Source organism: Eubalaena glacialis, chromosome 18 (assembly GCF_028564815.1).
Source record: "Eubalaena glacialis isolate mEubGla1 chromosome 18, mEubGla1.1.hap2.+ XY, whole genome shotgun sequence".
Classification (NCBI taxonomy): Eukaryota; Metazoa; Chordata; class Mammalia; order Artiodactyla; family Balaenidae; genus Eubalaena; species Eubalaena glacialis.
This window is the reverse complement of record NC_083733.1, coordinates 68,943,697-69,015,100: the sequence shown is the minus strand read 5'-3', so window position 1 is coordinate 69,015,100 and position 71,404 is coordinate 68,943,697. Positions and strand designations below refer to the sequence as shown.

Here is a 71,404-nt window from a genome sequence, read left to right as displayed (position 1 = left end):
GCTCCGCAGCAAGAGAAGCCACTGCAATGAGAAGCCCACACGGCAACAAAGAGTAGCCCCCGCTCACCACAACTAGAGAAAGCCCACATGCAGCAATAAAGACCCAACACAGCCAAAAATAAATAAATAAAATAAATTTTTAAAAAAGGAAACAAGTGTTGACCAGAATGTGGAGAAAAGGGAACCCTCAAACACTGTTGGTGGGGATGTAAATTGGCCCAGCCCCTGTGGAAAACAGTATGGAGGTTCCTCAAAAAACTAAAAATAGAACTATCAATGGTTGAACAATTACACTTCAGGGTATTTGAAGAAAACAAAAACACTAATTTGAAAAGACATATGTACCCCTATGTTCATTGCAGCATTGTTTACAATAGCCAAGGTATGGACGGAACCTAAGTTTATCAATAGATGAATGGATAAAGATGTGGTATGTATGTGTGTGTGTGTATATATGTATAACACACACAATGGAATATCACTCAGCCATAAAAAATAAGAAATCGTGCCATTTGTGACAACATGGATGGACCTGGAGGGTGTTATGTTAAGTGAAATAAGTCAGAGAAAGAAATACTGTATGATTTTACCTCTATGTTGGATCTAAAAAACAAAACAAATGAACAAACAAAACAGAAACAGACTCATAGATACAGAGAACAAACTCGTGGTTACCAGAGGGGAGGGGGCTGAGGGAGTGGACAAAATAGGTGAAGCAGTTTACAAGGTAGAAACTTCCAGATATAAAGTGAATGTCATGAGGATGTAATTTGCACATAGGAAATATAGCCAATAATATTGTAACCAGTGCTCAAACATAGTAACTGGTCTTATTGAGGTGATCATTTCATAATGCACAAAAATAATGAATCAGTGTTATACACCTGAACCTAATATAAATATAAAAAAATAATGAATGAATGCAACAAAAAAGAAACCTCTCAGAAATTTTCTTCTGTTGTTTTCTTCTATTCAGTTCAAAATACTTTTTCCAGTGTTTTTTTTGTTTTGTTCTGTTTTTGTTTTTGTTTTTGTTTTTTAAATTGGTGTATGTGTGAGGAGAGAGAGATGGAGAGGAGAGGGAGATCAAACTAATACAGAAGGGATCTTCTTTTATCTTATAAAATGCTTCTATAAAAGTGCGATTGCAAATGTCATGCCTCTTTGTGCCTTATAAAATACTTCCCCGCACATTGTGAACTCCTCTATGCACTTTTATTCAATGTTACATTGGTGTTTCTCTCTAGTGAAATAAAGCAAGAAAATAAATATATAACGTTTGTGAAGGAATAAATAAAGACTTTATCACTAACCACCTTAATTATTTCCTCAAATTTCATCTACACCTGACTCCTACTATGGAGACCAAATTTACTATTGCAATGCTTCCCTACACCCTATATTTTTCTTCACCTCTGTTTGGTTCTTCTTTTCTCTTTCCCTAAGACCTATTATTACCGTCTAAGATACTACATAATTTAACAACTTAGCACATTGCTTGTTGTGTGTTTCCCTTAACCAGAATGCAATTTCCATGAGGAAGCATTTTTTTACTTATTATGTTCTGTGCAATCATATATATCTAGGAATGTGCCTGACAAGGTACACAATGAATATATGTTGAAGCACTGAACAAACATGAAAACCAGAAGTTCCTGTTCATTTGTAACATTGTTTGCTATTTTTTCCAACACTGCTCATTCCTGTCTCACCCAATCAGTTTCAATACCTTCAAGGGTTCTCAGGAATGGAAAGAAGTCATATTTTGGATTCAAACGCTGAATTGACTAAGAAAGATGGATAGGATGTGCTCAGTTTTTTTCTTTCTTCTCTCAACTATTAGATTTCAGTGTCTTCTGCTCCTTTTCCATTAGGATTTTTGTTTATTTCCAAAGTAATTTCTTCCCTATCTGTTCTGCTCTCCTGTTAGATATCTTTATTAATCACTTTTAATAGCTTTCAGTGGTTGCATAACTCACAAATGTTTTCCAGAAATGATCTCAAATCCCTTTGCAGACACTATTACTGCAATTACAGATGAAGTGATTAATCACCTTCCAGCAAAAAGATGAGATCATGGCATTTCAAAACCTTTACCCAGGGTTCAGAATCCCCCCTTTCCACACCTGCAGCCACTGTTCTCACAGCAACCAACAATTGGGTTAGTAGCTTTTTTTTTTTTTTCCTCCAGATAGGTTTCACATTCTCTTAAGGAATGTATTTCAGGAAATCTATGAAGATTATTTTCTTAAAATAATTAGGCGGGACTTCCCTTGGTGGCACAGTGGTCGAGAATCCGCCTGTCAATGCAGGGGACATGGGTTTAATCCCTGGTCTGGGAAGATCCCACGTGCCGTGGAGCAACTAAGCCCGTGTGCCACAACTACTGAGCCTGCACTCTAGAGCCCTCGAGCCACAACTACTGAGCCCGCGTGCCTAGAGCCCGTGCTCTGCAACAAGAGAAGCCACCACAATGAGTAGATCCAACATAACATGGAGCAAATAAGCCCATGTGCCACGACTATTGAGCCTGTGCTCTAGAGCCTATGAGCCACAACTACTGAAGCCCGCATGCCTAGAGCCCGTGCTTGGCAACAAGAGAAGCCACCGCAATGAGAATCCTGTGCACTGCAACAAAGAGTAGCCCCTGCTCGCCACAACTAGAGAAAGCCTGTGCGCAACAACAAAGACCTGACGCAGCCAAAAATAAATAAATAAGCATTTTTAAAAATAATAAGGCTTTCTGAGGTTGAAATATAAAAAAATTTAGAGAGACAGATAGCAGACAAACAGACAAAAACAGGAAAGGAAAGACATTTGTTAGGGGAACCAGAGGCTATCACCACACTTGTCCACCTGCTTCAGGGCTGCTGGAGATTTTCCTTTCTCCTCCTGTTACCAGCCCTCTATGAAAACATCTCTCACTTACCCCTAGTAAGCACACTGAACCTCACAGGTTTCACTCTAAAGACTTCTTGCTACAAGCATGTGATGAGCAGTAAGACAGGGAAGATGGGTTCCCAGATGCTGAGTTTGAGAATGATAGCTGCTGCTATGCGTAAGTGCTTTTGGTGGTGTTCCTATATGTTTTGCAAAGGGGGGGAGGGGCATGTATTGTTAGCCAAAGTCTAGTATGTTTCTAAATTTCTCTCAGTTGTAAAAAGTTAACATTCATTCTCATTCAGAGAAAATAAAGTCTCGTTTATTTTGCATTTATAGAAACAAATTTTATGTGAAGAAAAACATGTTACCAAACCAGGTTCGTTTGCCCAATGTGCAGCAAGCCAAATACTGAGATGTGGAGGTTTGCAGCAGAGAAAGGGCTTATTTTTATTTGTACAAGGCAGCCAAGTGAGGAGACTGGAGAAAAAATACCAAATACACCTTTCAGGAGATGGGGAACTTGGGCCATTTATGGGTGAAGAGTGTAGTGTGGTCAGTGGTATAGGGAAGGTGATTGGAGGCAGGAAAATGTGAAATAATCATCGTTCTGTGCAGGCACAATGGAGCTACATGCTTTCAGGGACACGTGCAAATTCAGGAGGAGTTGGTATGAAACGTTTGGGGGAATTTGGGGCCGTAAAGTTGAAGGTCACGTATCAGACAACCAAGTCTATTCTGTGCATACTCGGATTGGCCACATTGGTTTCATCTATTTTCAGCCACTTTTGTTGTGTTACAAGCCAAGGTGTTTTTAACTAGCTGCTCCGTTATCTCCTGTTCTGTCAGACAAGTTCAAGAATTTCTGTTAGTCACCAATTTCTGTTAACCCTATGGGGCACGGTATCAGGATGGGTTTTTTAACCCTATAGGGCACAGTTTCAATCCCCCATCTTTTTTTTTTTTTTTTGAATTGTATTTATTTTTTTATACAGCAGGTTCTTATTAGTCATCAATTTTATACACATCAGTGTATACATGTCAATCCCAATCGCCCAATTCATCACACCACCCCCACCCCCCTCTTTTGATCATTCCTCAGTCTTAAGTGAAGAGGGGCAATGACCACTCTGGCTACTTCCTGCAGAAGAGAGGCCTGGGCCTAATATGGGTTTGAGGAATGAAACTGTTTCTTATTTGATTGCAAATACTCATGATTCCCTAGATGAGGCCAAGGCTTTGGTTCTGGGCCTTTATGTTCATATGGGTTGGGGTTTTGGGTTTAAACATATGAGACAAACAGCAAGTATAGAGTTTTGACAAGAAGGAATATAAATCCTAGCAAGCATAAAACAACACCACCTAGTTAAGTAATCCCTCTAATATAGACCTTATTCCTGATGGGATCCATGAGCACATATTTCCTAAGAGATTGGATCCAGGAAAATAGTCCTGGAAACCAGTTTGGACCCAGTACTTCTGGGATATTTGCTGTAGCCAGTAGTCTGTTGCCTGATTTTGTCTATATGAGTTTCCACTTCAGCTGAGGCATTAATGTATACATGACAAGAGGTATTAGCAATAACACAAACTTCACCCAGTTCAGCTAGTATATAATCTAGAGCTATACGATTATCTAGGACTACTTTGGCTAACGAGTCAACTTTTTCCCATAGTACATCTGAAGTTTTTTTTTTTTTTTAATCATAATCATAGTGAAGTTCAGGATGGCCAAAAAACTGATGACAGGCACAACCAAGGGGTCAGCATGATTACGTACAGAAAAAGGTTTTAGATGACATAGCCAACATCTAGAAAGATTGCCTGTTTTTCCCAATGTTTGAGAAATCCTAATTATTCTTCCAAACCTGGAAGGATAAAATCACAGAGGAAACATAGCAAAAGAAAAGGACACTCATTTTGGTGATCTAGTGAGCTAATTATTCGTTGCTTGGCCTTGGAGCATTACCTTCTGAAGAATTTTACTTTGCCAAAGTCACCACTGTAGCCATCCCACTAGGAGCATAGATATCCCCACAAAGATTAGAGTTCCTCAGTCATAAATGTCAGGCATGCAGTTAGGTTAACAGTACTATAAAGCCAGCAGACAATCCTATTGACTGAACAAGAGCTTTCGTACCATTCACCTTAATTTCTTTTTTTTTTAATATTTTATTTATTTATTTTATTTATTTGGCTGTGTCGGGTCTTAGTTGCAGCACGTGGGATCTTTCATTGTGGTGTGTGGGCTCAGCAGTTGCAGCACACGGGCTCTCTAGTTATGGCAAACGGGCTCTAGAGTGCGCGGGCTTAGTTGGCCCACGGCATGTGGGATCTTAGTTCCCCGACCAGGGATCGAACCCACGTCCCTTGCATTGGAAGGCAGATTCTTAACCACTGGACCACCAGGGAAGTCCCTCACCTTAATTTCTTTCTCGTAACTTCCTTCTGAAAGCAACTTAAGATCTGTTGGGGTTCACTGCCCATTCAGAGAAGTCAGTATCGGGGATCTGGAACCAGCCAGGATTTGGATGATATTGGTCATGGTTTTCTTCAACAGCATGGTTTCTGTTCCCTGTGTCGTTCCTTATAAGGTCTGGCCCAGCAAATATGGACTGGTCTTCTGGATGCTTAGTTTTCCAGTATTTCAGTAGGACCCAGTCTCCAGGACAGAAGAGTTGCAGGGGAACATTTGTGGGAAATATTAACCTGCTGGAGGCAAACTTATATATAGCAGTTAGAGTGGTGCCCATTAATTGTACAGACCTGAGAGTGTCTAGTTTCTTAATTCGAGTTCCTTCCAGATTTCCTAAACCATTTCTGGAACATAGAAAGGGTCTCCCATACAATATTTAAGGCCCTTTCAGCCTTGCCAAAAAAAGATTTCACTTTTTGCAGTACAGGGAAGAGGAGATGTAGGGCTGACTGAAGGGCATTACCCGACTCCTCTGCTGAGGATGGAACCCCTGTACAGCAGCTGTAAGTCTGGCTGAGAATGGAACCCCTGGACAACAGCTGTAAATCTGAAAACCAAGACAGCACAGAAATTCTTGCTGTGGCCATGTACACCAGAATATGGAGATACCTGAGGGTAGTTAATTTCAAAGTCTGAAGTGACATATTTATGGTTAGGATAGAATATGCCCCATAAAATGTTACAGGGAAGACAGAGACCGACTAAACAGAAATGATGGGGAATATTTAAATAAATTATTACAGGGCCCAGTGTTTGTAATTACACGTGTGCCAACGATAGAATGAAGGTCAAGGACCATATTCGTTACGGTATTTTTTTTTGTTTCTCAAACTTTCAACGTGTCAAACTGAGCTACCACATATATTAGGCTTCCATTTTATTTTTTATGTTTTACTGAAGGTATTTCAAGGGTCTCAATAGGCCTTGTGATTTTCTGTTGGATTTTGCATAACTTGGTGGTTTTCAGGAACACATACAATGCATTGCTGTAGAACTGACTCTGTGAGGTTTTCTCCAGGATACATATATAGAGAGAGAGGGAGAGAGGGAGAGAGAGATAATGTACAATATTATATGTTTCAGGTGTACAACATAGTGATTCACAATTTTTAAAGGTTATACTCCATTTATAGTTATTATAAAATGTTGGCTATATTCTCTCTTGTACAATATATCCTTGTAGCTTATTTATTTTATACATAGTAGCTTGTACCTCTTAATCCCCTATCCTTATTTTGCCCCTCCCTCTTCCCTCCGGTAACCACTAGTTTGTTCTCCTTATCTGTGAGACTGCTTTTTGTCTTATTCACTAGTTTATTTTTTAGATTCTATATATGAGTGATATCATACAGTATTTGTCTTTCTCTGTCTGACTTATTTCACTTAGCATAGTGCCCTCCATGTCCATCCGTGTTGCTGCAAATGGTAAATTTTCATTCTTTTTTATGGCTGGTAGTATTCCATTGTGTGTGTGTGTTTGTACACACACACACACACACACACCCCCCCCACATCTTTACCCATTCATCTCTTGATGGACACTTAGGTGGCTTCCATATCTTGGTAATTGTAAATAATGCTGTTATGAATATTGGGGTGCATGTATCTTTCTGAATTAGTGTTTTTGGTTTTTTTCAGATATATACCCAGGAGTGGAATTGCTGGATCATATGGTAGTTCTATGTTTAGTTTTTTTAAGAAACCACCATACTATTTCCCACAGTGGCTGCAACAATTTACATTCTCACCAACAGTGTCAAGAGTTCCCTTACCAGGATGTATTCTTTTTTTTTTTTTTTTTTTTTTTAAGAGATATGCTCCCTGTACATTCACAGTAATTATTTTGGAATCTAGTCTTTGTTTTCAGATTCCTGGGGGATATTTTTCTTTTCTTTTTTTTTTTTTTTAATTTTTATTTATTTATTTATTTATGGCTGCATCGGGTCTTCGTTTCTGTACGAGGGCTTTCTCTTGTTGCGGCAAGTGGGGGCCACTCTTCATCGCGGTGCGCGGGCCTCTCACTATCGTGGCCTCTCTTGTTGCGGAGCACAGGCTCCAGACGCGCAGGCTCAGTAATTGTGGCTCACGGGCCTAGTTGCTCCGCGGCATGTGGGATCTTCCCAGACCAGGGCTCGAACCCGTGTCCCCTGCATTGGCAGGCAGATTCTCAACCACTGCGCCACCAGGGAAGCCCCAGGATGTATTCTTAAGTCAAAAACTATGGTCCAGAACAGTGTATAAAATATACAATGTTTTTTGAGTCAAGTAGAAGAGTATAAATATAGGGAAAGAGATTTAACAGATTGGAAGGACAGGAATGAAAGTGATGAAATTTTCTTGTGTTGTAGTTTTGAGTTTGTACAAATTTAAGTATTTTCCATAAAGTTTAAACAAACAATGCTCAATCAAAATGGAATTTTAAAATCCATAACATCAAAAGTAAAATGGAAGAAAAATTGAGAGAGATTGTGTGTTGCCTTGATGGTATATCCAGGATAAAGAAAGTGGCTTAACCCAGAGGGATATCAACTATACCCCAATATAAAATAAAAATTAAAAAAAAAAAAGAGGGGTAAAATCACACGCCTGAGGACAAGTATAACTAGAGGAATCTGAATAAGATCGGGTGATAGTATCAACGTCAATATCATTGTTGTGATATAATATAGTCTTACTATTGGGGAAACTGAGTAAAGTACACACAGGATCTCTGATTCCTTACCTTCCCTTTCCCTTTTCTTCCCTTTCCTTTCCTTTGTCCTCTCCTTTCTGTGCCACAACGTGTGCAGGATCTCAGTTCCCCAACCCGGGATTGAACCTGGGTCACGGCAGTGAAAGCACCAAATCCTAACCATTAGACCACCAGGGAACTCCCTCTCTGCATTCTTACCCTTGCATGTGAATCACTGATTTTCACAATAAATATTTCAATTAAAAAATCCAAGGGAGGGAATTCCCTGGTGGTCCAGTGGTTAGGGGGTGTTCTCCGAGATCTTATCGAATATTTGTATGAAGTTGTCATTTCTGTCTGGAGAGATCCTCACCAATTGTGAAGTGTTCCTTCTCTGGGATGCGGACTTTGTAAGGGAGGAGGAGTGTAGTGTATCAATGTGATTATTCAATTTAACTTTATACACCAGTGGGTTCATTCAAAATATTCATAGTAAACATTATTTTTATAATACTATTTAAGGCTGAAGTAAAAAAAATCACCAGTGTGATGAAAATAGGTTACAAAACTAGAAAATGAAGCAAAATAAGGGACAAAGGAAAGAACCAGAAATCTTGATAAGAATCACAAGATGAAGATAAATAAAAACATATGCCAGGAGAATTTCCCATGGGAATTTGGGAGTGTGCGTAAATCTGAGAGTCTAACAACCATGACATTGCTGAGGTTGTGGATCAATCCACTCTTAATGACCTCCAGTGAGTCACAGGTAGTAATGATTGATAACTTCCCCTGATCATAGAGGTTCTGCAGAGACACAGGAAGGGTCTAAATTAAATGCCCTCTTCTCATTGAGTGCAGGGTGATTCCATTCTTCTAAGAGGATGTCTGGTCCAAATTTTTATTTTCTGTTTAAGAAAATTATCTTATAAATGGGACATGTCATTGAGATGAAATCACAATAAGGCAAAGATGATAGAGATAGATATACAGATGATAGACATATAGGTGGATGATAGACATACAGATGACAGAAGAATGGATCCATTTTTATAGGTGAGGAATGGAAGCCAAGGCCCTAGGAGGGTAGAGAGTGTTGATTACTATGATAAAGAGAACATCCAAGTACTTGAGATGCAAGGAACAGCCTTCCGCCAAGGATAAAAATTTAGACACATCATTAAAGTCTCCATGACACAACATGCCCCTCATCAGCAGATACCACACAGACACTAGGCGTCTACTCAGAGTAGGAGCTCATCTTCTTCATCTTATTACTCACAACCTACTTTATCTTGAAGCCTCTACAGTGAACCCTGTTTATGGTCAGTGTGTTTAGTGAGAAGCCAGTGAAACAAGTTTCAAAACAATGCAACTGAGGAGAGAGGGGAAGTGTCAGGCACTCCTGATGCACGTTGATGAGGGGCAACATGCCTCTGGTTTCCTCAGCAAATGCCTTTCCTGTTTTTATGGCTTTGTCCTTATGTCTGTCTATATCTATATATATAACCTATTTAAGGTGGTTCTTTTTTTATTGTCCTGACCTCAGGAAGTGAAATTTATTTTAAGAATAGTTAATTTCCGGTTTCCTGACATAAATGTTTTCTAAGAATCAGATACCTGAAGAGATACTTACCAAATGTGTATTTGCTCCCGTAACAAGGACTGCCATGGCAGCATCTGAGTGTGCAATGGGGACACGTAAGCCTGAGATAAAGGTTTAGAACCCCACGATGTCATCCGCTCCTTGGAAGTGATTACCACGTCACCTGTAAGTACACTGACAGTGTCTGCATACGGAGAGGAGACAAACTCTGAAAAACATTTGAGACTGTGTAACTACTCAGAGCTATTAAAAGTACTTAGGGCTTCCCTGGTGGTGCAGTGGTTAAGAATCCGCCTGCCAATGCAGGGGACATGGGTTCGAGCCCTGGTCTGGGAAGATCCCACATGCCGTGGAGCAACTAAGCCCATGCGCCACAACTACTGAAGCCCACGCACCTAGAGCCCTTGCTCCACAACAAGAGAAGCCATTCCCAAAGAGAAGCCCGCACACCGCAACGAAGAGTAGCCCCCACTGCCTGCAACTAGAGAAAACCCGCCCACAGCAATGAAGACCCAACGCAGCCAAAAAGAAATAAACAAACTAAAAAAATAATAATAATAAAAGTGCTTAATGAGATAGATATCCATGAGGAGTGGCAGAAATTGATGGTGGAAAACTGGTTTTTGAAATAATCAAAATCCCACTGGAATGTGAGGAAAAAACCCCCAAAACTTGACATCTAATAAGTGAGAGAAGGAAACCACTAAAATGCCTATTGGGGATTTTTTAGTAGATTTAAAGGCTTTTCACAAAACATAATTTCTTCCTATAACTCAGAGCATTCATGGTAGTAAAACTGAAGGAAAAGGCAGGGTGAGGAGAGTTAGAAAGTATACCCACAGTTGTGCAAATGAATGTTAAATGTGCATTATCATTTTGTTCCATATTTTAAGATGTCAGTAGGTACCACATGGGGGACTTGCCCGGCGTTCTAGTGGTTAAGACTCTGCGCTTCCATTTCACGGGGCAAGGATTTGATCCCTGGTCCGGGAACTAAGACCCCACATGCTGCGCAGTGAGGCCAAAAAAAAAAAGTACCATATGTGTTTCAGACATGTTTCTAGGAATACAGAATGTATCAGTGCACAACATGTAAATACATATTTTCCTACTGGAACTTACTCTGTATTTGATAGAAAAATAAAATAAGCCATTCTTCTATGATATTAAGTTGCATAGTGTAATAGGTGATGGGTCCTAAGGAAGTAAGAAGGTCAGCGAATGGGTGATGAAAAAATTACGAGTTTACGATGGGTTGAGGCACTAAAATGAGTGTCCACATTTGGATTCATAGTGAAGATGAAAACTGAGGACATATTTTAGGTGGTTTCTTTCTTCCTTTCCAATTGCTACATATTCATTATTTTGCCGGGTTTTTTTTTTTCATATTGAATGAAATTGGAACTCCAGGATGATACTGAATAAGAGAACAATGAGCAGCTGTCCTCCTTTTATTCTAATGGCAATAGTTTAATAATGGTTCAAAGGTATAGTATTTCTAATAGCTCTTTGTAGATGTTGTAGGATTAAGAAGGCTTGCTTCTATCCGTAGTTTGATATCTCTCTTAGTGTACTAGCACTGAACATTTCACAAAGAAAAAAATTTTTCTTAATTCCCATTCACAATATTATCAGATGTAGAAAATACATATGCAAGACCTATAAAAAGAAATCTAAAAACATTTCCATCCAAAATTAAATAAGATCTACATAAAAGAAGATGTGTCATGTTTATGGATTGGGACACTCAGTATTTCTTTCTAAACTGAAGATTAGGAGAATTCCCTGGAGGTCCAGTGGTTAGGACTCGGCGCTTTCACTGCCCTGGCCCAGGTTCAGTTGCTGATCAGGGAACTAAGATCCCATAAGCTGTGTGGAACAGCCAAAAAATAAAAATAAAAATAAAAATAAATTGAAGACTAAATGCAATCCCAGTGAAACTCCTAGTAGGATTTTTTGTGCTGTATAAGCTGAAAAGTGGATTCTAAACTTCATATGGAAAGGCAAAGAACCAAGAAAGGCTATAATGACTGAAAAAAAAGAAAGTCAAAGGAGTATACAACCTTGATTTCAAGACATACTATAAAAACAAATTAGTTAATACATGAAAATACTGGCATAAATAAAGTAGATAAATGCAACAGAATAGAAATTCCAGAAATAAACATATACATAAATGACTGACCTTCGATGAAGATACTAAACAATTCAGGGGAAAAGGTATAATCTTTTAAATCAGTATCACTGCAGCAATTGGGTATCTATATTTTAAAAAATAACTTCCACAATTAATTGAAAATGATTCATTTACATCAATAAAAACCCTAAACCATAAAAGTTACAGGAGGAAACAAGGGAAAAAGTATAAGAATAAATGGACAAATTAGACTACACTAAAATTAAGAACTTTTTCTCTGAAAAGTGATTGAAAAGACAAGACCAATTCTGGAAGAATGTATTGCTAAGTATTTCCATTAGAGGACCTTAATCAATAATTCATGAAGAAATGTCAAAACTCAGTAATTAGAACAACAAATCAAATGAACAGAAATTTCAATAACAATATATGGCTGGAAATTAACACATGGAAGACCACTCAGCATCATGTCATTAGGGAAATGCAAATTAAAATCACTTGATACCACTATACACCTATGATGTCACAAAAATTAGAAAGCCTGCACATACCAAGTGTTGGTAAGAATGGAAAGAATGGGAACTTGGGTTCTGGTGTTTCTGGCGAGACTGTAAAAGGATACTACCACTTTAAAAAGTTTGACCCCACATAAATTAAACATTCACCTACTCTACAACACAGGAATTGTGGTGCTAGATATTAACTCAAGTGAAGGAACACATAAGTCCAGAAGGCATTTCTCCAGTGTGAACTTTCCTCTTTTTTATGAGCTTGGAGCTACATACAAAGAACTACACTCATAAGGCCTTTCTCCAGTGTGGATTCTCTGGTGGACAATAAGACTTGTTCTGTAACTGTAAGGCTTCCCACATTCATTGCACTGAAAAGGCTTTACTCCAGTGTGGATTCTCTGGTGGACAACAAGACTTGTTTTGTTACTGTAGGGCTTCCCACATTCACTGCACTGAAAAGGCTTTGCTCTAGTGTGGACATTTCGGTGGCTAACAAGTGTATTCTTTAGCTTGAAGGCTTTCCCACATTCATTACACTCATAGGGTCTTTCTCCAGTGTGGATTCTCTGGTGCTCAGCAAGTCTGATTTTCCTCTTGAAAGCTTTCCCACATTCACTGCACTCATAACGCCTTTGTGCAGTGTGAACATTCTGGTGTTTATTGAGGGCAAAGCTGCTTATAAAGAAGTTCCCACATTTCTTACACCCATAAACTTTTTCTCCATTGTGAATTCTCTGGTGTACAATAAGACTTTTTTTGTTGACATAGGCTTTCCCACACTCACTGCACATATGAGGCCTTTCTCCAGTGTGGGTTCTCTGGTGGATAATAAGACTGGTTTTATAACTGAAGGACTTCCCACATTCGGTGCACTTAAAAGGCTTTTCTCCAGTATGGATCCTCTGGTGCACAAGAAGTTTATTTCTGTAAAGGAAGAGCTTCCCACATTCACTGCATTTATGAGGTTTCTCTCCAGTGTGGACCTTTTGGTGCTGGACAAGTGAATCCTTGCGGGCATAGGCTTTCCCACATTCATTACACTCATAGGGTCTTTCTCCAGTGTGGACTCTTTGGTGCTGAACAAGTTTACATTTGTAGATGAAGACTTTCCCACATTTACTGCAATCAAAAGGCTTTTCTCCTGTGTGAACTCTCCGATGATGAGAAAGACCCCCCCTGAGTCTGAAGAACTTCCCGCAGTCGCTGCACCCATAAGGTTTTTCTCCAGTGTGAACTCTCAGGTGCTCCGTGAATTTATACTTCTTACTGAAGGCTTTGCCACATTCGCTGCACTCGTAATGCCCTTGCCCAGGGTGAGAGACCTCCCTGCTCTGACTGCTTCTACGTGGATGCTGTCCATCGTGGGAGGGCTGGTGCTGGGGAAAGCCCAAGCTGCCTAGGAAAGCCTTCTCAACCTCTCCACATGTGAACATATTGTTGGGTAAAAAGACTTTGCAGCTCGTCACAAGCAAGGCCCCGTTCTCTTCCCTTCTGAGGTGTTTCTCTCCACTGGGCTGCTTCTGGTGCTGTTGTAGGTGAGAAGTGAACATTTTCCCACAGGCCCCAGAAGAGGACGGTTTCAGCCCAGGATGCACTCCTTGGTGCTCAGCCAGGTACAAAACGTCTTTCTCTCCCAGGGCACCTGTATCTGAAGTAAGAGTCTTCAGGATAGATAGGTCTGGATTTGGATTCCTGTCTTGCGTCACTTGTTCTACAGAAACACATTGTTCAGAAGCAGCCTCCTCGGTACCTACTGCACGCCAACACCCTGAAAGCACAAAAATGCTGATAAACTGTATGGAGACGTTGGTGAGACAGGAGCCCACTACAAATCTGTGCATGACACATGTAGGAATAAGCCCATGGGTTTGTTATTAAAACAAGGGAGGAAGGGTCAAGTGGTAGAAGGGGATACTGTGCAATACTAGGCCTCTGATGGTCACAGAACAGGAAATGTCTCAAACCAGCAAGAACACAGGATACCAGGATGTGGTGCCATGCCGGGAGGAGAGGCTAGAACAACCCACTCCTCGGCCAATGGCTTTCAGCAGGACTTTCTGGTGGTGACAAGTGTCAGCTCTGTAGAATGTGTGTCTCAATCCAGGAAAATGCAATTACACCTGACTATCAGTGTTCAAAGACAATGTAAGTAAACATGTACCTCTCATGATACATTAAGGATATGCATATACAATATACAAAATACATAAAATTGGAGAACAGTGCAGAGAGGGGGAAAGGAGAGGTGTGAAGGACACTAAGGTGGAAAACAAGAGTCAGAAATCACAGTAGAAATGAAAAGTGGGCAAAATGTCAAAATGGGGAGAAGTGGAAGAAAGAAATGAAGTATGAGCATGATGAGTCTTGACTGAAAGAGGAGAGAGCAAAGGACATTTCCCTGTAGTATTAGAATTCATCAATGATATCATGCCTTCCTACAGCTCCTACTCACCAGGCTCAGGACGCAATTAACCCTCCTCCTATGACGAGAGAGGGCCCCACCTCGTCAGGCACCCAGGGTTGCCTCCACCCCTCAGCTCAGGCTGGGTGACTATGAACCCTACCAGATCAAAGTCCTCAGAGGAAAATAGGGCCATTAGGAGAAAGACACTGGCCCAGAGTGAACCAACCAATGACAGACTTCAGGAAAAAAGTGTATCACTAGAAGAACCTTAAGGAGTCTTGCAAACATAATCTAGGGTTGACCACAAATGTTGACCATGTAAGTGTCTGTAATTCCTGACACAGGCAGTGCAAAAAAAAGGGTTAGAACGTGTGACACGGATCTTGCACACATCTGAACAGTCAACACAACAAGCGGTGGCAAAGCTAAGTGGCATCAACAAGCGGTGGCATCAGCTGGGCAGGCTTCAAGCCTCTGAGACGAAAGTCTTCTGTGAAAGGCTTCAGGGCCTATGGTACAGGGCTGAACACACACAGGGTGGGGGAACGCAGCTCAAGTGCCAGGAAATCAGGGGAGTAAGCACTGTCCAAGGTCCAGGCTGGGAAGGATGGAGTGAGCCATGCAAAAAGAAGGGCAGAGTCCCGTACGGGGCGATGGTGTGGGAACATGGGTCCTTACCCAGGGAGGCTATAAGTGACAGGTTCTCCAGCATCACGTCACAGTAGAGGAGTCTCTGAGCATCGTTAAGGAGACCCCACTCCTCCTGGGAGAAGGACACAGCCACATCCTCAAAGATCACATGGCCCTGCCATGAGGGGGACAAGTGAGTTCACAGCAGCCTCTGCAACCAAGACCCCCAGGTTATGGTCATCTACCCCAGTGACCCAGCTCAGAGGACACACCAGGTCCTGATGCTACAGGAACCTGCTAGCGTTACATCATTCAGTTAAAACAGAGAGGGAGACAAGCAGTCTCACAACACGCTCTGGGGCTGCCACACAGACCCCCATCCACTCTCCTCAGAGTCGACTATGCTGAGATCACACAGATCACACCACATACAATGACACTTGTGCTCAGCCCCCTGGAGTAAAGCCTGGGGACAAGGGCCCTGAGTCCATGCTCACACTCCCTCCTTCTTCATTGCCCAGCCCTGCAGGGTCACAACTCCCTCACGTGCCCGACCGTGACCCCCACCCCACCCCACGCCACCACCTCGGCCCCAGGCCTTCGGCACCTCACCGTGTTCCCCACGTGCCACCCAGCACGCGGTGCTTCCCCAGGCCTCTGCAGGACCCGCTGCTACAGGCAGTCCCAGCACTGCTTTCCGTCCCCCGACCTGGCCCTGATCCCTGTTCCCACGTCAGCACCCAGACCTTGTGCAGGGTCAGATGCCCGGAGCCCTCGTCCTCCACAGTGGCCCATGTGTTGACCCTGCACCACTCACCCCTTCCTCTCTCTGCTCCTCTCATTCCAAGCCCAGCCCCCCACCCCCCAGCCCAGCCCAAGACCCTGTCCCAGCTGCGCTCATCTGCCCTCAGCTGGTCTGTAGTCCAGTCTCACTCTCTTCAGGCTCCAACCGCAGTCATCACAAGACTCTGAGCCTGTGGAGGGGAAACAATGCCCCAGGCCTTACCTCCCTGTAATCTGACCTCCATTCCTGCTTTGCCTCTCAATCCATACCTTATCCACCCCTTCGAATCCCGTGCCAGGACCAGGACCTCCCCCGAGGCCACTCCCATCCCCCACACACTCATGGTCACTGCACTGCCTCATCCATCTTAGTGATGACAGCCACCCCTGTCCCCGTGCCCAGGGAGGTGAGCCAGTCCACGGAGAACATCCTCCCCACCCTACAACTTTCATGGCACCCACACATGACCTGAGGGCCTGGAATCTGACCTGGCCCACATGCCATCCACCTGCTCAGGGGTATCTTCAATCCTGAACCCCACCTTCCCTGAACTCCAGGTGTGTGTTTCCAGTGGCCCACTTGACACCTCTCGCAAGACACCCCGGCAATATCTCAGACTCAGCATGGGGACACGGAACTCTGGACAGTCCTTCTGTCCATTACTCCTACTTCTGACTTCCCGTCTCAGACATGGCATCCCCACCGTCACCTAGAGGCAAACATCCTGGGGTCATGTCAGACTACTCTCTCTCATCCTGTACAGCAGAAAATCAGCTCTACCACAAACGAGATTGAGAGACACCTCCTCTACTGCTACAGAGCCATTGCCAGGATCCAGCCACAATCGACATTCACCAGGACTGTGCCTTCCACTGGGCCCCCGGCTCCACCCTCACCCCCGTCTTCCTCCTCTTGGCAGGCAGAGCAGCCTCTTCAGACCCAGTGTCAGATTACTTCCCTCCTCTGCGGCCAACATGGCATGGACCCGCCCCCTCAGGAGAGGCCCAGCTCCTCAGGCTGCCATCCCAGGAATGACTCATGCCCTCAGTCTTGATCAGCCCATGTCATGGGTCCTGCAGTTCCCTGAACACTCCCCTCTCAGTCTCATCTCCAGGCTGTGCCCAAGGACACGTCACCACTTGACCTTCTCCACTGGACACATGGGAACACCTCTGTACAACTTCTGGCTTTGATTAATGGTCCTGTGCCTGAGATGTTGCCAGGGCCCAGACCTAAGGACCCAGAATCGCAGGAAAACACTGTCTTCTATATCTGTGTGTCAGGACCAGGGGTAGGGATGATGTCTGGGTAGGTACTGGGGCTTCTTCCACTTACCTGTCCAGGGACCATAAATGCTGCTGCTACCATGGGAACCTGTGAAAAGAGGGAGTATCTGAGGTAAAGGTGATTATGGTGAGGATGTAAAGGCTGAGCTGTTTCTTCCCTTCCTTTTCCTGGACATGAGTCATCTGAGGCTGACCTCTGACCTCAGATCCTCAGTCTTCAGAGCTATAGCTTGACAACTCGAAAGGCTTAGACAAAGACTCAACGTCCTTGGGACTTCCCTGGCAGTCCAGTGGTTAAGACTCCAAGCTTCCACTGCAGGGTGCCCGGGTGCCATCCCTGGCTGGGGAACTAAGATCCCACATGCCGCGGGGCATGGCAAAAAAAAAAAGACTCACCCTCTTTGAGTCTCAGTGTCTTCACGTAAACGGCAACACTTAGGATGTCTATCTCATAATGTGTACATACCAAATGCATTATTACCTCTCCCATGCTAAGATTCAGCTATTACAGAACACAGGATTAAGATTTCTATAAATGTTTTTTAAAATTAGGTTTTTCTTACATGTCTTTCAAGTCTTTCTAAGACAAAGTATCTTTTCTCAACCACCAATTATCTAATTTTATGACACTGTGGTGCCCTACAATTCATTCCTATTATTACACTACCTGAACTTAGTGATAGAATCCACAGGTTTAAGGCATCAGGCCCATAAACTGCCCTCTTTTGAGAAGCCAGTTCCGATCCCTGGTCCCCAGGCTACCAGGACTTCTGTCCCACTTGGCTACAAATTCAGGGTTTCCCATGAACCCCTTCTCGGTTTTGATAATTTGCTGAAATGACCCGTGAAGTTAGGAAAACACTTTTCTTACTTTTTCTGGTTTACTGTAATGTATACAACTTAGGAACAGTCAAATGGAAGTGACGTCTAGGTCAGGGTGGGGGGGATGGAGGGCAGCAGGGGGTTTCCAGGCCCTTTCAGTACATGCCACCCTCCCAGCACTTCCACCATTTCAATGTGTTCACCAATCTGAAGGAACCTTGAGTTTCATTGTTCAGCAGTTTTTATACCTAGTCTCCAGCTCCCCCCTGATCCTTGGGTGGTCCCATGTGGGGATGAAAGTTTAACCTTCTATTCACCTTATTTTCCTGGCGACCAGTCCAATCCTGAGGTTATCTAGGGGACCCACGCTAAGTCAAACTCCTGTGTGATTAAAGATGCTAGTTGTGAATAACAAAAAACAATCCTAAATCCAGGAAATTCCAAGGGGTTCAGAGCTCTAGGTGAAGAGCCCAAAACAAAACCTAAACATATGTATATTATTATAGCACAGATATATATTCTCATTTTAAGCAATTATTACTTGTTTACACAAGATTAACTTGTTAAATCTATACATTTTTAACCTTGTAGTTTCCTGGGAGAGCTGAGGCACATGTGCCCTTGACTGGGCCTGAGCTGCTCCACCACCCTGGCTGACCTTTTTCTGGCTCCACAAGGAATAGACAGTCGGCTGAGTGTTCAGAGCAGTGAAGCTACACGTCACACCTCCTTCTCCATCTCCATCCCAGGCAAGGCTCCTTACTCCTTATGCCCTTGCTTCCCCAGAAAGCCCTGGAACCACAGGACCCTGCCATCTTCAGGCAGCCTCAGAAAGTCGCACCCACTCTGCCCTGCCCTCCAGCCCCAGGTCTCTCTACTTTCATCTGAGGTCCCCTTGCACAGAAAAGTGACAAGACTTTCCCTCCTAAATTTGAGATCCTGGCTTGGCTGGAGTCCAGGACTTAGGCTGTCACCACATGGACATCAGTCCGCCAGTGTCCTCCTCCCCCAATTCCAGATTACAGATTCCAGCAGCTCCTATTGTTACCTCAACTTTGGGATCTCAGAAACAGCATGTCCCGAATCCAGCTTTTAATCTCTCCCTAAAACTGACTTCTCACATCAGTCTGGTCTCAAGTCTTCCCAGATGCTCTGCCAAAAGAAAACCTTTATTGTACTTTAGTCTGTCCTTTAGCTCGGAGCCACATTCACAGCACCAGGAAATCCTACCAATTATCTTTAAGGTTTACTGGGAATCTTATTACTTAAATTCCTTTGTAAAAAAAATTAATAAACAGAAACCTCAATTAAAGTTGGCACACCAGAAGGGGAGCCCTCACTGACCTGAGACAATAACAGTATCCAAAAGGAAGAAGAAAGACTCTCTTCTTTCCTGGAAAGGACTTGGCCAATGAAAAGCCATGGACTCTTTGGTGACTATAGCCCTTGTAACTTCCTTCTTTAATCTCTATAAAAGTCTTAGCTCACCTTGGTTGCACACCCCAATTGCAATTCCCTGATGATTCTGGAAAAAAAACAAAAAAAAAACAAACAAAAAAACCCATCTTTGCGAGTGAAATAGCGTGCAGGCTGTTTGTTTCAGGTCAGCCACTTCCATAGGCACCACTCTGGTCCAGAAGCCACCTTACTCTTTGGAGTGGAATGCACTAGGCTCTCCCAGGTCTCTCTGCCTCCACCCTCAGCTCCCCCTCCCCAGTCTGTTCTCCCCTGAGCAGCCTTTGAAATACTTTAAAACTCAGAGGGTCGTCCGATTTATTCACAACCCTCCATGGTTCCCAGAATGCTGACTGTTGGCTCAGTTGACGCAGACTGTTGACTCCTCCTTAAATGCCCTGTCCCTGCAGAAAGAACCTCCTGCCCTGGGGGAGGAGGTCACTGGCAGACTGATGTCCATGTGGTGACAGCCTAAGTCCTGGACTCCCGAATGCTCCCGGCTCTTGAGCACCTCCAAGGCTTTGCACGGGCCAAGCCCACAGCCTTTAACACGCTCCACACTGCGTCACACAGCCTGTCAGAAATGGGACCACCACACACGCACACCTAAAGTTCTGGAAGCAGGAGACTGAACCCCAGTGCCCTGAGCAGGAGACCCTCCCTGGGGGCTTGAGGATTTGGGTCAGGGGGGGCGGATCAGTCACCTGGGCCGGGTCCTGCACCGCGTTGGTTGACATAGGACCCTGTGGGCGCGGTGGTGCCAGGAGACGCGCGGGATAATGGCGGAGACCTAGGCCGAAAATCCCGGAAGCGGGTTCCGCAACCCACTCACTCCTGGGCAGTGTGGACGGCGCCCCCTCGGGCTCCTTCCAGTTTCTCTAAGCTCCGCTCCACCGAGTGACCTAGAGCCTTGGGTCCTGCAGACGGCAGCAAAAGCCGCCAAACAACGGCCATCAGAAAGACGCCGGAAGTCCCGCCCCTGGTTATTTCACAATCCGGAAGAACCCTAATTTGGTGCCTTCATTGGAGAGGACAACAAGGCCGGTCCGCACAGTCTTCTGGGTAATGTAGTTCCCCTCGCTGCCGGTTTGTGATGTGAAAAGCCCCAGGGCATTAATGCACCTTGTCCTTGAGGGAAGTACAAATTAAAAACACATCAAAGTAGACCCAGCAAAGCCTTTATGTATAACCTTTACAAAATTCTGATTTAACTCTCATTTCTCAACATAAAAGTTGATACAGGATTAGCAAAAAAGCATTCCAGTTGTGAAAAGGCTGAAAGTAGCCACAGTCCTACTTGTTGCTGTTGTTGTTTTTATAAAAATCTTGGAAGAATTTTCAAGTAAGAAAAATCAAGTCAATAAGATTTTGGAATAAAAAATTAAAAAGGGAATTATATGCAACTAAATATCCCTGTGTTCTTCATCATTGGCTAAGAGAATAAGTATATAAAATTAGATAATGAAGTCTGTCGTTGATACTGTGGACCTAAGTAAACCTCAGCGGCACTAATCAAGCATGACACATTTGCTTGGGATCAAAGATTTGCAATTGTGGACACACATTCAAGTGACAACCAAAAGGTGTCCAGCTGGGGAATAAAAGTCAGGAGATTTTAAAAGCAAAGAGGGGTTTGCGTTACAAAGAATTTTAATTGAAGTTGGCTGCAGAAGCTAGTCTTTGCTGAACAGGGTTGAGTGCTAAGCCTATCACTAGAGGGAGGTATAAGCCCTTTACTGTGGCAAGTTGCAGGCGTTTTTGCAGTGTCCTTGGAATATTTGCAGGTTGGCCCAGATCAAAAGTTCATGGTTTCTAAAAAGAAAAGAAATTGAGTTATTTGTAGTGAGGTGGATGGACCTAGAGTCTGTCATACAGGGTGAAGTAAGTCAGAAAGAGAAAAACAAATACTGTATGCTAACACATATATATGGAATCTAAGGGGGGAAAAAATGGTTCTGAAGAACCTAGGGGCAGGACAGGAATAAAGACGCAGACGTAGAGAATGGACTTGAGGACACGGGGAGGTGGTAGGGTAAACTGGGACGAAGTGAGAGAGTGACATGGACATATATACACTACCAAAGGTAAAATAGATAGCTAGTGGGAAGCAGCCGCATAGCACAGGGACATCAGCTTGGTGCTTTGTGACCACCTAGAGGGGTGGGATAGGGAGGGTGGGAGGGAGACGCAAGAGGGAGGGGATATGGGGATATATGTATATGTATAGCTGATTCACTTTGTTATACAGCAGCAACTAACACAACAATGTAAAGCAATTATACTTCAATAAAGATGTTAGGAAAAAAAAAAAAGTTCATGGTTTCACATGATGGGAAAGTGCAGGAGGTCCACTAATTAATAGCCTCCCAGCTCCATGTTAAAATCCTTTGACATGAGTGACTCCTTTTTATTTCACATTTCACAACACTACTAATTTGGCATGCCTTGCAGGACTTCTCAACCCATATGTAAAAATGATCACAGCATATACACAAACTATATCATAATAGCAGGTTTCTTTTATTTTAAAAAAATCATAAAAATTGAAATAAGAAGAAAACACGTAAGATATTGAGCCACCTATACTTTTTAAGCGTTAATATATAAATAATAAGTAAATTAAATAAATACTACAAATTAATGAGAGAAATATTTAACACCCGTGAAGGCAAAATTCTTGTATGCCACTTGAGATTAGAATTACCAGAAAGAAACTAAATTTTCTAAAAATAAAAGAACCGTATTTTCCATCAGGAAAATGCAAATGCAAATGAACCCAATCAGACTGATGAGACTCAGTAAGTCTGACGTTAGTAACTAAATGTTGGTAACACTGAAGATATTAGTAAATATCATAAACTAGCATTGGGTATCTATTAAAATTATTTTGCAGTAGTGTTTAGTATTATACATTTACTTTAAACCTGTGTCCCTTCGTGCAAAAAGTACTTTCTATTGATATATGCACTACATAAACCAGTATATCAATCAGGGAACATGTCAGATAGCTCTAAGTAGCATTGCTATACCTGCCAAAAACAAGAAGAAAGAAAGCAAAGAAATTAAAAATTCAAGAGTAGAATATAAAATTGAATTTAAAATATTTGGACCATAGAAATCTATCTTTTAAAAAAAAGGAAAAAAGTCTTGACATATGTGTTAAGGGAAAATTTCAGAGACATTAATTTTGGAATCCATTTGGCTTTTATGTACTGATTCACAAACTGGGAATCATCCAGTGTAGCAAACAGGAAGGAGCTCCAAAGAGCTATTCAGAATGCACAGATTACTTAAGATTACTTAGACAAAATTCCTGTCCTTGAGGACAAGGAATTCATACAAGGCAATTGCTGATTGGTCATAGATGGGTTAACTTTTCTTATATGGGGTACAGGGAAGTTTGGGAGCTAGGGTGTGAAAAACTAAAGCTGAGCAGGCATATTCTGATTGGGTGGCCTTAGGTTTCCACTTCTGACAGAGCCAGATACTTACAAAAAATAGAAATTGAGGTAGGTTCCAGCATGGGGACTTGAGATGTAGCATGAGCCACTCTATCTTGGGATTAGTTTAGATATTTTAACACATGATGGGGGAAAAATAAAAGTAAAATCACAAATATTATATTGTTTTTTTGGATTTTATGAATAAATCTGCTATTTTTGTGACTATTTCCACAGAAGTGTTTCTGAGTTATATGATTTAATTTTTCTTAAGGATATACCTGCAAGTGAAATTACTGTGTATATCATATGATATGTATATGTATACCATCGCAAAAGAGTACAACTGTATTTTCTAAGGTTAATTACCGATTTCTATTTTTTATTATTATTATTTTATTTATTTATTTATTTTTTGGGGGGCTGCATTGGGTCTTCGTTGCTGCGCACGGGTTTTCTCTAGTTGCAGTGAGAGGGGGCTACTCTTTGTTGCGGTGCCTGGGCTTCTCATTGCGGTGGCTTCTCTTGTTGCGGAGCACGGGCTCTAGGCATGCGGGCTTCAGTAGTTGTGGCACACGGGCTCAGCAGTTGTGGCTCGCAGGCTCTAGAGCGCAGGCTCAGTAGTTGTGGCACATGGGCTTAGTTGCTCCACGGCATGTGGGATCTTCCCGGACCAGGGCTCGAAACTGTGTCCCCTGCATTGGCAGGTGGATTCTTAACCACTGCGCCATCAGGGCAGCCCTATTATTATTATTATTATTGGCCGCACGGCATGTCGGATCTAGGTTCCCGGACCAGGGATTGAACCCTCGCCCCCTGCACTGGAAGCGTGGAGTCTTAACCACTGGACCGCCAGGGAAGTCACCCAATTTCTATTCCCTCAAGAAATATATGAGAGTGGTAACTGTTTCACATCTTTATCAATTCGGTATTATCTGTTCTTGAATTCTAGTCATTCAAATGAGTGTGTAGTAGTACCTCACCATGGCTTTAAATTGTGTTTACAATGGTGATTAATGACAAGGAGCATATTTTCATTTTCTTCTTTACCATTTATACTTCTTTGGTGATGTATACCTTCAAAACTTTTGCAAATACTTTAAATTGTGTTATTTTTTTATTATTGGTATAAGGACTATTTACAAATTGAGAATCAGTCATTTATCACGTAAATTTCTTGCAAATATATTTCCCCAGGTTGTGACTTGAGTTTTCACTTTCTTAACTGTCTCTTGAACAGCAGAGTTTTATTTTTGATTAAGCTTCAAATAATCAATTTATTTTCTTTGGTTGATGATATTTCTGTCTTTTTAAATAGAGATCACCATCATGCCAGGACTTGGCCCATTCTGGAGCAGTGCTGCATAGCTTTGTGGTTATACATTACAGACACCAGATGCAGCCAACCTGGTGTACAACTTTGTTCAGCTGCTCATCAGATCCCTGCCTTTCAGCAAGTACATTTATCTCCCTGAGACTTGATTTCATCCTATGGAAAATGATGCCTGTAAGGCACCTGCTTCATGGGGAGGCTGTGAGGAAAAGCCAAAATAGAACCATTTAGGGCAAGGCCCACAGGAAGAGATGCCTAAAACTTGCAGATGAAGATGCAAACCATGTTCCTGAAAAGGAGACCAAAGTATGTGTACACAAGGACAACCATGAGCTGACTGGATGTGTGCCACAGCTGGCTTCAGACTGCAAGGGAACTCCTGCCTCTGGATGTCTGTGGGAAGCTCCTCGGTGTGGCCTCGTTGGGGGCCTGGTTGTTTCTTGCTCACATCAAGGTCCAGTGTGGGTCAGAATGGAGCTCTGGGGAGCACAGTAGTTCAGGGACCCAGGTGCCTTCTCCTGTCACCATCTGGCTTTAAGTTTGCTCTGGCATCATCCTGTTTGCATAGGAGAAATGAGAGAGGAGGGCAGAAGTCATTACCTCTTGCACACAAACATCCCTTCCACTCACATTCCATTGACAGGAGGCCACACCTGGGTGCCAGGACTGGGACGTGTGGTTTGCTGTGTTCCTGAGGAGATAAGAAAAAGCTTGGTTTACAATCCCATGGGATGCTGAGAACGTGAAGCTCACCTTGTTGGAGTCGTTTTCTAATTAACCTAATTAATTGGATCTGAAATATTCTGTGCATCAGTCTACTACTCTTTTTTTAAATTGAAGTATATTTAATTTACAATGTTGTATTAGTTTCAGATGTACAGCAAACTGATTCATATATACATATATCTTTGGATTCTTTCCCATTATAGGTTATTACAAGATATTGAATATAGTTCCCTGTGCTATAGCTACTCTTTAAAAATTCTCATTTTGCTCTTGACAAATAGAATGATAATCATTTCTGTGGCTTTGGGTTGCTTGAGGATGTAATGAGATAATGCACAGAAGTGCATAGAACAGTGCCTTCCTCATAGGAAGTGGATCAACAAAAATAAGTTATTTGTATTATCCGTGTAATAATATGAATCATAATGAATAATAGTGATGTACGTTTTCTTGTAGATTGTCTTCCCAACTCAGGAGAAAAGGAATATTTCTTCCCCTTGAAATTACTCTCTCTACTATACTCCGCATCCCACCCTTTCCCACATTCTTCATTCATTTTATTCATCCCCCCGCCCTTTGTCCATCAGACTATCAGAGGCTTTTCCTTGCACTGTGTCTCCCTTGCCTTTGTGCCCTAGAAATACCAATATGATATTTGGCTTTGTCTCTCTCACATCTGACTATAAAGGAAGGAAGCTGGAGCCATAAAATGAGTGGATTGGCTTCCCTGCCATGTTGTGGCCTCTCCCCTCTTAGTCCTTCTTCACACTGCTCAGCCAGCCAGTAAGTGTCCCTGTCCAGCCCTAACTCACACCCTGAATCTGTTCTTTCTTTTTTCTTTTCTTTTTTTAAAATTTTTTGGCTGCGTCGGGTCTTAGTTGTGGCACACGGGATCTTTCGTTGTAGCACGCGGCTCTCCAGTTGTGGCACGCGGGCTTAGTTGCCCCGCGGCATGTGGGATTTTAGTTCCCCAACCAGGGATCGAACCCATGTCCCCTGCATTGGAAGGTGGATTCTTAACCACTGGACCACCAAGGAAATCCCAGATGAGTCTGTTGTAAATGCTCTCCCATCTCATTTTCCAGTTTCTCCTCTTGAATACCTCAAACCACCTTGAGCTCATCATGAATAACAGAATTTTCCCCCCAATTTCAGTGAACAGTCCTGTCATCCAAACAAGTTTGAAATCCAGATTCAGCCTTTGGTCGTAATACTCCACACACAGTGCTGAGAAATTGTGACTGCATCACATAAGCCTGTTCTGATGTCTGGGTGTCTCTCTTTTGCAACTGGGTTCCAATGTTATGAGTGTTTCTATACAGGTACCATTTTGCCATGCATCTTTTATCCATTCTCTTCATGCGCTGATGATTGCTGGGTAGTTGATTATTTTATAAGCTGTTGAAACATTTGTACCTACTTCTATTGCTATTTCTGCATTTCTTAGCTAGAAATCCTGTATAAAGAAAACTTTTCCATAATTTTCTATTTGGCTACCTCAAAATACATTTTGTACAGAAAAAGGAGGAAAGAGCTAGATCTGTTCACTCCAGCAATTTTTAGGATAATTATTTGGAGCACTATCATCCTCAAACAATAACAAATGTTTATCTCTCGGGGATAATGTGCCCCTTTTGCACACATGCTCAGACTGTGATTGTGGCAGCCAGTGTCCTAGTAGGAAATAGCATTTAGTTAAGTTGCTCTTCTTTTCCGATGTCTCATATTTTAAAATTAATTGTATTTGTCTCAGTCCATTCGAAACTGCTATAAGAAACCACCATAGACTGGGTGGCTTATAAACAACAGACATTTATTTCCCACAGTTCTGGAAGGTGGAAGTCCAAACTCAAGGTGCTGGCAGATACAGTGTCTGGTGAAAGCCCATTTCCTAGTCCATAGACAGCCTTCCTTCTTGCTATATCCTCCCATGACAGGAGGCGATGGGAAATTTCTGGGGCCTCTTTTATAAGGATGCTAATTCCATTCATGAGAGTAGAGCCCTCATGAGCTAACCACTTCCCAAAGTGCCTCATTTCCTAATACCATCACGTTAGGCATTAGGTTTTGAACATATGAATTGAGGGAGACACAAACGTTGAGACCATAGCAGTATCTATTTCAGGAAATTGAGTTAGAAATATTTTATGGAAAGAATAGGGACTTCCCTGGTGGCGCAGTGGTTAAGAATCCACCTGCCAATGCAGCGGACTCGGGTTCGATCCCTGGTCCAGGAAGATCCCACATGCCTCGGAGCAACTAAGCCAGTGCACCACGACTGCTGAGCCCCTGCTCTAGAGCCCGCTAGCCGCAACTACTGAAGCCTGCGCGCCTAGAGCCCGTGCTCCACAACAAGAGAAGCCCCTGCTCGCCACAACTAGAGAAAGCCCGTGCTCAGCAACAAAGCCCCAACGCCACCAAAAATAAATAAATGCATTTTTAAAATAATAAATAAATAAATAAATGGAAAAATAGCTGGGCTAGGGACTTCCATGGCTGTCCAGTGGTTAAGACTTTGCCTTCCAATGCAGGAGGTGCGGGTTCGATCCTTGGACAGGGAACTAAGATCCCACATGCCTCTGGGCCAAAAAATGCAAAACATAAAACAGAAGCAGCATTGTAACAAACTGAGGGACTTCCCTGGCGGTCCAGTGGTTAAGCATCGGAGCTTCCACTACAGGGGGCATGGGTTTGATCTCTGCTCAGGGAACTAAGATCCCGCATGTCCTGTGGTGTGGCCAAAAAAACAAAAACAGAAACAAAGAAACATTGTAACAAATTCAATAAAAGACTTTTAAAAAATGGTCCACATCAAAAAAAAAATTTTTTTTTAAATATAGCTGGGCGCTTCCCTGGTGGTGCAGTGGTTAAGAATCCGCCTGCCAATGCAGGGGACACGGGTTCGAGCCCTGGTCCGGGAAGATCCCACATGCTGCAGAGCAGCTGAGCCTGTGCGCCACAACTACTGAGACTGCGCTCTAGATCCTGCGAGCCACAACTACTGAGCCCGCATGCTGCAACTACTGAAGCCCATGCGCCTAGAACCCATGCTCTGCAACAAGAGAAACCACTGCAATGAGAAGCCTGCGCACCGCAACTGAGTAGCCCCTGCTCGCCACAACTAGAGAAAGCCCGCGTGCAGCAACAGAGACCCAACACAGCCAAAAATAAATAAATAAAATAAATAAATGTATTTTACATATATATATATATATGTATTAGATGGGCTTTCTGGGGTTTCAACACAAACACTGAGATGTACCCATGCAGGAATAAATTATTTTGTGTGGGAAACAGGCAGAATGCCACATCATCTACATCCTTATGGGCCTCCTTAGAGCTGTCATCCATTTCTCCTGTCATGATCCTGGCTGAAATCTTTTCTTTCTTATCCCTTTGTTACTGACCAGGGTTCTTGATCAAAATTGATCAGAGGCCAGATAAGAAATTCAGGCAAGGCTTTACTGGGTCTCATGCTGCAGCACTAGGGAGCAAAAAAGCAAGTAACAGTTTCCCTTGCTTGCTCCCTGATGTGGGGGTGAGCTGGTCCCTTAAATGGGATGAGGGTAGGGGCAGAATCATAGGTTGGAACGGAAGTATGCTTAGGTGGTCTGCCCACGCCCTTGGTGGTGCTTTGTGCAGGGCTCATGCACAGTACCCTGCTTTTGCTTCCGACACCTCAGAAGTGGCAGTTGGGTTTTTGGTCTTTGGTATCTTGCTGTTCATAATGTGCCCTAAAGCACATGTACACGGTTATTTTTAGTCCCTTATAGTTTCTTTGTATCTGTTGCTTGAGGAGATGTTTGTCCAGGTGCAAGCACTGCAGCAAAGGGTCCCAGGTCCCAGGTCACAGCCTGTCTCACCTTGAATGCATACACTGAAGCCTACAAAATTATCTCTAAAGTTCTGATCTATAGGAAGTTGGAGAGTAATAAGATAATATTTTTTGGTTGCCAACTATTGAAAGCAGGCATTTTGTGACAGTGACACTGCAGTGTGTGCATCAAGGTTTTTCTTTGTGTTCCTGCTGGCTGAATGGAGTCTACAATATAATGTCTCCCCTTAAAGGGATTATGTTTTCAAAAAATAGAAGGGACAGAATAAATATGAAGATATTTGGATAATAACATAAACTTAAATTTATAATTTATGTTAAAGCACTTTCACTTTTTGTAAAATAAATCTTCTGTATATGTTCCAAACTTCATGAATTTATTTAAACATTTATAGAAAGCAAAGTTTTTCTATTGTCCACCTGTTTAAGGGACACCCAACCTCTTCTTCCGCAACATCCTAGTAATGGCCATGTGTGAAGTCCGTTCTCTCTAGACCCTGAGCAAACACGCTGAAACGCACAGAACTGTGAAACTTCAGTCTGCATGTATTTGAACAGTAGCAAGATAAAGTTTATTAGTTCACATCTATGACTGTAGGTACTTTGTATATGAGTGATATCATGATATCCTCGGAGCAGGCTCAACCAAGCAGGAGGAGAGCCCAGAGAGAGAGAAAGAGGCCCCCAAGACAAGGTCGGGCGGCTGGGGGCGGGGAGTACACAAGCAGATGTCATGAGGGAATTTCATTGGTGCCTTGTAATGTCACTAGGTCACAAGGGAGGACAAGGGGAGCTTGTGTCAGGGGCCACAGCCTCATCACTCTGGTGTACTCAGTCACCTGGGCGGGGTGCTCACAGACTGTGGGGATGGTCAGGCAGCAGAATACGAAGTTTAAAAAATTTACCATACAGTATGTCCACTTGCTCAGTTAGGAGCATCTTAAATGACAAGATACAGGAAACACAACAGGGAAACTGGGTGTGTCCCCTTTAGAAACATCCAATGCCTCGCCTCCTTCGTTGGAGCCTCTGCAGGCCCTTTGCCAGCTCCAGTCTCCCGCCTCTGGGACATTGGCTCCAAGGAGCAAAGACTCCCTCTCCCGGGCGGATGCAGGACAAGAACTACATTACCCAGCAGGCTGTGCTCCGCGGGATGGCTGTGAGCGCCGATCTGATGACGTCACAGAAAACGGGCGTTATTGGCTCGCGTTGTCAGCGGCGGGACTTCCTGTGTCGCCAGGGAGGCCGTTTGTTCGTGATGGGGCGGTTGTGTCTCTATCTTAGGTGACTTCTACCCGGGTCGTCGGGACGGAGCTGGGAGGACAGCCAGGAGGGCCCACCTGCGCCTTTGTACGACCTGGGGGAGGGTCAGCTAAGCCCGCTGGACCCGCCGGTCTCCGGCGCCCTCACGTGGCCCTACGCTCCCCGCGGTGCGATGGCGGCGCTGGTGACCCCGGCACAGGTGAGTGGACGGTGCGCCAGGTCACGGCCGCTCGGACCCCACCCACGTGGCCGAGGCGCGCTGCTGTGCAGGATGGTGGTGTCCTGTGAGTCGTCACCTTGTCCTCCCCAGGGCATTGTTTGTCGGAGCCTCGGGATGGGGTCGCTTGTGCTCCGGGTGGGAATCCAGGTTAGGGGCTTCACGCGGAGGGTCCCATTTCTGTCAGTCAGTGGGACGCTGTGTGGTAGGGAGAGATGTGGCTTCTCGAATCCCCCTGACCCCATACCGCTGGCGTGGAAGGACCCGCAGGGAGGAGCGCAGGCCGCACAGTCCGGAGACCTTTCTGTGTGTTGCGGCCCCGCCCCTTCCCGAGTCTAGAACCTTGAGCAGCTTTCCCTGCTGTTCTTGGTTATGTTTTGTTTTGTTTTTCTTGGCTGCGTGGTGAGGCATGCGGGATCCTAGTTCCCCGAACAGGGATGGAACCCGTGCCCCCTGCATTGGGAGCGCGGAGTCTTAACCACTGGACCGCCAGGGAAGTCCCTGTCCTTGGCTTTTATGCTAAAGTTCCTCCAACTGGGTCTGAGGGAACTAGAAAAAGCACATGGGTGACGTGTATCCCCCCGCGTCCAGCACGGTGCAGGGAGCATCACTCTGGCTCTCTTTCCACGGAGGTGCCTCCTGAGCCTTTGTTGATCTTAGAGGCTCATCCCTGGGGGAAGCTGACCCTTGGCCTTCCCAGCTGTGTAACCTCTACAAAGATAAGGGCTGGGGTGGGGAAGAGGCAGGAGTAGCCTGCAGCAGCTTGGGGATTGCAGCTCTGCTAGGACAGAAAAGGTGTCAGGACAGGCGGGGCGCCCAGAAGGCCAAGGAATTTGTCTTCCAGTTTACAGCCAGTGGAACTGGCTTCCCACTGAATCTGTTTTCCTGTTTGAGGTTCAGTTACATATGGTAAGTGGCGATAGTGTGCAGGAGTGTGGTGTCCCTTTGGACATGAAAACACAAGAGGTCCTGGGTAACTCCATAGCCGTGGCCCTGAGTACCCTCATCATAGTCCTGATTGCTGTCAGGACTTGTCGTATTTGTTAACTTCCCATTCACTTGGCTCCTTCCTCACTTTATTTCAGACTCACTCCAGTGTGCTGTCCTGAAAGAGGCTTTCCGTGGTGCCCTGTCAAAAGCAGACTGTGACCTCTTGTCTTCTCGCTCTATTTTCTTTATTTTTTATTTTTAAAATGTATTTATTTTATTTTTGACTGTGTTGGGTCTTCGTTGCTGCATGCAGGCTCTCTCTAGTTGTGGCCAGCGGAGGCTACTCTTCCTTGGGTTGTGCGGACTTCTCATTGCGGTGGCTTCTCTTGTTGTGGAGCACGGGCTGTAGGTGCGCGGGCTTCAGTAGTTGTGGCTCACAGGCTCAGTAGTTATGGCACATGGGCTCTAGAGCGCAGGCTCAGTAGTTGTGGCGCACAGGCTTAGTTGCTCCGCAGCACGTGGGATCTTCCCGGACCAGGGCTCAAACCCCTGTCCCCTGCATTGGCAGGCGGATTCTTAACCACTGCACTACCAGGGAAACTCTATTTTCTTGACTTTGGAATCTTTGGGTCCCTCTGACGTTGTCTTGCTCATTTATTTCGTTGCTTGTTTAGCATCTCTTTCCAGCCCTAGCCAAGAGTGCCTGTTGCTGCTCTCTGCCAAGACCTAGAACAGCCTGGGCTTGTAAAGGGTACTCAATAAATGGTTAAATGAATGAATGAGTCTCCCACTCAGGTGCTCCCATCACACTTATAATAAGTACAACCTCCTGCACTGTGGCCCACAGGCCTGTACTGGATCTGCCCCGTGACTTCCTCCATGCTTCTTCCTCTTCCCTCTTCTCTTACTCACCGCACTCAGCCAGGAGGTCCTGAACTTGCAAAATTCCTGCCCAATTTGCAGCTTTTCCCCTTGCATTTTCCTTTGTCTGGGGCCCTGTTCCCAGATCTCTGTAGGGCTGTCACTCCCCACTCTTCCTGTGCATCACTGTCACCTCTTAGGACAGTCTTTTCCTGGCTGTTTTAATTCTAGCTAAGGTACCCGTGGCTCCCACCTGCCCATCTTCTGGCAACTCTGTGCCATCTTTTGCTGGCTGGATGTTCAATTCCCACTTCTGTTCCTTTTTTTTATATATATATATACAACAAAATTTTAGTTATGTACTAAAAATAAATTACAGGAAAGAACTTTAAAATGCTACAGAGGACAAAGTCACGATAAACATTCCCATTGAATTCCCTTGGGGGGTGGGGGGGTGAGATTGCAGTACTCAAGAAGATAAATATCACAAATATATCGAAAACTTCAAATTGTCTCTGCATTCACACACTGACGTGAGCCACAAACATTCCTTCACAGAGACTGTACTCATTAGCCTACCACAGAACCAGATTTTGTCATAAACTACAAAACTTTTAATACAAAATCGTGTTTATATATTTATAATTCATATACATGCCCTATCTGTGATTTTAGAAAATAAAAGCTGCACACTGTATAGACACTCTTAACTCATAGCTGTAGGCAACATTTTTGGTTGGAATTTCTCCCCCAATAAAATTAATGGCATATTTTATGTACATGAAGGCTAAACTGCATAAAGACAGTTCAGTTTCCCAGATATGCATCTCCTTTTAGGACAGGTTTATAAATTTAAAAAGGCAAGACAAATGTACACCTCAGAGTCATTTTCTTAGCTACAAGAGTTGTCATGTAATTTCTGTGAAGTTTCTGATACATGCATTTATGTAATACTGGTATTGAAGGCAGTAAAGCAATATGTACTTTTAATGTCGTGGCTCAATAAAGGCTTCATTGTCATTCCAGTCTGATTCTTGATACAGTGATTCATAACTTCTCTAAAAATTAAAATTTCAATGCGACACTGTGTTAAAGAGACTCTAAATAGATTTCTTAAAACATTTCCCTGAAATATCCTTTACATAAGACAGATTTCACTAACATTAGATTAAGTAAAAAGGGGGAAAAAAGAATTAAACATGGCACAAGTGTGCATGAAAACTAATGCTCCTCAGCCAGTCTTCATGTCTTAGGAGCCATAAATAGAATGCTTAAAACCAACAATTTCACACTCTGTGGCAGCCATCTGTGAAGCCAGTTATACTAAACTACTTCTACAGTTGATTGTAAACTTTGGTTTATTTTTATTTGAGTTCTCATTGTACAGCAAGCATGAAAAAAAGAAAGAGTGGAGTCCATGAGGGGATGAACTGTCAGTCGGTCTGTCTTTAATCTGGCATGATGAGACACCTGGTCAGTCAGGCCTGCTTTGATAGAGTTTGTTACAGACTGCCTTATGTTTTCCTCTGTCAAATTATCACCCAGGGGCTTCAATACCTGTTCCCATAGTGTTTCAGCAATCTGATCAATCATTGTTCCAATTTCTCTGAACTCCCCAGAGTATGTAACATATGCCCAAGTACAAAGAGACGTCAGTGCTAACCCCATGACAAGGTTACACAGACAGCTATAGAGTTTAGGCCAATGAAGCCAGTCAGTCCTGAGATTATATACATAGCAAACATGACTGCAAACAGTGTGGCAGGGGTACGAGCAGCATAGAAGATTTTTTTGCCATCATTGTGCTTTATAAAATTTGCATAGGTTTCTTCTATTTCAGCCTCAAGCTGGTCCAGATAACGACGGTAGAATTCATCTCCACCCATTTTTTTTACTGAACGAAACTGTTTAATCGCCACTTCCTTGAGATCCAGGTGTTTTCGCTTCCAGATCTGAAGGTGCAATGTAAGGCTTGTCCCCACCACCTACCTGCTCCATACTTTCTCTCTTGCTCCTGCTACTGCAGCAAAATTATTAACTTCAGCTGTTGCCTGAAGCATGGACTTTTTACATAAATTTTAATGTAAGCCTTAATGTATTCTACAAGATCTCTACAAGTGACTTTAGATCCACTTATCTCTTTTGCTACCAAATTTTCTGGGGCAAGTAGCACTGGAACCAGATTTCAAAGCTCTCGTTTAAACTCTTCATCAATATCTTTCAATCTCCCATCAAAACTAGGATTAGTTGCAACTTTAAGACTAGGATGTGGCAAAAGGAAGCAACCAAGATTTGAGAAACAATTGTGAATGTGCTTCCTTACATTCTGTAGCTCTTCAGGTTGATTTTGTTTTACCTGCAATCTCTTTTCAAGGAATTGTTTTCCACCTTCCAAACCACATGAATGTTCATAAGGATAACTCCAGTTTCGAATCAAAAACATTAACGTCTGAAATGGTTTCTGGTAGATTTCTTTCATTGCAAGTCTGCCATATTCTATAAATAATTGCAAGTGTCGAAGATCATCTTCTTGAATATTTTGAGACAAATTATATACCTGGAGAGAGCTAGTCATAGTGCTCAGAGCAAACATTGTTGCACAATCTCTGATAGTTGACTGACACCCTGGGTATCCATTAGCAGCACAGCCACTTTTGTTCATTCCAGACATATGCTTGTTGTTTCTCTTTTGCAACCAACTCGCCATGTAAGGCCAGTCAGCGGTTCATTGTTTCCACCAATCCAACTTTGAGAATCCTTGTTATACATATATCTAAGCATGAAGTCCAGTAGAAATGATTTCCCTTTACGAAAAGCTCCTGCCACGGATACCACTGCTATGTGAAGATCTCGTATGTGCTCCTGTAGCAATATCTGCTCCAAAGCTTCTTCATCAAGCTCAAAATTACGGTCATCTTCATGTGCAAGAACAATCTGTACTGGACATGGTTTCTTCATAACCTCATCAGAGTTTACTAGGTCGTCATCTTCATAATTCTCACCTAGGAGGGTCGTGGACGAGACGTGGTTAACCCGGGTGTTTGGGTCGCTGGTTCGCCTCCGGCACCGCAGCCCCTCGTGCAGCTGCTGCCTCCACACTGCCTCGCCCCCCCACCTTTTTTGTTTGTTTTTTTTTTGCCACGCAACATGGCTTGTAGGATCTTAGTTCCCTGACCAGCTATTGAGCCTGGGGCCTCAGCAGTGAAAGCGTGGAGTCCTAACCACTGAACCACCAGGGAATTCCCCCACTTCTTTTCCTTAAATTTGAGGTTGTGGTTGATTTTCTAGAGCTGCCTGGGCCTCAGGCCTCTGGCTGTGACATGGAGGTGACGATGGCATTTACCTTGTGGGCTGTGGATTAGTGAAAGTCACAAAATACACTGAACACTTAACTGGGCCAGGCACTCCACAGCATCTGGTGGGGGAACATTTTCTCTTTAGTTCTAAGAATTGGCATAGTGGGAATGATTGTTGTATTGATGTGGAAATTGATGCTTGGAGAAATGATGGGATGTCGTCCTCCCCATGATCACACTGCCAGCAAGTGTCAGATTTTCTATATATATATAAATTTATTTATTTATTTTTGACTGTGTTGGGTCTTCGTTGCTGCGCGTGGGCTTTCTCTAGTTCTGGCGAGCAGGAGCTACTCTTCATTGCGGTGCGTGGGCTTCTCATTGCTGTGGCTTCTCTTTGTTGCGGAGCATGGGCCCTAGAGCACACGGGCTTCAGTAGTTGTGGCATGCGGGCTCAGTAATTGTGGCTCACGGGCTCTAGAGCACAGGCTCAGTAGTTGTGGCACTCAGGCTTAGTTGCTCCATGGCATGTGGGATCTTCCCTGACCAGGGCTCGAACCCGTGTCTTCTCCATTGGCAGGCGGATTCTTAACCACAGCACCACCAGGGAAGTCCCGAGTGCCAGATTTAAGAGTCTTCATTCAAACCCCAGAAATCTGGCTCCAGAGCGACGGATCTTTGGTCACTTTACCGCAGCGTGTAAAGCCCTCAGCCTGGGGCAGGTGCACCGTGAGGACCAGGGAGGCTCAGCACCTGTCACTTTGCTGTTACCATTGTTGGCATTATCATCATGATCATTTTTCCCAGAGCACGCACCATCTGCCCCCAGTCCTTATGGAACACCATTGTCTGTGTCATCTCCAGTGGCTTCCTTCACGGGAGGCTTTTCTCTCAGCCACAGTTGCGTTATATCCAGAGGCTGCTTCCACCTCCCCCTTGAGCGCAACACAGAACTCGGCGATCAGCAGGCCTCGGTGGTTCAGGCCTGGGTCTCTCTGCATCTTCACCAGCAACAGAGTGACAGGGTTGATCCCATCCAAGTGCACAAGCCCAACACCACTACCTGTGTTTGACTCTCCAGGTATTGGTGACCTTCAAGGATGTGGCCGTGACCTTTACCCAGGAGGAGTGGGGACAGCTTGATCTGGATCAGAGGACCCTGTACCAAGAGGTGATGCTGGAGATCTGTGGGCTCCTGGTCTCACTGGGTAAGTGCTCAGCTCTCACACCTGTGGGGGACCCCACCCTCCTTGTTTCCGGGCTGATCAAGGTCACAGGAGTCACCTTTCCTCCTCCCCACAGGCCCTGCATTTTTCTGGTCACTTCTCCTCCTGCCTGGTCTCCCTGTGTCTGTAGCAGTGATCGGTGGGATAGAAACAATGTCCTTCTGAACACCAGCCCTCATCCCAGTGCCCAGCACCCTCAGGCCTCAGTTTCAGGTCCTTGTTGCAGATTCCACAGGAGGGAAGCTGACTGGCCCAGCCTGGTGGGGTCAGGTGTCCCCACAGCCCAGTTAGCAGGGCTGTTCTCAGATGAGTGGGTGAGTCAGGGAGACCCCTACATGGCACTTGTCATCAGTGCCACCCAGGGATCTTCCTAAACAGCACAATCTTGGTTCAAAGGCCCCTGGTGTCTACATCATCATCACATGCTTTCTGAGGCCTGGGCCGTGATCCTCCCCTGGGCAGGAGATCATTTAGGAGGTGCACAGGAATGTCATGGAATGCCACAGGTGGACACCCTGCAAAAGCCAGTCCTTTTACCTTCTCTGTCTGGCACGCTGATTGTTGTCAAGAGAAAGTCTCAGATCAGTGTGTGTGAGTATTCCATGGCCCCCTTTGTGGCTAATTTTTCTGTTCAACAGAGGGACCAGCCTCTAGCTCACAGCCCTGAGCCTTCTACATGAACTTGCTAAGACCTTAATGCCATTATTTTGACTTCAGCGTTGTGGGGTTTTTTTGTTTTTTTTGTTTTTTATTGGAGTATTCCCAGGGTCCCGTGGCTGTGTGTGAAAGTGGCATGCCCCTGCGTGGGGCTGGCTTCCACTGATGAAGCTCAAGGGAAGTGGTGTTGTGTAGACAGACAGCACCACCCTCTACAGCAGTTGCAGCCCAGGAGTGGTGTTTGTGCCGTTGGATTCCCAGTCACAAATCAACATTTTCTTTACTTTGGGAGCTGCTATATTCATGGTCTTGTTCCTGTCATGAAGTCCCAGGTAGGATGGAAGGGTTTCGTTCTTCTCATCAAAACACCTGCGTCCTGTTTTTTTCTCCATCCACAGGGCATCCAGTTCCCAAACCAGAGTTGATCCGCTTGCTGGAGCATGGGCAGGAGCTGTGGACGGGAACAAGAGGCCTCCCACGTAGCACGTGCCCAGGTAGGAGCCAATAGCAGGCAGGTGGGTTCACAGCAACCTTGAGAATGCATGGGGACCAGTGCCCCTGAGCTGCTGTGTGAAACCCCCTTTGTGGGGTCTGGTGGTTTCTCTCACATCAAAGTATAGTGTGCATCACCTGGCCAGCTTGGGACCAAACCATTATTTAGAGACCCAGGCACCTTCTTCTTCATTTTTTTTTTTTAATTTTTATTTTCTCTTTTTTTTTTTTATTGAAGTACAGTTGACTTACAATGTTGTGCTAATTTCTGCTGTACAGCAAAATGACTCAGTTATACACATATATAATTCTTTTTTTATATCCTTTTCCATTATGGTTTATCACAGGATATTGAATATAGTTCCCTGTGCTATACAGTAGGACCTTGTTGTTTATTCATCCTATATATAATAGTTTGCATCTGCTAATCCGAAACTCCCACTTCTTCCCTCCCCACACACCCTCCTCCTTGACAAACACAAGTCTGTTCTCTATGTCTGTGAGTCTGTTTCTGTTTCATAGGTAGGTTCATTTGTGTCATATTTTAGATTCCACATGTAAGTGACATCATATGGTATTTGTCTTTCTCTTTCTGACTTACTCCACTTAGTATGATAATCTCTAGTTGCATCTAGAGACCCAGGCGCCTTCTGACGTCAACGTATAGCTCTAAGGTTGGTCCAGCATAATCCAGCTGGTGGAGGGGAAACGGCAAGGGATAGGGGACAGGTCACACCCAGATGCACGCATACTTTACTCCCCTGTATCCCACAGGCAAGAACTAGGCATTTGGCCACAACTGGGTGCTCAGGACTGGAGAGTGTGGTTTTGTTCTGGGCCCAAGGAGAAGAGCCAGTGGGCTTGGTTTGTATGACCTCTGTCTACTCTACTCACCCTGCTCTCAGGAAGTCAGAGCGAGGCTAGTTTGTATGTGAGTGGGTTGTTTGAAGGTATAATGAGATAATGCAGCAAACTGCTTAGTACAGTGCCTGGTCTGTAGAGAGGGTCGACTAAGGTCAGTTCTTACCGTATCCATGTAACTGTATTAATCATAGTGAGTGGTGGTATCACGCATTTCTCCTGGACTTCTAGACTCAGAGGAAAAGGGGCCTTTCTTCCCCTTGAAGTTATGGTCTACGCTATACTCTCTATGGAACTCTTTCCCACCTTCTCCATCCATTTATCCATCCTCCTGTTTGTCCACAGGACACTCAGAAGCAGCCCCTTGCGCTGTACCTTCCTGCCCCTCTTGCCCTTAAGAACACCAAGTGGATGTCTGGGGTTTTCAGCCCCACATCTGTGCTGCTGACTGTAGCTTGAATAATCCACAGTGAGTCACGGTCTCTCCTCTCTGTCGGTCCTTCAGGCTTCTCAGCCCGCCTGTAAGTGTCTTTGGCCAGCCCCACCAGCGATGCTCTGTTCCACACACCACCCCGCCCCCCATTTCCTTATTCCCAGATCTCTACTTTCGTGTCTCAGAGACCCCTCAAGCTTGTCATGCCTTAGAAGACCCCCGGGATCCTGCCCACTCCTGCCCCGTGCCCCGTTCTGAGAACGTCCTGCCATCTAAGCAGATTGGAAGATTAGCAACACCTCAGCCAGCGTCTCTCCATCAAACCAACATCTGTCCATCCCCAGGCCTGCCCGTTTGAGATTATCCTTGTGTCCTGAGTCCATCGCCAGCACCCTAGTTCAAGCTCTCGTCGTCTTTTTTTTTTTATAATAAATTTATTTATTTTATTTCATTTATTTTTGGCTGCATTGGGTCTTCGTTGCTGCGCGCAGGCTTTCTCTAGTTACAGCGAGCGGGGGCTACTCTTCGTTGCGGTGCGTGGGCTTCTCATTTGCGGTGGCAGAGCACGGGCTCTAGGTGCACGGGCTTCAGTAGTTGCAGCACGTGGGCTCACGGGCTCTAGAGCGCAGGCTCAGTAGTTGTGGCACACGGGCTTAGTTGCTCCGCGGCATGTGGGATCTTCCGTGACCAGGGATCGAACCCGTGTCCCCTGCATTGGCAGGCGGATTCTTAACCACTGCGCCACCAGGGAAGTCCCTCTCGTCATCTTTTTTTTTTTTAAATAAATTTATTTATTTTATTTATTTATTTTTTGATCTGTTGGGTCTTCATTGCTGCACGTGAGCTTTCTCTAGTTGTGGCGAGCGGGGGCTACTCTTTGTTGCAGTGCGCGGGCTTCTCATTACGGTGGCTTCTCTCGTGGAGCACGGGCTCTAGGCTCACGGGCTTCAGTAGTTGCGGCATGCGGGCTCAGTAGTTGCAGCTCTCACGGGCTCTAGAGCACAGGCTTCCCAGACCAGGGATCGAACCCATGTCCCCTGCATTGGCAGGTGGATTCTTAACCACTGCGCCACCAGGGAAGCCCACAACTCTTGAAAGAGTTGTCTCATTTTGGAAATGATGGACAGTTGTTCTGTGGTGTATGTGGGGGATGAGTTCCAGTGCTCCCACAGATACCAACATCCGTGGATGCTGAGGTCCCTTATGGTGGGCCGTCTCCCTCCATATGCACGGTTCCACATCTGCAGATTCAGTCAACTGCAGATTATGTAGTATTTTGATCCATGGTTGGTTGATCCCACGGATGCAGAACCCACAGATACAAAGGGCTGAAATCGTGTATAAGTGGACCTATGGGTTTTAGACCCGTGTTATTCAAGGATTGACTCTATATATTTGACTTCCATACCTTCTGTTTTTAAAATCTACTTAATTTTTTTATATCAGAAGTATACAGTGATACATATAAATCCTTCAGATTCAGCTTCACTTTTTCTTTTTTCAATTTTTAAAAAAATTTTATTGCAGTATAGTTGATTTAGAATGTTGTGTTAATTTCTGCTGTACAGCAAAGTGATTCAGTTATACATATGTATACATTCTTTTCATGTTCTTTTCCATTATGGTTTATCACAGGATATTGAATATAGTTCCCTGTGCTATACAGTGGGACCTTGTTGTTTATCTATCCTATATGTAATTGTTTGCATCTGCTAATCCCAACTCCCAATCCATCCCTCCCCACCAACCCCCTTGGCAACCACAAGTCTGCTCTCTATACCTGTGAGTCTGTTTCTGTTTTGTAGGTAAGTTCATTTGTGTCATTGTGTCATTTTTTTTAGATTACACATATAAGTGATCTCATATGGTATTTGTCTTTCTCTGAGTTACTTCGCTTAGTATGACAATCTCTAGATCCATCCATGTTGCTGCAAATGGCATTATTTCATTCTTTTTCATGGCTGAGTAATATTCCATTGTATGTATGTACCACATCTTCTTTATCCATTCCTCTGTCAATGGACATTTAGGTTGTTTCCATGTCTTGGCTATTGTAAATAGTGCTGCTGTGAACATAGGGGTGCATGTAGCTTTTCAAATTAGAGTTTTGTCTGGATATATGCCCAGGAGTGGGAAATCAGCTTTACTTTTTACATATGTATAAACTGAGGTATCCTCCACCTCACCCAAAATTTAGACTATTTCCAGTTCTGTGGCAGGTTCCTGGTGCCCCATCCTTGTCAATAGCTTGTCCTACAGTGGTACCCACTGTTTACACTCTATCACCGTGGATAGGTTTTATTGTTCTTTTTCTTTTGGGTGAGGGGGTGCCTCAAACAACAGAAATTTATTGTCTCAGTTCTAGAGGCTGGGTGTCCACAGGGTTGGTTTCTACTGAGGCCACTCTCTTTGGCCTGTAGAATAAGATGGCTTGTTCTTGCTGATGGCATTGCTGTCATCCTAATTGCCCAGTACAACAATGAGAATAATAACATTAGACTTCTTCAGAGAATCAGAGCCAAAAGGAGATAAATCAGAGTTTTATTCTATTGATTAGGCTTCGTGTGATTGTGAGGGCTAAGCGATTTCAAAATCTTCAGGGCAGGCCAGTAAGCTGGAAGAGTAGATGCTTGCAGTCCTGAGTCTGGAGGCAGAATCCCTTCCCTCCCAGGGCATCTCAGTCTTTTCTCTTAAGGACATTGATTTTTTTTTTTTTTAAGTTTATTTATTTATTTATTTTTCTGGCTGCGTTGGTTCTTCGTTGCTCCGTGCGGGCTTTCTCTAGTTGCAGTGAGCGGGGGCTACTCTTCATTGTGGTGCGTGGGCTTCTCATTGTGGTGGCTCCTCTTGTTGCGGAGCACAGGCTCTAGGCGCGTGGGCTTCAGTAGTTGCACCACGTGGGCTCAGTAGTTGCGGCACACGGACTTCAGTAGTTGTGGCTCGTGGGCTCTAGAACGCAGGCTCAGTAGTTGTGGCGCATGGGCTTAGTTGCACTGCAGCATGTGGGATCCTCCCAGACCAGGGCTCGAACTTGTATTCCCTGCATTGGCAGGTGGATTCTTAACCCCTGCGCCACCAGGGAAGTCCCAAGGCCATTGATTGATCAGATGAGGCCCACCCACGTTAAGAAGGGTAACCTGCCTTTCTCAAAGTTTGATGATTCCAGTGTCAGTCATATCTAAAAAGTACCTCACAGCAACATCCAGAATGGTGTTTGACCAAACAGCTCAGCACCGTAGCCAAGCCAAGTTGACATATAAAATTAACCACCACACATACTCGCACTGCGTCAAGAACTGTGCTGAGAGCTTTACAGGCATTTTCTCATTTAACCCTCATGACACCGGAGAAACTGAGAGTCCTCTAGTCTCTTAGGTGAGGAAATTATGACTTAAAGAAGAAAGGAGGAGGTTTCCCTGGTGGCTCAGTGGTTAAGAATCTGCCTGCCAATGCAGGGGACACGGGTTCGGGCCCTGGTCCGGGAAGATCCCACATGCCGCGGAGCAACTACTGAGCCTGCGCTCTAGAGCCTGCGTGCCACAACTACTGAAGCCCGCACACCTAGAGCCCGTGCTCCGCAACAAGAGAAGCCACCGCAATGAGAAGCCCGCACACCACAACGAAGAGTAGCCCCCGCTCGCCGCAACTAGAGAAAGCCCGCGTGCAGCAACGAAGACCCAACGCAAGCAAAAATAAATAAATAAAATACATAAATTTAAAGGAAAAAAAAAGAAGAAAGGAGGGACTTCCCTGACGGTCTAGTGGTTAGGGCTGTGCCCCTCCACTGCAGGGGGCACAGGTTTGACCCCTCGTCAGGGAACTAAGATCCCACGACCCGCGCCTCAAACTGAGGCATTGTGGCTCCAGAGCTCTCCCTGCTAACACCACTCTAATGCCTCTCAACAGGGCAGAAACTCGTCTTTCATACCGTTTGACTTTGTGTGTCCCACTACCCCTTTTCTTCTGAGATTTTTATTCCCTTCTTACTGTAACCGCCACTTCAGGCTTGCCTTCACCAGGCTTCTGGTGCCATTTTCTTCTTGTAACTCTCTTTTTTTGCTGCGCTGTGTGGCTTGTGGGATCTTAGTTCCCTGACCAGGGATCAAACCCAGGCCCCCTGCAGTGGAAGCATGGAGTCCTAACCACTGGACCGCCAGGGAAGTCCCTCTTTTTTTTTTTATTTTTTAATTTAAACAGTATTTTCAGTGTTTTATTTATCAACCACTTATATAGCACTTATTACATCCCAGGCCATTTTCTAGGCACTTTTTTCTTTTTTAACTGAAATATAGTTGATTTACAATGTTGTGTTTCAGGTGTATAGTAAAGTGATTCAGTTATATATATACATATATCCATTCATTTTCAGATCCTTTTCCCTTATAGGTTATGTTGAGTATAGTTCCCTGTGCTATACAGTAGGTCCCTGTTGTTTACTTTACATATAGTAGTGTGTATCTGCTAATCCCAAACTCCTAATTTATCTTTCCCTCCCCCCAGCCTTTCCCCTTTAGTAACCGTAAGTTTGTTTTCTATGTCTGTGAGTCTGTTTCTGTTTTGTAAATAAGTTCATTTGTATCATTTTTTTTAGATTCCACATATAAGTGATATCCTATGATATTTGTCTTTCTCTGACTCACTTCACTTAGTATGATAATCTCCAGGTCCATCCAAATTGCTGCAAATGGCATGATTTCCTTCTTTTTTATGGCTGAGTAATAGTACCTTTTCTTCTTATAACTCTTAAGCACCCTCCAAGGGTGAATCTACCCACGCTTATTCCTTCTGTTTCAACCCAGTACCCCATCCTTCTTTCTTTCTGGCAACTCTGACGTCTTCATTAGGACCCAGCTCATGGGACACCTCCCAGGGAAGATGACCTTTTTCTTCCCAGTCTTGCTAGGTGCCACTTCCCTACACTCTCACAGAACCAAGACATCAATCCTTGAGGCAGATGCTCTCCAGACAGTATTATTGAAACTGTCCTCCCTCCCCTACTCCAGATCCTCTGTCTCCTGGTCCAGCCTGCTGTCCAGATTTTCCCTTTAATGGTGTCAGGGGACAAGGGTCATAAAAAGTAACTGGAAATCTAGGATACATTGACGTAAAAACATAGCAGATATCAGAGGTGCTGCTTTCATCCTCATTTGTTCACTGAAGTGTTGCTTCTGTTTCTTCTGTGTTGCATCACCGAAAGTCCCCCTTTGTGTATTGGATTCTTTTCAGGTGACAGAGCAAAACGTCAGACCAGAGAGCCGGTTTTGTCTGAAGGAGCCTTGCTCCAGGGAAGCCTGACTCTGGGATCTTCAAGGGACTGCAGGTCGAGGCAAGCCAGGGATCCGGAAGGGCTTTTGGAAGTGCAGAAAGGTCAGCTGAGGCCAGAGACAGACGCCCACAAGGAGACCCATCCTGGGAAAACGAGCCTTGAAGATGATGGTTTGGAGGCGGATGATGGTGTGCACTCCAGGGCATTCCAGGAGAGAGTCTCTGAGGGAGATGTTCTCTGTGAGCGTGACCCACAGGGACCAAGAAAAGGCCCCCTGATTCATAACCTCTACAAGTGCAAGCAGTGCGGGAAGAGTTTTAACAGGAAGTGGTACCTTGTTCGACATCAGCGGATTCACACTGGAATGAAGCCCTATGAATGCAACGCGTGTGGGAAAGCCTTCAGCCAGAGCTCAACCCTGACCCGGCACTACGTCATCCACACCGGGGAGACGCCGTACAAGTGTGCCGAGTGCGGGAAGGCCTTCAAACGCAGGTCGTACCTCCTGCAGCACCAGCCGATCCACACCGGGGAGAAGCCCTATGAGTGCGGCCAGTGTCGAAAGGCCTTCACCCACCGCTCTACTTTTATTCGCCACAATAGGACCCACACTGGAGAAAAACCCTTCGAATGCAAAGAATGTGAGAAATCATTTAGCAACAGAGCACACCTCATCCAGCACTACATCATCCACACTGGAGAGAAGCCCTACGATTGCACAGAGTGTGGGAAGGCCTTCAGGTGCAGCTCAGAACTCCTGCAGCACCAGCGGATTCACACGGGGGAGAAGCCCTACGAGTGTGCCCAGTGTGGGAAGGCCTTTCACCGGAGCACGTACCTCATCCAGCACTCTGTCATCCACACCGGGGAGACGCCGTACAAGTGCGCCGAGTGCGGGAAGGCCTTCAAACGGAGGTCACACCTCCTGCAGCACCAGCGGGTTCATACTTGAGAAAAAGGCCTTCACCGCTGCTCCTCTTTTGTCTTTCATGAGGGGATCCACGCTGGAGGGAAGAACCCTTTGAGTGCAGAGAATTCTGGGAAGGTTTTTTGTCTGCTTTTCAAATGCACAAGTGGTCACGTGGGAGAAGATGCCTTGCGAATGCAGTGGAAATGTCAGAAGACTTCGGCCCCTGCTCATCGTTCAGAGGATTCATTCTGTGGAGAAACTCAGCGCGAGAAGCCATGCCACTCGTGGGTCTGTCCACCTCTGTCAACATCAGAGAACATACCGGGGAAAGACGTTCTGAATATAACCAGAAGGACGCTCCTCAGCCGAAAGAAAAGACTCGTCCTCGCCACCTGAGAATGTGTAATGAAGAGGAACCACGTAATTATTGCCGTGAGAAAACCTCCTGTGACAGGTCACCACTAGTCACATAGAGTCATATTGGAACTTGACGGAGCTTGAGCTTTCCCTGTGAGGAAGCACAGAGGAGACAGACTCAGGGGTCGTTGTGCGCTTATAACAACCTTCAGCCACAGGGCTCCCCCTTGGTTTGCACTTAAGCCATCTCAGCATTATGTTAAAAAGAAAACTAACAAGGGAATTCCCTGCGGAGTCCCAGTGGTTAGGACTCCGCGCTTTCACTCCCTGCGGAGTCCCAGTGATTAGGACTCCGCGCTTTCACTGCAGGAGGACCTGGCTTTGATCCCTGGTCGGGGAACTAAGATCCTGCGAGCCCCAAGGTGCGGCCAATAAAGAAAAAAGAAAATAACAAAGAGGTGGAGGGGATAGAGACAAAGACTATAAACCGAAAAAACAAATGCTTTCGGAAACTCTTTCAGACTTTCCTGCCAAGCCTGTTGCAGTTTTTCATCAGTTCTGTTTTTTGGTGGGGCAATGTTTGAGGGAGAAAAGGACCCCAGCCCTTTGTTTTTATGTGTTCACTGCTGTCTTGTGTCAGGAAAGTTGGATGTTGAGGGCAGCTCCACCAACATTTGTTGGAAGGCTTTGTTCTGAACATCTCTAGCCATTGGCATAATTCTTTGTGAGAAGTATGAGGACTTGAGTCATGAGCTACTTGAACTTGTAAGAAATTAGAATACCGAAAATAACATCACACAATACTTGTATTTTATATCTAAGGAGAGAATGGTCCACATAGGGATCGCCACATTAAAGTGTGCACCCCTAAAGACGTTGAATTTTTTTTTTATAGGTAAACTCCTGTTCATCTGGTTTTAAATGCCTGATACTATCTCTCACTCTTTCTTCTTCTTCTTCTTTTTTTTTTTTTAGTTTAAAAAGAAGTACGTTTATTAGTATATGCACACAGTTTGCAGAATAGAAACATTTAGGATATTTAGGGAAATTCACTCTAAAATTCAACAAACCTCAGTGAAAATACGTTGTATTTGTTTAATGGCAGACAGGTAATTACTTGAGTCTATTAACTGGCTGCATTTTCAGTCTTCAATAAGTTCTTTTTTTTTTATTTTAATTTTTTATTTATTTTATCTTTGGCCATGTTGGGTCTTCATTGCTGTGTGCGGGCTTTTCTCTGGTTGCGGTGAGCAGGGGCTACTCTTCGTTGTGGTGCGCAGGCTCCTCATTGCGGTGGCTTCTCTTGTTGTGGAGCACGGACTCTAGGCACGCGGGCTCAGTAGTTGTGGTGCACAGGCTTAGTCGCTCCACGGCATGTGGGATCTTCCCAGACCAGGGCTCAAACCCGTGTCCCCTGCGTTGGCAGGTGGAATCTTAACCACTGCACCACCAGGGAAGCCCTTAATAGGTTCTTTGAAAAGATGTTTAGCAAGGTGGAAGATAACTTGATCCATGTCACTTAGAGGCTTTATTTATCTGTTTTTAAAAATTTTATTGGAGTATAGTTGATTTATAATGTTGTGTTTCAGGTGTACAGCAAAGTGATTCAGTTATACATATACTCATTCTTTTTCAGATTATTTTCCCTTATATGTTATTATAAAATATTGAGTATAGTTCCCTGTTCTATACCGTAGGCTGTTGTTGGTTATCTGTTTTATACATAGTAGTGTGTATATGTCAATCCCAATCTCCCAATTTATCCCTACCCCCCCCCCCAATTCTCACTCTTGATTCCATTCTACGTGGGTTTTTTCCTTTTTCTTTTTTTAAATCATTCATTCATTCACTTCAATATTTATTGGATGCCAGAATCACTGTTCTGGGCACTTGAAAGGCATCACTGAACAAAACAGGTTGAAAAAAGAAACAGTCTTGCCCTGCAGAGTTTACATAAGCAGCGTAATAAACAATAAATTGTATAAAATACTAGAAGGTCATAAGTGTTACTGAAGGGAAAAAATGGAGCAGTGTAAGTTGAATGATACACACCAATCTGTGAGGGGATAAGAACACGTCATAATTTTAAATAGAATGGTTAAAATGGGGCCTTTTCTCAAAGCTGTTGTTTATGCAAAAACTTGGGAAGAGAAGAAGGTGCTAGCTATGTGGGTATTTGGAGAAAGTTCTCTCCATGTAGAGGGATCGTCCAGTTCAAGGGCTTTACGGCTGGGACATAACCTGGAATATTCGAGGCACATCAAGGAGGTGATGGAGCTGAATCAGTGATGAAGAGAGGTAATAGTAGGAGATTAATTCAGAAAGGAAATTGGGAGTCCAATTGCAGTCAAACGCTGCATAACACTGTTAGGGTCTTGGCTTTGAATGAGATGGGGAGACATTGGAGGATTTGAAGCAGAGGAATGGCTTGATCTGCCATGTCTTTGAAGGGTCACACCGGCTGATGTATTGAACGTGGTTTGTCCGAGGGTTTGTTTTCTTTATTGTCTCTGACAGCAAGGTGCTCATCCTGTATGGCTGTGGCCTTCTGAGGTGAGTCCTAGTTCTTTCCTCTTTCCACTGTTTTAGCCTCTCTAACCCTGTGGAAAGGACTGGACATTTCCAAGTCCCCCTCTGTAGCTTTCTAGCAGTTGAATTATAGGTAAAACCAGTAAAATAAAACACACATCCAAGTTAAATTCATGATAAAGGAGAAGGATCCTCCTTGTCCGATCTAATAAATGTTTGTGTGAAGTTGTTTTTTTGTTTTTACAGAGTAAAGTGCCAGGGATTTTAACAGATGAGTCCAGATGTATACATGCAGGTCTAGTGTTTGTGGGTTTCACAGTTGCCACCATGGACTTACTCCCTTGTGCTGGCATTGGATATGAGTACTTGAAATTTGTCCTGAGATTTTTTTTTTTCCTTTGAGGCTAGTTTTCAAGCTACACAAGATAATCAGTATTAACTGAAATAATGTGAAAAAATGTGCCGTACAGGGGCTTCCCTGGTGGTGCAGTGGTTAAGAATCCACCTGCCAATGCAGGGGACACAGGTTCAAGCCCTGGTCCAGGAAGATCCCACATGCCGCAGAGTGACTAAGCCCGTGCACCACAACTACTGAGCCTGCGCTGTATAGCCCGAGAGCCACAACTACTGAGCCCGCGTGCCTAGAGCCTGTGCTCCGCAACAAGAGAAACCACCGCAATGAGAAGCCCGCGCACCGCAATGAAGAGTAGCCCCCGCTCGCCACAACAAGAGAAAGCCCACACGCAGCAACGAAGACCCAATGCAGCCAAAAAGAAATTAAAAAAAAAAAATGTGCCGTACAGAAAAATATAAAATGATCATTTTCCTCACCCGCGGCCTTCTTCAGAGCCCTTTTTTTTTTTTTTTTTTTTTTTTGGCTGCACTGGGTGTTCATTGCAATGTGCAGCCTTCTCTAGTTGTGGCGTGTGGACTTAGTTGCCCCGCTGAATATGGGCTCTTAGTTCCCCCACCAGGGATCAAATCTGCATCCCCTGTATTGGAAGGCAGACTCTTAGCCACTGGACCACCAGGAAAGTCCCTTCAGAGCCTTTTTTTTTTTTTTTTTTTTGGCTGCATTGGGTCTTCGTTGCTGCGCGTGGGTTTTCTCTAATTGTGGCACATGGGCTCAGTAGTTGTGGCTCGTGGGCTCTAGAGCACAGGCTCAGTAGTTGTGGCACACGGGCTTAGCTGCTCCGTGGCGTGTGGGATCTTCCCAGACCAGGGCTCAAACCTGTGTCCCCTGCATTGGCAGGCGGATTCTTAACCACTGCGCCACCAGGGAAGCCCGTCATTTGTTTTGAATCTCAAAATTTCCCAGATTTGAGTCCATGGGAGTTCCTTTATGCTGGTTTGTCCCATTTTCATGTCACCATCACATTTTGTGCACTTAGCTCTGATATAAAAGATATTACAGTTTCATCCTGCAAATTTCCTTTCTCTGCCAGGAACCAGTCTTTTCTCTAAGGAGATTTTCTTTTTGGTTGAGAAAGGTATTGAGAAATCAAGAACTGGGTTTGGATGTGCTCAAGGACATAGGTGAACCGTTGCTTCCGGGCCTTCTTTGACTACACTGCATTTAGGTTCACAAACACTACCCATGCCATGGCAAGATCGAAGCCATTAACTAAAGTTCAGGAAGTGTTTTAAACTTTTTCAATGTAAAGTTTATTTGAGGGGAACACGCAAACATCAACTGTACAATTTGTTGACTGATAAATGCATTTATCCATGAAAAAACTTCCCAATCTAGGTATAGAACAATTCTATGATGACGAAAAATGCCCACTTGCCTGATTCCGTGAGTCTCTGAGAGTCATTCACTTTCTGATTTTTTTCAATGTAGTTGTTTTGCCTATTCTTTCATTGGCATCTAAATTTAGCCCGTACTGGGGAATTCCCTGGCAGTCCAGTGGTTAGGACTGGGTGCTCTCACTGCCAAGGGCCTGGGTTCAGTCCCTGGTCGGGTAACTAAGATCCCACAAGTTCTGCAGAGTGGCAAAAGAAAAAAAAAAAAAATTTAGCCTGTACTAGTTTTATGAAATAGAAGTATTTTATTGGAAATGTTAAATATATTTATCAGTTTTAATTAAGGTTTTTATTGATACTTTTCCTGGGTTTTTAAATTAATTACCCAGGCATAAAAAAATTATGCATACCATCTAGTCAGTTCATGGCTGTCCTTGTGTACACATACTTTGGTCTCCTTTTCAGGAACATGGTTTGCACTTTCATCTTACAGCGTTAGGCATCTCTTCCTGTGGGCCTTGCACTAAAGGATTCTATTTTGGGTTTTCCTCACAGCCTCCCCATGAAGCAGGTGCCTGACAGGCATCATTTTCCATAAGAGGAAATCGAGGCTCAGGGAGATAAATGTACTTGCTGAAAGGCAGGGAACTGATGAGCAGCTGAACCAAGCTGGAGACCCAGTTTGGCTGTACGTGGTGTTTGTGCTGTATAACCACAAAGCTATGCCACATGGCTCCAGAATGGGCCAAGATCTGGCACGATGGTGACCATGATGATGATGGTGATGGTGATGACAATGACGTTGATGATGGCTGCTGGGATTGTAACCATCAACAGACCCATTCATTAGGGAGCACCAGGTGCTGCCCTATGCACTTTTCATACATTAACCAATAGACCCTCCTACAGCCCTGAGCAGTAGCTACAACATTATCCTATTTTACCAAGGAGGAAACTGACACACAAACAGCTCATTGACTAGCACAGGGTCACACAGCGCATAAGCAGTGAAGCTGGAATTTGACGTATCAGTCGACCTCCAGAACTGGACTCTTGGGTGCTACACAAAGGAGGAAAGGACATGCAGCAGGAAGGGGAAAGTAGAGGTGAGGGGGCAGTGGGATAGGGAGAATTTAATGGGATAACAGAGGGAGCCTATGCGGGGGGGGGGGGGTGATTTGGTGATTCCCAGATGTTAGCAGTTCATGAACCACTAAAAAAATTTTTTTAACTAGAAAGCTCACACAGATTTGGTAAAAAAGGACATTTCACACCCACATTTCAAAACATAAAGGACTTTTACTGGGAAAGAAGGCAGAGGATAGCATCTCACAATGGAGGGGCATCTTCTAATGTAAGTTGAGCTTAATGAGAGACTTACTGCATTAGCTGTATTTTCCTGACTTTGAGAGCACAGGGGTGTCAGAATTAAACGTGTGGTAATCGACAGTGCCTGGAACTGGCCTGACATGTGCTCAGTGTCAGTGGACATTAGTGATGGCCATTGATACCAGTGCTTTCAATTTAAATGGATGTACTTTTATTTAACTTAAGTAGATTTATTCCAAGAGGGAAACATGCATTACCCTGGTAAATTGGAAAACCAGTTTGTTTGGCTACAAATGGAGACTTGCCCTCAAAACACAACAATGAAATTGAAATAATGAAATCAAGTCTCAGGGAGCTCATGCTGCCCTCTAAAGCCTGTGAGTATAAAATTGTTCTCTCATAAAAAAGGGAAATTATTCACAGTCAGAGGAGTATCAACAACCAAGCACGAATGGAGACTTCCTTTTGAAAACCTTAAGGCAGAAAAAAGGGAAAACGTTCGTCTTCTCAGTGTGTCCATCATGGCATGTGAAGAGGGTAATTATAATCCAGGCAAACAATCAGAAATATAATACATGTTAGCAGAAAGAAAAAAAAAATCCAATTGACCGTGCGTCCACTGCCGGGGGCCCGGGTTCAATCCCTGGTCAGGGAGCTAAGATCCCCAACCCACGCGGTGCGACCACAACAAACATACAAACAAACAAAATCCAATTGAATAGTAACATACAAGGATAAGTAGACGATGTTAAAATAGCTTTTACAAATATCCTACATTTGTTCTTGGAAGTCTACAAAAGAAAGGTCTTGATAAAGGTAATCCATGTACCTCAGTCTGAGCAATCAACATTTTATTTTATTTTTTCATATTTATATATTTATTTAAGTCCCCACACACAGTTCTTTATGTCAGAGAAAAAAAATGCAGTAGAAAAGATGACTTAGGAAAAATGCTCTTTGTTTTTGGTTAAGGGTAAGGATTATTTAAAAACACAAAGGTGGGACTTCCCTGGTGGCACAGTGGTTAAGAATCCACCTGCAAATGCAGGGGACACAGGTTCGATCCCCGGGAAGATCCTACATGCCGCGGAGCAACTAAGCCTGTGTGCCACAAGTACTGAGCCTGCACTCTAGAGCCCGGGAGCCACAACTACTCAGCCCTCGCGCCTCCAGTCCGTGCTCTGCAACAAGAGAAGCCACAGCAATGAGAAGCCCGCGCGCCGCAAGGAAGAGTAGCCCCCGCTCTCCACAGCTAGAAATAGCCCGCGCACAGCAACGAAGACCCAATGCAGCCAAAAATAAATTAATTTATAAAAATAAATAAAAAGAAATTAAAGAAATAAAAACACAAAGGTCATTAACCAAAGAAAATAAATTAATTGAAGCTTAATCAAAATTAAAACTTTGCTTTTCAAGAGATAGTTAAGAAAGTGAAAACTCAAGTCACAACCTAGGGAAAGATATTTGTAAGAACTATCTCTGAAAAATGACTGTGATTGTCAATATGTAAATGGTCCTTATAACAATAACGAAAAATAACGCAATTCAAAATATCCGCAAAACTTCTGAAGGCATGTGTCACCAAAGAAGTATAAATGGTAAATAAGAAAATGAAAATATGCTTCTCCTTATTACTCAGCATTGTAAACACATTTTAAAGCCACAGTGAGGGACTACTACATACTCATTGGAATGACTAAAATTCAAGCACTGACAATTTCAAATTAATGAAGAGATGAAACAGCTACAACTCATATATTTCTTGAGGGAATACAAATTGATAAATAACTTTAGAAAATACTGTTGTACTCTCTTGTAATGCTATACATACACATATCATACGACACGGTAATCTCAATTGTAGGTATATCCTTAAGAAAAATTAAATCTTATGACTCAGGAATACTTCAGTGGAAATATTCACAGTAACAGCAGCTTTATTCATAAAAGCCAAAAAACAATATAACGTTTGTGATTTTACTTTTTTTCCCCCCGTCATGTGTTAAAATATCTAAACTAGTACCAAGACAGAGTGGCTCATGCTATGACCCAAATCTGAATGCTGAAACTTACTTCAATTTCTATTTCTTGCGAATATCTGGCTCTTTCAGGAGCAGAAACCTAAGGCCAGCCAATCAGAATATGCCTGGTCAGCTTTAGTTTTTCACAACCTTGTTCCAAAACTTCCCTGTGCCCCACATAAAGAAAATTAACCTTGCTATGACCAATCAGCTATTGCCTAGTATGAATTCCTTGTTCTCAAGTATTTTTGTCTATGTAATCTGTGCATTCTGAATAGCTCTTCAGAGCTCCTCTCTATTTTCTAGACTGGATGCTTTCCAGTTCATGAGTCACTACGTAAAAGCAAACTATATGCTAAAATTAAAGTCTGTGAAATTTTCTTTTAACACATGTATTAAGTTTTTTTTTCGTAATTGTATAGGTTTGCATGGTCTGAATTTTTAAAACTTATTTATTTTTGGCTGCTTTGGGTCTTCATTGCTGCACGCGGGCTTTTCTCTAGTTGCGGCGAGCAGGAGCTACTCTTCATTATGGTGCTCAGGCTTATCATTGCGGTGGCTTCTCTTGTTGCGGAGCACGGGCTCTAGGCGCGCGGGCTTCAGTAGTTGTGGCACGTGGGCTCAGTAGTTGTGGCTCCCGGGCTCTAGAGAGCAGGCTCAGTAGTTGTGGCGCATAGGCTTAGTTGCTTCGCGGCATTGTATTTTTTTAATTCAATTTTACATTCAAATCTTGAAATCTTTCTTTGCTTCTTTTTTTTCATGCTTTTGGCAGGTATATCAGTGCTACTTAGAGATATCTGACATGTTTTCTTATTGATACACTGGTTTATGTAGTGCATGTATCAATAGAAAGTATTTTTTGCACAAAGGGGCAGAGGTTTAAAGTAACTGCATAATGCTAAACACTTCTGCGAAGTAATTTTAATAGATACCCAATGGCAGTTTGTGATATTTACTAATTTCTTTAGTTTTACCAACATTTGGTAATGTCAGACTTCCTTAGGCTCATCAGTCTGATTGGTTTCATTTTCATTTTCCTAATGGAATATAAGACTATTTTTTTCAAATGTTGTTTGCTTTCATAATTCTAATCTGAAGTGGCATAGAAGAATTTTGCCTTCTCAGGTTTTAAATCTTTCATTTGTAGTACTTATCGAATTTATTATTTATATATTAAATCTTTAATAATTTATAGATGTCTCAATATCTTCCTAAGTGTTTTCTTGTCATTTCAATTTTTACGTTTTTTTTAAAGAAGTCTGCTATTATCATATAGTTTGTGTATATGCTGTGAAAATTTTTATATTTGCTTTGAGAAGTCCTGCAAGGCATGCCAAATTAATAGTGTTGTGAAATGTGAAATAAAAAGGAGTCACTTCTGTCAAGGGATTTTTTTTTTTAATTATGTATTTATTTATTTATTTATTTATGGCTGCACTGGGTCTTCGTTGCTGCGCGCGGGCTTTCTCTAGTTGCAGCGAGCGGAGGCTACTCTTCGTTGTGGTGCGCGGGCTTCTCATTGCGGTGGCTTCTCTTGTTGTGGAGCATGGGCTCTAGGTGCGCGGGCTTCAGTAGTTGTGGCACGTGGGCTTCAGTAGTTGTGGCTCCCGGGCTCTAGAGCGCAGGCTCAGTAGTTGTGGCGCACGGGTTTAGTTGCTCAGCAGCATGTGGGATCTTCCCGGACCAGGGCTCGAACCCGCGTCCCCTGCATTGGCAGGTGGATTCTTAACCACTGCGCCACCAGGGAAGTCCCCTGTCAAGAGATTTTTTAACATGGAGCTGGGAGGCTATTAATTAGTGGACCTCCTGCACTTCCCCATCTTGTGAAACCATGAACTTTTGATCTGGGCGAACCTGCAAATATTCCAAGGATTCTGCCAGAACACCTGCAACTTGTCACACTAATGCACTATTACTTCCCTGTAGTGATAGCCTTAGCACTCAGTCCTGTTCGGCCGAGACTAGCTTCTGCCTCCAACTCCAGTTAAAATCCTTTGTAATGCAAACCTCTCTTTGTCTTTAAAAGCTCCTTACTTTTATTCCCTAGCCCACCCCCCCGCCCCACCCCCATCCATCCCCAACCCTCCCCACCCCCGTGAAAAATTGTCTTCCACGAAACCGGTACCCGGTGCCAAAAGGGTTGGGGGCCGATGTCCTAGCCCGACATCTTTTTTGTTGCTACTTAAATGTGTGCCCCGAATTGCAATTCTTTGATCCCAAGGTAACGCGATGTGCTTGATTATTGCCTCTCAGGTTAATTTAGGTTGACAGTATCCACTATACAGTTATGTTTTCTAATTTCATGTATTTTTTTTTAGCCAATAATCAACATATTTTATTGCACATAATTCCCTTTTTTATTCCAAAATCTTATTAACTTGGTTTTTCTTATTTGAAAATACTTCCAAGGTTTTCATAAAAAACAAAAACAACAAATAAGGACTCTGGCTACTCTCAGTCTTTACACAACTGGAATGCTTTTTTTCTAATCTTGTATCAACTTTTATGTTAAGAAATGAGAGTTAAATAAGAATTTTAAAAAGATTATACATACAGGGTTTGATGGGTCTGCTTTGATGTGTTGTTCTTCCCGCACAGACTTGGCCCATTAGTGCCCCGGAGTTTGGGGGAGGGTCTCCTCCGCACCCGACTCGGTGGACCGAGGGGAACTACATTACCCAGGAGACTGTGTGAGGACCGGCCTTGTTCTCCACACCAGTGAAGGCCCCGAACAGGGGCTCTTCCGGGATTGTGAACTAGGAGTGGGCGGGACTTCCGGCTCCTTCCTGATGGAGGTCGTTTGGCTGCTTTTGCTGCCGTCTGCAGGACCCGAGGCTGAGGATCACTCCGTGGAGCCGAGCTTAGAGAAACTGGAAAGAGCCCGAGGGGCGCCGTCGAAACTGCCCAGGAGTGAGCGGGTTGCGGAACCCGCTTCCGGGATTTTCGGCCTAGGTCTCCGCCATTATCCTGCGCGTCTCCTGGCACCACCGCGCCAACGGGGTCCTATGTCAACCAACGCGGTGCAGGACCCGGCCCAGGTGACTGTTCCGCCCCCCCCCGCCCCCCCCCCCCCGATCCTGACCCAAATCCTCAAGCCCCCAGGGAGGGTCTCCTGCTCAGGGCACTGGGGTTCAGTCCCCTGCTTCCAGAACTTTAGGTGTGCGTGTGTGGTGGTCCCATTTCTGACAGGCTGTGTGGCGCAGTGTGGAGCGTGTTAAAGGCTGTGGGCTTGGCCCGTGCAAAGCCTTGGAGGTGCTCAAGAGCCGGGAGCATTTGGGAAACCTGGGGTTCCAGTCATTTCTGCAGGGAACAGAGAATTTAGGGAGGAGCCAACAGTCTGGGCTAACTGTCAGCATTCTGGGAGCTGTGGAGGGTTGTGAATAAATCAGGAACACGGTCTGAGTTAGAGTTTTAAAGTATTCCAAAGGCTGCTCAGGGGAGAACAGACTGGAACAGACTGGGTTCTGAGGGTGATGGCAGGGAGACCTGGGAGAGCCCAGTGCATTCCACTCCAGAGAGTAAGGTGGCTTCTGGACCAGAGTGGTGCCTATGGAAGTTGTTAACCTGAAACAAATAGACTGCTGGCTATTTCTCTTGCAAAGATGGTTCCCCCACCCCGCCCCTGTCCTCCCCCCCCCATCCTCCCCACCCACCATCATTAGGGAATTGCAATTGGGGTGTGCAGCCATGGTGAGCTATCACTTTTATGGAGATTAAAGAAGGAAGTTAGAAGGGCTGTAGCCACCAAAGAGTCCATGGTTTTTTGTTGTTTTTTTTTAAAGAGTCCATGGCTTCTCATTGGCTGAGTCCTTTCCAGGAAAGAAGGAGTCTTCATCCTTTTGGATTCCGTTATTGTTTCAGGTCAGTGAGGGCTGACCCCTTCTGGTGTGCCAACTCTAATTGAGGTTTCTGTTTACTAATTTTTTTACGAAGGAATATAAGTAATAAGATTCTCAATAATTCTTAAAGATAATTGGCAGGATTTCCTGGTGCAGTGAATGTGGCTCTGACCTAAGGACAGAGTAAAGGACAATAAACATTTTCTTTTGGCTGAGCATCTGGAAGACGAGACCAGCAACTGATGTGAGAAGTCAGTTTTAGGGGAAAGATTAAAAGTTGGATTCGGGACATGCTGCTTCTGAGATTCCAAAGTTGAGGTAACATAGGGGCTGGTGGAATCTGTAGTCTGGAATTGAAGGAGGAGGTCTGTGGCTCACTGATGTCCATGTGGTTACAGACTAAGTCCTGGACTCCAGCCAAGTCGGAATCTCAGATTTAGGAGGGAAAGTTTGGTCACTTTTTTGGGAAAGGGGACCTGAGATGAAAGAAGAGAGACCTGGGGCTGGCGGGCAAGGCAGAGTAGGTGAGACTTTCTGAGGCTACCTGAAGATGGGAGGGTCCTGTGGTTCCAGAGCTTTCTGGGGAAGCAAGAGTATAAGGATTAAGGAGTCTTGCCTGGGATGGAGATGGAGAAGGAGGTGTGAGGTTGTGTAGATTCACTCCTCTGAACACTTAGCCGACTGTGCATTCGTTTTTGAGCCAGCAAAAAGTGGGTAATGTTGACCAGTCATTGAAGCCCAGGCCCAGTCAAGGGCAGAGGTGCCTCAGCTCTCCCAGGAAACTACAAAGTTAAAAAGGTATAGATTTAACAAGTTAATCTTGTGTAAGCAAATAATAACTGCTTAATATGTTTGTGTATAATAATAATAATTAATAAATACATATATATATAAAATTTAGTTTTTGCCTTGGGCTCTTCGCATAGACCTCTGAACCCCTTGGAATTTCCTGGGGGTTAGGACTTTTTTTCACAACTAGCCCCTTTTGTCACACAGGAGTTTATTATGATGAGGTGACTTAGGGCAGGGCCCCTAGGTAGACTCAGGATGGGACTGGTCACCAGAAAAACCAAGCAATTAGAAGTTTATACACTCCCCCACCACCCCAACCCTGGGGCCTCCCAAGGATCAGAAGGAAACTAGAGATTAGGTATAAAAACTGCTGAAGAATGAATTTCAAGTTTCCTTCAGATTGGTGAACACATTGAAATTGTGGAAGTGCTGGGAGGGTGGCATGTACTGAAAGGGCCTGGAAACACCCTGGTGCCCTCCAGCGCCCCACCCCCCCAGACCTAGATATCTCTTCCATTGGGCTGTTCCTAAGTTGTATCCATTATAATAAACCAGAAAAATAAGAAAACTGTTTTCCTAACTTTTGTGGGTCCTTTTAGCAAATTATCATAACTTAGGAAAGGTTCATGGGAAATCCTGAATTTGTAGTCAAGTAGAACAGAAGTACCGTTAGCCTGGGAACCAGAGATTGGAACTGGCCTCTCTAAAGAGGGCAGTCTTGTGGGACTGAGTCCTTAAACCTTTAAATTCTGTCCCTAACCTCAGGTAGTGTCAGAATATGATTAAATGTCGGTCACCCAGTTGATATCACAGAATCAGATCATTGGTGGTGGAAGAGACATCATATATTTGGTGTCAGATAGGGAATCACAGAAACCTCAAGGTATTGATTAGAAGTCACATTTATATAATGATTTGAAAGACATGTAGGAAATACCCAGTTTTCAAAAACATTTACAGAAATGTTAATCCTGTGTTCTGTAATAGCTCAGTCTTAGCATCAGATATGCACTAATGCATTTGATGTCTACACTAACATCATGAGATAGGCACCATAAATGTTGCCATTTTACACATAAAGACACTGAGTCTCAGGGAGGTTGAGTCTTTTTGTTCAGGACCATAGAGTTGTTAAGTTATAGCTCTGAAGACTGAGGATCCGAGGTCAGAGGTCAGCCTGAGATCACTCATCTCCAGGAAAAGGAAGGGAGGAAACAGTTCAGCCTTTACATCCACACCATGATCACCTTTATCTCAGATACTCCCTCTTTTCACAGGTTCCCATGGTGGCAGCAGCATTTATGGTCCCTGGACAGGTAAGTGGAAGAAACCCCAGTACCTACCCAGACGTCATCCCTACCCCTGGTCCTGACACACAGATATAGGAGACAGTGTTGTCCTGGGATTGTGGGCCCTTAGGTCTGGGCCCTGGCATCATCTCAGGCACAGGATCATTAATCAAAGCCAGAAGTTGTACAGAGGTGTTCCCATGTGTCCAGTGGAGAAGGTCAAGTGGTGACATATCCTTGGGCACAGCCTGGAGATGAGACTGAGAGGGGAGTGTTCAGGGAACTGCAGGACCCATGACGTGGGCTGATCAAGACTGAGGGCATGAGTCATTCCTGGGATGGCAGCCTGAGGAGTTGGGCCTCTCCTGAGGGGGGCGGGTCCATGCCACGTTGGCCGCAGAGGAGGGAAGTAATCTGACACTGGGTCTGAAGAGGCTGCTCTGCCTGCCAAGAGGAGGAAGACTGGGGATGAGGGTGGAGCCGGGGGCCCAATGGAGGGCACAATCCTGGTAAATGTCGATCGTGACTGGATCCTGGCAATGGCTCTGTAGCAGGAGAGGAGGTGAGTCTCTCATTCTCGTTTGTGGTAGAGCTGATTTTCTGCTGTACAGGATGAGAGAGAGTAGTCTGACATGACCCCAGGATGTTTGCCTCTAGGTGATGGTGGGGACGCCATGTCTGAGACGGGAACTCAGAAGTAGGAGTAATGGACAGAAGGACTGTCCAGAGTTCCATGTCCCCATGCTGAGTCTGAGATATTGCCGGGGTGTCTTGCAGGAGGTGTCAAGTGGGCCACTGGAAACACACACCTGGAGTTCAGGGAAGGTGGGGCTCAGGACTGAAGATACCCCTGAGCAGGTGGATGGCATGTGGGCCAGGTCAGATTCCAGGCCCTCAGGTCATGTGTGGGTGCCATGAAAGTTGTAGGGTGGGGAGGGTGTTCTCCGTGGACTGGCTCACCTCCCTGGGCACGGGGACAGGGGTGGCTGTCATCACTAAGATGGATGAGGCAGTGCAGTGACCATGAGTGTGTGGGAGGTGGGAGTGGCCTCGGAGGAGGTCGTGGTCGTGGCACAGGATTCGAAGGGGTGGATAAGGTATGGATTGAGAGGCAAAGCAGGAATGGAGGTGAGATGACAGGGAGGTAAGGCCTGGGACATTGTTTCCCCTCCACAGGCTCAGAGTCTTGTGATGACTGCGGTTGGAGCCTGAAGAGAGTGAGACTGGATGACAGACCAGCTGAGGGCAGATGAGCGCAGCTGGGACAGGGTCTTGGGCTGGGGAGCTGGGCGGCTGGGCTTGGAATGAGAGGAGCAGAGAGAGGAAGGGGTGAGTGGTGTGGGGTCAGCACGTGGGACACTGTGGAGGACGAGGGCTCCGGGCATCTGACCCTGCACAAGGTCTGGGTGCTGACGTGGGAACAGGGATCAAGGCCAGGTCGGGGGACGGAAAGCAGTGCTGGGACCGCCTGTAGCAGCGGGTCCCACAGAGGCCTGGGGAAGCACCGCGTGCTGGGTGGCACGTGGGGAACACGGTGAGGTGCTGAAGGCCTGGGGCCGAGGTGGTGGCGTGGGGTGGGGTGGGTGTCACGGTTGGGCACGTGAGGGAGCTGTGACCCTGCAGGGCTGGGCAATGAAGCGGGAGGGAGTGTGAGCATGGACTCAGGGCCCTTGTCCCCAGGCTTTACTCCAGGGGGCTGAGCACAAGTGTCATTGTATGTGGTGTGATCTGTGTGATCTTAGGAGAGTCGACTCTGAGGAGAGTTGCTGGGGGTCTGTGTGGCAACCACAGAGCGTCTGTGAGACTGCTTGTCTCCCTCTCTGTTTTAACTGAATGACGTAACGCTAGCAGGTTCCTGTGGCATCAGGACCTGGTGTGTCCTCTGAGCTGGGTCACTGGGGTGGACGACCATGACCTGGGGGTCCTGGTTGCAGAAGCTGCTGTGAACTCACTTGTCCCCCTCATGACAGGGCCATGTGATCTTTGAGGATGTGGCTGTGTCCTTCTCCCAGGAGGAGTGGGGTCTCCTTAACGATGCTCAGAGACTCCTCTACTGTGACGTGATGCTGGAGAACCTGTCACTTATAGCCTCCCTGGGTAAGGACCCATGTTCCCACACCATCGCCCCATACGGGACTCTGCCCTTCTTTTTGCATGGCTCACTCCGTCCTTCCCAGCCTGGACCTTGGACAGTGCTTACTCCCCTGATTTCCTGGCACTTGAGCTGCGTTCCCCCACCCTGTGTGTGTTCAGCCCTATACCATAGGTGCTGAAGCCTTTCACAGAAGGCTTTGGTCTCAGAGGCTTGAAGCCTGCCCGACTGATACCACTTAGCTTTGCCACCGCTTGTTGTGTTGACTGTTCAGATGTGTGCAAGATCCATGTCACACATTCTAACCCTTTTTTTTGCACTGCCTGTGTCAGAAATTACAGACACTTAGATGGTCAGCACTTGTGGTCAACCCTAGATTATGTTTGCAAGACTCCTTAAGGTTCTTCTAGTGATACACTTTTTTCCTGAAGTCTGTCATTGGTTGGTTCACTCTGGGCCAGTGTCTTTCTCCTAATGGCCCTATTTTCCTCTGAGGACTTTGATCTGGTAGGGTTCATAGTCACCCAGCCTGAGCTGAGGGGTGGAGGCAACCCTGGGTGCCTGATGAGGTAGGCCCCTCTCTAGTCATAGGAGGAGGGTTAATTGCATCCTGGGCCTGGTGAGTAGGAGCTGTAGGAAGGCGTGATACATTGATGAGTTCTAATCCTATAGGGAAATGTCCTTTCTCCACGACTGTTTTAGTTAAACTCATCATGGCTGTACCTCATTCTATCGTTCTTCCCCATTTTGACACTTTGCCCCTTTTATGTATCTACTGTGAGTTCTTTCTCCTGGCTCTTTCTATCTCAGTGTCATCCACATTTCTCCTTTTCTTCTCACTCTGCAATGTTGTCTAATAGTCTCTTCTTAATGTATCTTGGGAGGTGAAAGTACTTATATAGTCCTTGAACTCTTGGTAGTCAGGTGTGAATGGTGTGAATGCCTTTTCCTGGAGTGGGACACACATTCTACCCAGTACACTTGTCACCACCAAAAAATCCTGCTGAACACCGTTGGCCGAGGAGTGGGTTGTTCCAGTCCTCTACTCCTACTGCAGTGCCATATCCTGGTGTCCTGTGTTCTTGCTGTTATAAGATCTCTCCCTCTTCTGTGACCATCAGAGGTCTAGTACTCACAGTAGCCCCTTCTGCCACCTGTCTGCCTCCCTTGTTTGAATCCTACACTATGGACTTCTTCTCTGATGTGTCATACAAAAAGCTGTAATGGGCTCCTGTCCCACAAAAGTCTCCGTGCACTTTATCAGTATTTTTTTGTTTTCCTTTCAGGTTGTTGGCATGGAGTAGAAGCTGAGGAGGCCGTTTCTGAACAATGTGTTTCTGTAGAACACGTGACAGAAGACAGGAATCCAAAACTGGAGCCATCTATCCTGAAGCCTCTGACTTCTGATACGAGTGCCCTGGCAGAGAAAGATGTTTTGTACTTGGCTGACAATATGTTCACGTGCGGAGAGGTTGAGAAGGCTTTCCTAGGCAGCTTGGGCTTTCCCCAGCACCAGCCCTCCCACGATGGAGAGCATCCACGTAGAAGCAGACAGAGCAGGGAGGTCTCTCACCCTGGGCAAGGGCATCACGAGTGCAGCAAATGTGGCAAAGCCTTCAGTAAAAAGTTTAAATTCACAGAGCACCTGAGAGTTCACACTGGAGAAAAACCTTATGAGTGCAGTGACTGCGGGAAGTTCTTTAGACACAGCTCCAGTCTTATTCATCATCGGAAAGTTCACACAGGAGAAAGGCCTTATGAGTGCTGTAATTGTGGGAAAGTCTTTGCCCACAAATATAAACTTTTTGAGCACCAGAGAATCCACACTGGAAAAAGACCATATGAGTGTAATGAATGTGGGAAAGCCTTCCTTCGCAAGGATTCACTTGTTCAGCACCAAAAAATCCACACTGGAGAAAATCCTCATAAGTGCAGTGAATGTGGAAAGTGCTTCCTTTACAAAAATAACCTTCTTGTGCACCAGAAGATCCACAGTGGAGAAAGGCCTTATGGGTGTAGCAAATGTGGAAAGTCCTTCGTCTTCAAAAAAAGGCTTCTTTATCACCAGCGAATCCACACTGGAGAAAGGCCTTACATGTGCAGTGAATGTGGGAAAGCCTATGTCTACAAAGGAAGTCTTATTGTGCATAAGAGAATTCACACTTTAGAAAAGGCTTATGGGTGTAACAAATGTGGGAAATTCTTTACAAGCAGCTTTGCCCTCAATAGACATGAGAATGTTCACACTGCACGAAGGCGTTATGAGTGCAGCGAATGTGGGAAAGCTCTCAACGGCAAAGTTAAACTTGCTGAGCACCAGAGAATCCATACTGGAGAAAGACCCTATAAGTGTAATGAATGTGAAAAAGCCTTCATGCGCAAGTATACACTTGTTCAGCACCAAAAAGTCCACACTGGAGTAAAGCCTTTTAAATGCAGTGAATGTGGGAAGCCCTTCACTTACAAAACAAGTCTTGTTGTCCACCAGAGAATCCACACTGGAGAAAGGCCTTATATGTGCAGTGAATGTGGGGAAGTCTTTGTCTACAGAAGAAGTCTTGTTGTCCATCAGAGAATCCACACTAGAGAAAAGCCTTATGAATGTAGTTCTTTGTAGGTAGCTCCAAGCTCATAAAAAACAAGAAAGTTCACACTGGGGCAATGCCTTCTGGACTTATGCTTTCCTTCACTTGAGTTAATATCTAGCAGCACAATTCCTATGTAGTAGAGTAGGTGAATGTATACCTTATATGTGGCCAGTCAGACTTTTCTAAAATGGTAGTATCTTTTTATAGTCTCACGAGAAGCACCAGTACATGAGTTCCTGTTCTTTACATTTTTACCAACACTTGGTATGTTCAGGCTTTCTAATTTCAGTGATGTCATAGGTATATCTAGTGATTTTAACTAACATTTCCCTATTGACACAATGTGAGTGGTTTTCCATGTGTTAATTTCCAACCATATTTCTTCTTTTTTTTTTTAATTTTTATTGGAGTATAGTTAATTTACAATGTTGTGTTTCAGGTGTACAGCAAAGTGAATCAGACAGCCATATTTCTTTTTTGAAATTTCTGTTCATATAATTTTGTCATCTTAATTACTGAGTTTTGATGTTTCTTCATGGATTATTGATTAAGGTCCTCTAATGGAAATATTTACCAATATTCTTCCAGACTTGGTCTTCTCATTTTAGTCGCTTTTCCAGAGAAGGACTTTATTTATTTATTTATTTATTGGGTTTTTTTCTGGCCATGCTGTGGCATGCAGGATCTTACTTCCCCGACCAGGGATTGAACCCGTGCCCCCTGCAGTGGAAGCGCAGAGTCCTAACCACTGGATCGCCAGGGAATTCCTCAATATGAAGCTTAGAATCCACTTTTCAATTTGTGCATCACAAAAAAATCCTACTAGAATTTTGACTGGGATTGCATTTAATCTTCAATTTAGAAAGAGATACTGAGTGTCCCAATCTATAAACTTGATAGATCTCCTTTTATTTAGATCTTGCTTAATTTCTGTTAGCAGTCTTTTTTAGTTTTCTGTTTGTAGGTCTTAAACATCTCCAGGTAACTTAAACATCTCCAGGTATTTTCTACATCTTATGATATTGTGAAAGGGAATTAAAAAAAAGAAATCTTCAATTTATGAATTGTTCATACCTATTACACTTAGAGAGATATAAAACTAAGGATAGAAGTGATTTTTTTTTCTTTTCTTTTTGGGCGACCTGTGGGACCTCAGTTCCCTGACCAGGGATTGGACCTGGGCCACGGCAGCAAAAGCCCGGAATCCTAACCACTAGGTCACCACGGAACTCCCTAGTAGTGATCCTTCTTAATCTTATAAATAACATCTACAAAGAGCTATTAGAAATACTATCCCTGGGACTTCCCTGGTGGTGCAGTGGTTAAGAATCTGCCTGCCAATGCAGGGGACACAGGTTCAATCCCTGGTCCGGGAAGATCCCACATGCTGCAGAGCAACTAAGCCCGTGAGCCACAACTACTGAGCCTGTGCTCTAGAGCCTGCAAGCCACAACTACTGAGCCTGCGTGCCACAACTACTGGAGCCCGCGCGCCTAGAGCCCGTGCTCTGCAACAAGAGAAGCCACCGCAATGAGAAGCCTGCGCACCGCAATGAAGAGTAGCCCCCGCTCGCCGCAACTAGACAAAGCCCACAGGCAGCAACGAAGACCCAAGGCAGCCAAAAATTAATAAATAAATTTATAAAAACAAAAAAAAGAAATACTATCCCTTTGAACCATTATTAAAGTATTCCCATTAGAATAAAAGGAGGACAGCTGCTCTTTGTTCTCTTATTCAGTATCATCCTGGAGTTCCAATTTCATTCAATATGAAAAAAAAATGGCAAAATAATGAATATGTAGCAATTGGAAGGGAAGAAATAAACCACCTAAAATATGTCTGCAGTTTTCATCTTCACTATGAGTCCAAATATGGACACTCAGTTTAGTGTCTGGACCCATCATAAACTAATTTTTTCGTCACCCATTTGCTGCCCTTCTTACTTCCTTAGACCCCATCACCTTCTATTACACTATGCAACTTAATATCATAGATGAACTGTTTATTGTATATTTCTATCAAACACAGACTAAGTTCCAGTAGGGGAATATGTATTTACATGTTGTGCACTGATATATTCCATATTCCTAGAAACGTGTCTGAAACACCTATGGTACATATTGATGTCTTGAAATACATAACAAAATGACAACGCTGATTTAACGTTCAATTGCACAACTGTGGGTATACTTTCTAACTCTCCTCACCCTGCCTTTCTCCTCACCCTGCCTTTTCATTCAGTTTCACTACCCTCAATGCTCTGAGTTATGGGACAAATCATATTTTGCAAATAGCCTTTAAATCAACTAAAAAGTCCCAATAGTTATTTTATTGGCTTCCTTCTCTTATTAGATCTCAGAGGGTTGTTTTTCTCACATTCCATTGGGATTTTGATTGTTTATTTCAAAAACTGGTTTTCCGCCATCAATTTCTGCCACTCCTGATGCATATCTATCTTTTTTTTTTTTTTGGCTGTGCGACATGCAGGATATTAGTTCCCCGACCAGGGATCGAACCCGCTCTCCTTGCAGTGGAAGGATAACCTTCCTGGATCACCAGGGAAATCCTGATATCTATCTCATTAAGCACTTTTAATAGCTCTTGGTAGTTACACAGTCCCAAATGTTTTTCAGAGTTTGTCTCCTCTCTGTCTGCAGACACTGTCAGTGCACTTACAGGTGATGTGGTAATCACTTCCAAGAGCAGATGACATCATTGGCTTCTAAACATTTATCTCGGGCTTTCGTGTCCCCATTGCAGACTCTCAGTTTCTGCCACGGCAGTCCTTGTTACGGGAGCGAATACGCATTTGGTGAGTATCTCTTCAGGTATCTGATTCTTAGAAAACATTTATGTCAGGAAACCCGAGAATAACTATTCTTAAAATAAATTTCACTTCCTGATGTCAGGACAATAAAAAAGGAACCGCCTTAGGTAGGTTATATATATAGATACATAGATATAGACAGACAGATAAGAACAAAGCCATAAAATCAGGAAAGGAATTTGCTGAGGAAACCAGAGGCATGTTGCCCCTCATCAACGTACATCAGGAGTGCCTGACACTTCCCCTCTCTCCTCAGTTGCATTGTTTTGAAACTTGTCTCACTGGCTTCTCACTAAACACACTGACCATAAACAGGGTTCACTGTAGAGGCTTCAAGATAAGGTAGGTTGTGAGTAATAAGATGAAGAAGATGAGCTCCTACTCTGAGTAGACGCCTAGTGTCTGTGTGGTATCTGCTGATGAGGGGCATGTTGTGTCATGGAGACTTTAATGATGTGTCTCTAAATTTTTATCCTTGGTGGAAGGCTGTTCATTGCATCTCAAGTACCTGGATGTTCTCTTTATCATAGTAATCAACACTCTCTACCCTCCTAGGGCCTTGGCTTCCATTCCTCACCTATAAAAATGGATCCATTCTTCTGTCATCTATCTGTCTATCATCTACCTCTATATCTATCCTCTTTGCCTTATTGTGATTTCATCTCAATGACATAATTTTTTTAAAAGATTTTCTTGGTTTGATGTGGACCATTTTTAAAGTCTTTATTGAATTTGTTACAATATTGCTTCTGTTTTTATGTTTTGGTTTCTTTGGCACAAGGCATGTGGATCTATGCTCCCTGACCAGGGATCGAACCCGCACCCACTGCATTGGAAAGCGAAGTCTTAACCACTGGACCACCGGGGAAGTCCCCCATTTATAATTTTTTTAGAGAAAAAAAATTGGACCAGACACCCTCTTAGAAGAATTGAATCAACCTACACTCAGTGAGAACAGGGCATTTAAATTAGACCCTTCCTGTGTCTCCACAGAACCTCTATGATAAGGGGAAGTTATCAATCATTACTACCTGTGACTCACTGGAGGTCATTATGAGTGGATTGACCCATGACCTCAACAATGTCATGGTTGTCAGACTCTCAGGTTTATGCAAACTTCCAAATTCCCATGCTAAATTCTGTTGACATATGTTTTTGTTATTTAACTTCACCTTGTGGTTCCTCTCAATATTCCTGGTTATTTCCCTTGTCCATTTTCTTATTCTGCTTCATTTTCTAATTCTGTAACCTATTTTCATTATACTTGTGGAATTTTTTTTTACTTTAAGAATTATGACTAATAGAACATAGTCAAATTTTAGAAATTTCATATAATATCTAGAATATTTATATCAAAGACATTTACCCATACATTATAACCTGGGAGGGTTTATCACCACTCATTTGGCAATGCTTCCCATGTAATTTAACATAGCAAATAATCCTAATTAGCTTAATATCTCTGGCTCTGAGATTCTTCAGAGGCCCACTAGAGGTCAGAAGAAACTGAATTAGAATTTGATCCTTGGGAATTTTGTCAAAAATATCAAAAATGTTTTAAAACACTTGACTAAGAAGTATCATAAGTCACTGTCAAACATGTTTAATTATTCACTTTACAAAAGTGACAATAAATAAAAGATTTCAAAGGCAAATACAGGAAGTTATAATAGATTACTTAAAAGATAAAGAAGCTTTACAATCTGCTATCAATAGCTGATCAATATATATATATATTTGTCTTTATTGAATTTGTTACAATATTGCTTCTTTTTTTTTATGTTTTGGTTTTTTGGCCATGAGGCATGTAGGATCTTAACTCCCCAACCAGGGATTGAACCTGCACCCTCTACTTTGGAAGGCAGAGTCTTAACCACTGGACTGCGAGGGAAGTCCCAATAGCTGAACAGTATTCTAAGAAAACACTGTCCTCAACAGAGACGAAACCAAATTTAGGTTTTAACACCATCTTACTCTTAAAATTCATTTACTCAATTAAATTTATTCTATTCTTACTCCTGACCACACACAAACCCCTCCCCCCTTCCCCCAGGGTTTCTTTTCCACTAACCTTCTATAACTTCCTTTTTTACGTTCAGATTTTGTCCTATGCCTTCTCTTTATCTCTCTCTCTTTTTAACCTCTCTTTAGGTCAAAATTACTTTCTCTTAACTAAGTGTATTTTCTTTCCTTGTACCTTCTTTTTTCTTGCATACAAAGATGTTTTCCTTACTAATTTTTAGTGTTTTTCATTACATATGTTAATTAGAATTATTCATCTTTAAAACCTTAATTTCTAGTGAAAGCTAAGAAGCAAGCAATTTTGAACTATCTTTTACATTAGCAATCTGTAAGTTGGCAAACTTATAAATACTATTTATAATTTCTTTAAAAAAGTGCTTTCTTATAGAAAATGTCTCCTGTGGCACCAAACATATATATTTTTTTAAGTTTATTTTTGGCTGCGTTGGGTCTTCATTGCTGCGCGTGGGCTTTCTCTACTTGTGGCGAGTAGGGGCTACTTTTCACTGGGGTACGCGGGCTTCTCATTGTGGTGGCTTCTCGTTGCGGAGCACAGGCTCTAGGCGTGTGAGCTTCAGTAGTTGCAGCACGCGGGCTCAGTAGTTGCGGCATGCGGGCTTAGTTGCTCCGCGGCATGTGGGATCTTCCCAGACCAGGGATCGAACCTGTGTCCCCTGCATTGGCAGGCGGATTCTTAACCGTTGCACCACCAGGAAAGTCCCTGGCCAAATATATTTATTAATAGTCCTAAATATCTTTAATTTCCCTGTAGAAGGAAGCCTATGTTCAGTAATTAATTTCCCAGTGTCTTATTTGGGAATGATCTAGATATTCAATAAACTTCCATCATTTAACTTAACTTAGCAAAACTCGAAAGTTTCAAGTTACCAAAATCTGGAGAGACATTTTTCTTTTTTTTAATTGATTTATTTATTTATTTTTGGCTGCGTTGGGTCTTTGTTGCTGCGCGCAGACTTTCTCTAGTTGCGGCGAGTGGGGCTATTCTTCACTGCGGTGTGCAGGCTTCTCATTACAGTGGCTTCTCGTTGCGGAGCGTGGGCTCTAGGTGCACGGGCTTCAGCAGTTGTGGCTCACGGGCTTAGTTGCTCTGCGGCATGTGGGATCTTCCCGGACCAGGGCTCGATCCTGTGTTCCCTGCATTGGCAGGCGGATTCTTAACCACTGCACCACCAGGGAAGCTTTTTTTTTTTTTTTTAATTGAAATATAGTTGATTTACAATATTGTGTTAGTTTCAGGTATACAGCAAAGTGATTCAGTTACATATATATAATTTTTTCAGATTCTTTTCTATTATAGCTTATTACAAGATACTGAATATAGTTCCCTGTGCTATACAATAAATCTTTGTTGTTTATCTGTATTAGTGTGCATCTGTTAATCCCATACTCCTAATTTCCCCCTCTCCCCCATCCCCTTTTGTAACCATAAGTTTGTTTTCTATGTCTGTGAGTCTGTTTCTGTTTTGTAAATAAATTCATTTATATTTTTCTTTAGATTCCACATATAAGTGATATCCTATAATATTTTTCTTTCTCTGTCTGACTTACTTCACTCAGTATGATAATCTCTAGGTCCATCCATGTTACTGCAAATGGCAATATTTCATTCTTCTTTTATGGCTGAGTAATATTCCATTGTGTATATATACCACAACTTGTTTATCCATTCATCTGTTGATGGACACTTGGGTTGCTTCCATGTCTTGGCTGTTATGAATAGTGCTGCTATGAACATTCAGGTGCATGTATCCTTTTGAATTAGACTTTTCATCTTTTCTTGATATATGCCCAGGAGCGGGATTGTTGGATCATATGGTAGCTTTGTTTTTAGATTTTTAAGGAACCTCCATACTGTTTTCCATAGTGGCTGCACCAGTTGACATTCCCACCAACAGTGAAGGAGGGTTCCCTTTTCTCTACACCCTCTCTAGCGTTTATTATTTGTAGACTTTTTAATGATAGCCATTTTGACTGGTGTGAGGTGATACCTTATTATAGTTTTGATTTGCACTTCTCTAATAATTAGCAGTGTTGAGCATCTTTTCATGTGCCTGTTTGCCATCTTTATGTCTTCTTGGAGGAATGTCTATTTTGGTCTTCTGCACATTTTTTATTGTGTTGTTTATTTGTTTGTTTTTTTATATTGAGTTTTTTGAGCTGTTTGTATATTTTGGAAATTAACCCCTTGTCAGTTGCGTCATTTGCAAATATTTTCTCCCAGTTGTAGATTGTCTTTTCTTTTTGTTTATGGTTTCCTTTGCTGTGCAAATGCATATAAGTTTGATTAGGTCCCATTTGTTTATTTTTGCTTTTATTTCTTTTGCCTTGGGAGAATGACTTAAGAAAACATTAATATGATTTATGTCAGAGAATGTTTTGCCTATGTTCTGTTATAGGAGTTTTATGGTATCATATGCTTAAGTCTTTAAGCCTTTTTCTTTTTTTTTTTTTTTTTCTGCACCTCAAAGCATGCAGGATCTTAGTTCCCCGACCAAGGATCAAACCCGTGCCTCCTGTAGTGGAGGCACAGAGTCTTAACCACT

At 44.0% G+C, this 71,404-nt stretch overlaps 2 protein-coding genes and 1 pseudogene across 4 annotated transcripts; 1 reads left to right on the top strand and 2 right to left on the bottom strand.

The window, feature by feature from the left end:
- Positions 1 to 12,185: 12,185 nt before the first annotated feature.
- Positions 12,186 to 20,618, bottom strand: LOC133078536 (zinc finger protein OZF-like). 3 transcript variants are annotated; one of them, XM_061173629.1, is made up of 5 exons: positions 19,553 to 19,620; positions 19,257 to 19,360; positions 17,436 to 17,474; positions 15,365 to 15,491; positions 12,186 to 14,050 (listed from the first exon to the last, which is right to left on the bottom strand). In XM_061173629.1, exons 3-5 carry the CDS (start codon positions 17,466 to 17,468, stop codon positions 12,534 to 12,536), a joined length of 1,677 nt encoding a protein of 558 aa, XP_061029612.1. In that variant the 5' UTR covers positions 17,469 to 17,474; positions 19,257 to 19,360; positions 19,553 to 19,620; the 3' UTR covers positions 12,186 to 12,533. The 3 variants fall into 3 exon arrangements, with proteins under 3 accessions (XP_061029612.1, XP_061029611.1, XP_061029613.1); XM_061173628.1 differs by lacking the exons at positions 19,257 to 19,360; positions 19,553 to 19,620 and adding an exon at positions 20,368 to 20,618; XM_061173630.1 differs by lacking the exons at positions 17,436 to 17,474; positions 19,257 to 19,360; positions 19,553 to 19,620 and adding an exon at positions 16,589 to 16,647.
- Positions 20,619 to 30,222: 9,604 nt separating this feature from the next.
- On the top strand, positions 30,223 to 64,260 carry ZNF550 (zinc finger protein 550). The gene is made up of 5 exons (XM_061173637.1): positions 30,223 to 30,459; positions 36,646 to 36,772; positions 37,846 to 37,941; positions 44,460 to 45,439; positions 63,046 to 64,260. Exons 1-5 carry the CDS (start codon positions 30,433 to 30,435, stop codon positions 64,018 to 64,020), a joined length of 2,205 nt encoding a protein of 734 aa, XP_061029620.1. The 5' UTR covers positions 30,223 to 30,432; the 3' UTR covers positions 64,021 to 64,260.
- On the bottom strand, positions 31,142 to 36,565 carry LOC133078865 (atlastin-2-like; annotated as a pseudogene).
- Positions 64,261 to 71,404: the final 7,144 nt, after the last annotated feature.

Excerpts from the sequence above, each read along its gene's own strand:
- ZNF550 (XM_061173637.1), top strand. The coding sequence starts at position 30,433 with ATGGCGGCGCTGGTGACCCCGGCACAG. Across the intron at positions 37,942-44,459 it reads CCCACGTAGCACGTGCCCAG|GTGACAGAGCAAAACGTCAG; the intron begins GTAGGAGCCAAT and ends GATTCTTTTCAG. Across the intron at positions 45,440-63,045 it reads ACCTCCTGCAGCACCAGCGG|CACCTGAGAGTTCACACTGG; the intron begins GTTCATACTTGA and ends AAATTCACAGAG.
- LOC133078536 (XM_061173628.1), bottom strand. The coding sequence starts at position 20,400 with ATGTCAACCAACGCGGTGCAGGACCCGGCCCAG. Across the intron at positions 17,475-20,367 it reads CGGTGCAGGACCCGGCCCAG|GTTCCCATGGTAGCAGCAGC; the intron begins GTGACTGATCCG and ends CTCTTTTCACAG. Across the intron at positions 15,492-17,435 it reads CATTTATGGTCCCTGGACAG|GGCCATGTGATCTTTGAGGA; the intron begins GTAAGTGGAAGA and ends CCCTCATGGCAG.